Below are 72,089 nucleotides of genomic sequence, written 5' to 3' on the forward strand. Positions count from 1 at the left end.
AGAAATGACATAGAAGTATGAAAAGAGATTACTTGCAGTATGCTTTCAAATGGAGAAAAATCTGATTCTTTAGAACATGTTTGTCGTCAATTTTGGACAACTTGTAGGCCTCTCATCCAATGACATTCATCGATAAAAATGAGTAAGATGCCATAATTTTCTTAAATATGTCTAATTTTAAATCTCTAAGAGTTTTCCCATTGTAGGTCCAATTTGAGCATTAAACATCTTGTTGACAAGACGTTTAAATCTCACATCAAAACTCGGTAGGCCAAATGATATGGCCAAGTAGCAATAGATGCCCCTATCCGTTATGAAAGTTGTTTTCTCTTTATCTGGAGGATGGACTTAAATCTAGTTATAACCATTTATGCATCCAAAAAATGTAAAGAGTTTGTATCCAGCCGTTGTGTCGATCATCATGTTAAGAGTTCGTGTCTAGCCATCATGTTGATCATCATGTCAAGAGTTCATGTCCAACTACCACGTTAATCATAATGTCAAGTCTGTGTGATCTATACAAATCTCCATTTTCCCCATATTTTTCCATATATATTCATTGATTAACTAATATATGTTCAGTTCCTATTTGACATGTACATCATTTGACTTGTCATTAAACTTGTGTGTGATCACGTTAGGGTTGGTACCCTTCATTTCATCATGTTCCCAAGCGAAGGCGTCCATTATTTTTTTTAAAAAATCAATCAAGCTGAACTCTATCTTTGGTGTCACACCCTATCTAATAACGACATGCATGTCCCCCACCATCAAGATAAATTTGACCAAGTTTTCTATAATTGTCATGACGACCAGTGGATGTTATGGCTTTTGTCATCGTGTTGTTGGTTTCTTCTCATGTGAAAGTTGTATTTGAGACAGGTTGGAGCCGTTGGACATTTTCAAAAATGTCACCAAATTATACTCAGTCGTCGTATTGATCTTCAAGTCAATAAGTTGATAAAGTTGGACATCGTCTTTGGATGTACATCATGTCAGTATGCGAACATGTCATCAAAATATGTATATCATTGTATTAAATTGATTTTTTTCCTCTTATCGTTTGTCACTAAATTAGCCTCACTCCCATACTCACGAAAGACAACAGCCTTTCAAATTGTGTGTCGTCAACTTCTTACTAAAATGATAATAATTTTCAGAATCTTCATGTCCGCCTTCTTCAAATCTGATTTATACATTAGACTTTGCTTGTATGTTGTTATTGTCGCCATCCATTTTTGCACTCTCATCTTTTTTATAGTTTAGGATTCTCAAGGTCGTTGATAAGAGTTTCCTCCTTATGGTATTATTTTTCTTCATCGTAGATGTTGTCCACGTCTAGTCGTTGTACCACACTTTGTATTATCAACTTTTCATTTTTGATGATTTCATAGAAACAAGCTTCGTCTTGAGTGTCTCCTTTTTTGAATAAAGAACTTCCATGTCATATTGAAGCATTTCAATAGATGAAACCATTTCCCCATTTATATCCACGTCATCATATTGATTTGTCATCGTACCTTAACGTGTATAATTGTAACCCATAATGAAAATCATTTAGACTCTCAGCTAGTTTCCCACAGACGACGCCAATTATTTTTACCAAAATTTGTGGGTTAAAAGCTAAGTCTAATACACTTTAGTAATTAAGTAATTAAAGCAAAAAAATAAGAAAAAGAATGATAAACTTAATCGACACAAGCAAATGGTGACGCGAAAAACCCTCGTGAAAGGGTAAAAACCGCGGGTGGGACGATACCCAACCGAAATGATTCCACTAAGTTAATATCAAGATGATTACATGTGATTACAACCAAATGAATAATAATAAAACATGTTAGAAAACTCCTTCTTCGGGTGCCCATCTTGAACATGTTGAATGTGTTGTTTGGACGTGTCGAGTGTGTAGTTTCTGCATGTCATCTGTTCTTGTACTCGTCGGATGTGTAGACCTTCTCGTCGGCTGAAAGAAGATATAATATATATGATATTACAAGTGATCATCATCAATAAGATAATAGGGAAAATTAGTGTAAAACTTCTCATTTATGTGTTCCAAATTCGATGTGGATAGAGAGAACTTTTCTTGAGGTTGATGTGTATAGCGTTGTGTGTAGATTTAGATTGTTTATGCGGTGATTATCAAGAGATATTATAAAATATATATGTCGAGCTAATAAATAAGGTAATAAGTTAGGTAGTAGAGAGCATATTATAGTTTTTACGTAAATCAAAGTGTATAAGTTATGGATATATGTAAATAATGTATGGAGATTACACATAACATTTGAGTAATTAAAAAAGTGGGTGTAGAAGATGAAGTAGAGTTCTAATCTAAGTATAAGTGTGTGTTTTTTGTATTTGTAGATAATGATTACATATGTTTTTTACTTATTTAAAATCCTTCACATAGCTCTCACGGTTGCTACAATTTTGCCATCTCCTTGATGCATGTCGCTGGAAAATAGGATATATAGTTTAATCTCCCTTCTATTTTTAAGGGTTGTTAATCGACTAAGTTTAGCTACTATTCCGTTCCCGTCATATTGACTGCAGTTGATGTCGACTGTTCCCGTCGGTTTCCCTTCGTGTTAGCAGAAATTCTCTATGCTTCATTCGTCCAGTATAATAACCTTCATGTCCTCACTGGTAAAAATCCGGAACTAACATTAAAGTTTTTGAATGTGCATCGGGATAAAAAAATTTAATGCTAAAAAATTATTTGCGTATTTTAATCATAATACAGATTCTAGAGTTAGGAATGTGATTTGTAACATGCTGCAATTTAAAGAAGCCAGCAGCAATACAAAATATTTGGGTCTCCCAAATATTTTAGGTAGAAACAAAAATGCATCTTTAAGTTACCTGAAAGAGAGGATGAAATAAAAAGTTCTAGGTTGGGAGAAAAAAGTTTATCCAGATGAAGGAAGGAGTTGCTTCTGAAAATATTAGCCCAAACCTTACCGAATTATACAATGTGTATGTTTTTATTCCCATAACAAATATGTGTTGAAATGAAGAAGATCATGAATTAATTTTGATGGAAAGGATCTACGAAGGTTAAGGGCATCCATTGGCTAAGTTGGGATTATAGTTTGAGAATAAATCCACCTGGGGGTATTGGGTTTAGAAAGCTGCAGAATTTTAATATAGCTCTCCTAGAAAAGCAAGGGTGGAGGTTATCATCAAACTAGACAATTTAGTGAGCAAGATATATAAAGTAAGATATTACCCAGATGGTTCATTCTTCACATCAAAAATGGGGGGAAATCAAAGTTATATATGGAGGTCGATAATGGAGGCTCGGGTTCGGTCAAAACAGGGTGGGTCCGTCGACTGGGAACAACCACAACTATTAGAATTCTGAAGGACCCTTGGTTTTCTGATGAAACTCCTTATGTGCTTACGATTCATGAAGCGGTGGAACATAAAACATTAAACGTCTTACTGAATTCAGAACGTAACTCATGGGACATTAATTAGATTAAAGATATATTCGGTGATAGGGATGCGAAGCTAATACTATCCATACCATTGAATAATACATATTCAGATTCATGGTTTTGGAGATATGAGTGGTTGGGCCAATACACGATAAAATCAGCTTATGCTGCAATTCAAGATTCCGGAGTCATGAGCAGAACTGTAGACACGTTTGGATGAAAAAACTGTGGAATCTACAGGTACCACTTAAGGTGAAACATTCCATATAGAGGGCATTCAAAAAAATTACCAACTAAGGATCAATTACTTGTTAGAAGGGTCCCAGTCTTGATCATGTGTCCAGTTTGTAATATGAAAGCAGAAACAACGCTTCACTCTCTAGTCCATTGCATGTTCACTAAGCTGTGCTGGAGTGAATCAAATATTAATATAACTAGCAATGCTCGGACATGTTTGAAACTGTGGATTGTTAATATGATGCACATCTATGATACAACACTACTAGAAAAAGTGCATTAACGTCGCCCTTTAGACATCGGTTCTTAATGGCACCGATGTTAAAAGGGCTCTTTTACATCATTTGTACAAGAACCGGTGTCTTTTACTAAAGTATGCATCAGTTTATCCTTTAACCGATGTCTAAGACTCATGTTTAAAAATTTTAAGCGCGATCTTCCCATTCTCTCCCCCTCCTTAGCCAAAATTTTGTCCCCGCCTTAGCTCAATTTTTGGTTCGCTCGTGATACATTCCCCCTTTTAAATATTTTTCCCTCCCCTATTGATAAAATAATCATAAACTTAAAAACAAAAATCAAAAACAAATTTTAAAAACATAAAAACAAAACGGGGCTCAGAAAAAATCATTCACTCCATCCCCCTTTCTTTCACAGGTGCTCAAATGTAAACCCTAGAACTCAATATTTTCTCCCCCTTCAAACTCCTCTCAATATGTTTACATCTTCCCCTTTCTTTCCTATTATCTTTCTTTTAATTTTTCTTTTTTTTCCTTTTGTTCAATTTTTTGAACAGGTCTGAACTTTAATTAAGAAGATAAGTGTGTTCGTATTTGAAGCGTAAAGATTCAAATCATGAGAAGCGGAGTTTGTGTATAAAGGATCAAGGAGCTTATTTAGTACCTAAACTGTTTATGTATAATCTTCTTATAGATTCAAACATTTTTTTCTCTCTCCCTCTCTCTCTCTTGTTTGTGTTTAACTTCCTGTTTTCTAATTGAGTTTATGATTTTGTGATTTTATGTTTTTAATTGAGTTTTGATATAAGTGATCAGTATGCGGCAACAGTCAAACTAACAGTCCTCCTCGCTCTAGATCCCCTCTCATCTTCGCTTCTCGAGTATACTTACACACCTCTTTATGTATATGTACACACACACTCTTTGTATGTATTGTTGATCAACTTGTGTTTTTGACTTTGCCTTAATATGTGTATATGGATCTCATAAGTACATGTGTTCTGCAGATTGAACCTCAAGACTATATGGAAAAACTTTTTGATACAATCGTCCGGTTCAACAACATATTGGTTGATTTTGATAGAGATATATGGGGATACATTTCGTTAGGTTACTTCAAGCAGGTAAGCATTCTGCTAAAAAAATTCTTCAAAATGCTAGAATTTATAGTACAATTACTAACAAAAATAATCCATGTGTTGAGCAGATAACAAAGGATGGTGAGGTTGGGTCTTTAACAATGCCTCACAAGGTGAAGCCAATTAATTTCAAAAATAGTGAAGGTAATCTTGGTATTGCCAATGCATATCTATCTCACTTCAGCAGTAAGCTTCCTATCTCATGGTGGCAAGTATGTGTTTACCTTCTGTGTTCACTTTATATGAATCTTTGAGCTTAAAACCCACACAGGTAGCTATATAAAAGAAATTATACTCTTAAATGTGAATGAAGGTATTATCATTACATTTTCTTAGTAAAATTAAAGTCATCTTTTGCATTATCAAGCTTGTAAGGACATATATAGAAATGTTTGACTGTGCTGCTTTCTTCACCATTTGTAGCTTGTGACATGATTCTAAAATCTATGGTATTAATCTTCTTTGTACTTTATCATTACAGCGGGATTTAACTGATTCTACAGTCCTTCGAAACATGGGTGTGGCATTAGGAAATGCACTTCTTGCATACTGAAGTTCATTACAAGGTATATCCAAGCTTCAAGTAAATAAGTTTTATTTGTATCTTGGTGGTCCTTAATGAATATACCATGTTAGGTCACACAACACTATAGAAGGGGGTTGAATATAGTGTTTATACAATCAAATCGATTTTGAACACAAGTATGTAATAGTAATCAAGTTTATTCAATATAATAAGCTCTGTTACAAAGTATGTTAAACTACTCTCTCAGTGATGAACAATATCACTAAGAGCTTCTAGGTTACAATATATAATCTTTCTCGTGAATGATAACACATATAGTGTAAACCCTAAGCTGTATTTATATAGTACACATTTACAAGATATCTTCTAATTGATATGGAATATAATTCTGTCTCCTAAAATATATCAATCGGATATTATCTTCTACAAGTCTTCTAACTGTCCAACTCTTCATGCATATCTTCTATTATTTTAGTCATGATCCTTTCTTGTAAATCAGCTGCTTTCCTTATCTGAAGTATATGCACTTAAGTCCTGATATAAATCCTGACGGCCTTAAGTTCTGATATAAGCTCTGACTTCAGTAAGTTTTGATTTCCAGTAAGTCCTGATATTAAGTTCTGAAACTAAATACAACAGATTAGACATGACACCACAAATATATCTAATAATCTCCCCCAACTTGTAAATTATGAAAAATATACAAGTTAATAGATTTAATGATGTCAAAAGCATTTAAGTACAAATGTAATAAGAGTTTATTTAGACAACTAACTATAACTTACAATCCTTGTAGCTTTTACCGATCTTACTAAGTCAATCTGAATCCAAAGTGATTCTTGACAAAGTTTGATATCAGCTTCGCTTCTGCATTCCTCAGGACTTGAGCTAATGTAGCTTTGACTTGCTTCATTTCTTCATCTTGACTTCCAATCTGGTCGATTACAGTCCTAAGTGCTGAGATATGATTTCTTTTTAATCCATCACCAAGTCTGATTACTCTTGGATGAGATGAGTCTTCATTATAGAACAAACATTTCTCTTTAAGAATAACCTCAAGTTTAGCAGAATCCTTCTTCATTGAAATTTCACTTCCATCATCTTCAACTATATTTGGAATGAATTCTGTAACCCTTAATCCAGAAATTCTTGCTTTATCCCCTATGGTCTTCATTATGAAATTTGACCATCTCATGGTAATCTCAGACTTTATCTCCAAAAGATAATGAAAGAATTGAAGTTCTTTCAGAGATTTGTTCAGCACATCTGATTCTGACATTCTGTATGTTCTTCCATCTTCAAGAAACAGAATCAGCTTTTCTTTGACATTACTTTTATCATGAGCATCCAGTACCACTTGAACAGATATAACCTTGTCAAGGTGTTTCTGTGTAACTTCTTCAAGAGGTTTGTCAGTCAATAAGAATGGATCTCTTATAAGTACTTCAACTCCTGTCTTGATCTTGGCTTCTTCAGAACCTAATCCAGCTCTGTCTCTTGTTTCTCTGGCTTTCAATCCAACAGTCATGAAATCAGATAACAGCTGGCTTTTCTTAGGATCTGATGGATTAACATTTTTCCATAGGAGTTTTCTTTTATCAGTAACTGTCATTTTATTCAAATCAACTTGAGCACTGTCAGAGGTTGATGTCTTGATGATTTGATCATAATTTGTTGTTTCTTCTGTAGCTTGTTGTTCTTCACTCTGAACAACTTGAGCTATGTTAGAGGCTGTCTTAGATTCTTCTGATATCTTTCTTCTTTTCATAGTTTCAACAGTTTTATCTTCTGCTGCTGTATCATCAAAAACTTGAACCATTTTGCACACTGGTTTCATCAGGATTTGAGGAATCTTCATCTCCTGTGTCTTAGTTGGTTCATCAATCTTTCCTTTCCCTTTATCCTTGGGATCAATTTCAACTTGTGATCTTGTCTTGGGCTTTGAAGCCTCAGAGCTTTCCTTGATCACAATGCCTTTTGCCTTAGGCCTTGGAGGTTTCTTTGTATTAGAAGCTTTAGACTTAAGATTTGTCTTCTCAGCTGCAAATCTAGCTTCTTCCTCCTTTAAAGTCTCTAAATCCATTCCAGGATTATGCTTGAGAAAAAATCTTCTAGCATTTTTTTCATCAAGTGTCTAAATCTTGGGATCTTTATAATAGACTGTAGTCTCCCTTCCCTTAAGCTTCAGAGTTTGCAAAAAATTCTGAGAGTCTTGACTATCACCTTGAATGAGAAGATCAGAACTTGATATCAGACTTTGATCATCGGAACTTGCTTCAAGAACTTGAGCATTTACAGATTCAGAACGTGTCTTCTTCTGTGTAGAAGATTTGCTAGAATCAGAAATTAGTTTCCTTGAAGAAACTTTGCTGCTTTGCCCTTGACCTTGACCCTTTCCCTTGCTAGGGTTTCCCTGGTCATCTTCTTTATCATCCTTCTTCTTCAGTACTTGACTGGTTGAGCATTTGGACTTCATTACCTTCTCCCCTTTTTTGGCATTATCTGGTAGGAGTAGAGATAGAAGAAGTTCTACTGAAGATTGGATTTCATTCAGTTGAGCTTGTTGAGAGGCTTGATTCTGCAGGACCTCAGTCAGTTGGACCTGTTGCTTTTCTTGAACCTTCTCAATAGCCTCTACTTTCTCATGAATAGGTCTGATAAACCTGTTTTTGTCTGGCTTTAGCATCAGGTCCAGATTCAGCATTTTCCTGTAGCTTATCAACCTTGGCATGAGTAATGGAGTGTTGACCTTGAAGGCTTTTAGTATTGAGAGCTGTGACTTTAAGTTGAGCTTTAAAGTCAGAATTTGTCATCAACTCATTAGCTTTAGCAATATGATCTGACAGAACTTTGGAGCTTGGAATGAAAACAGATTCATTTCACTTCTTGGTCCATTAAACTCCTCTATAAGTTTCTTCCCATGAAATAGGAGCATCTTGTTCAACAAAATTTTTAATCAGTGCCTCCTTTCCAAGAACTTGAGCTGGAGTATTAACTGGAGCTGACTCTCCAGAACTTGTAAGAAACTCATCATCTTTTGACAACACAAGTGGGTGTGTGGTTGTTGGAGATTCTGGTACAACTTTATCTTTTTTCACATCCAGAATTGGAGTAGTTAGTATGTCAGCTTTTAGTGGAGAAACAGGTGGAGTTGTCACTTATCCTTGTGGTGCTTCCAGAAACAGGACAGATGGAATGTGCAGCTTGTGAATATCAATTTCAGGACTTAATCCTAAATCTTCAACTGGAACATTTTCTTTGATAGGAGAGACAGGAGGTGTGATCACTGTGTCTGGAACAGTGACTTTAGCTTGAGGTGGAGGTGGCAAGGCTTCAATCACTATTGGTCCCGTTGAGATCAGAGATTCCTGATCCCCTTCCTCAGTTTCTGTAGCATCCTCAGATTGAGGTTGTGCCATATGCCTTCCTGCTCTCAATTTCTTTGATCTCCTGGATGGTGGAGGTGTTGCTTGAGCAGCATCAGAACTTGAAGTTCTTTTCCTCTTTAAGATACCAGAATCCTCAGCTTCAGTTTCCTTTTGAGAAATATCTTTTTCAGCTGCTACCTTCTTCTGAAAAATTTCTTTTTCAGCTTCTACTGTCACAGGTTCTGATGCATGAACCTGGACTTGCTCCTCTTCATCTGACTCATCCCTAAGAATCATCTTTCTTCTCCTTGGTGGAGGTTTAGGAACAGATTTTTCTTTTGAAGGTTTGGGTCTAGATGTTGTAGCAGATGGTTGTGGTTGTGTATTGGTTGTAGGTGTTGATGAAGGTTGAGCTGGTGCTACATCAGGATATATGGTATTGTATGTGAGAGGATCAGAATTTACTAAGAACTGTTTTACTGATTGAGGTATTTAGAGGGGTCTTAGTATAGTCTTTTTATTATCAGTAGATAATAAGTGTGTGAAGGCCCTTTTAGCAAGCTTAAAGGGTTCAATTGTCTCACTAAAGTTTTGAGGTGCATCAGAACAACAGAAATTGTATATAAGCTGACAGAATCTAGTAAAATAAATTTTGTTGTTATCTTCTTTCATCCTATCACCTATAAAACCTAGCACAGCACTAGCATAATCATAATGGGTTTGATGAATAAGAGCATACCCAATTTGCTGACTCATGATTGGTATAACATTAAATTTGGAGCACTTGTTTACAAAGGCTTTGGTGATACAATCGAAAAAGAAACTCCACCCCCTCCTGATGTGGAGCCTCTTCAATTTTCCCAGCTTGGACAAGGATTTCTCATAGCCCAGATTTTCCATCATGTTTTGAAGTGCTGACTCTCCAACTTGTGAACTGTAAGAACAGTTTTCTGGCAGATGCAATACTTGTCGTACTGTAGACAAGGTAACCATATGCTCATCTTCCCCTGTTGTGAAAATGATAATTGGGGACCCAGCTTCACCACCATCATCATATACCCCAGTCCTCCAGAACTCCAGAATTTGTTTGCCTGAAAGAAGTTGTGGTTGGGTTAGAGCATACCCAATTTCACTTCGAGCAAGAAAGTCTTGAATGAAGTGAAGTTCAGCAGGAGCCTCGTCCTTGTTGAGAATAGCCAAGTAGTTGTTAGGAACAAACTTGGCTCCATCATAGATAAGATCATTAGGTGCCATATCTGTAAGAAATTAAGTGAAAGTTGTGTGTACGAAAGTTGTTTGATAAAATGCCTGTAAGAAAAAGCTTCAGAGAATATTAGAGAGTGGGAGAGAATAAGAGATATTAGAAAATAAGAATAGTAGGTAAAAGATTATAAAATATTTTAACTCTCTTATTTATACACCCCACGTGACAACGGCTAATTTTGTGAAGCAGCACAGACTTTTACACCTGGCAGCATGGAAACAGTCAAAAAAGTAATGAGTGGGCACGGTAAACGTGCAGTAATTATTGCTCACATGTTGTTACCAAAACAAACACGCAACGCATTAACCAAATGATTATCATTGTTTTTATCTCACTTAATTACTTTCTAACAAAATATAACCATTACAGTAAATACTAAAAATAAGCCAAGTAATTAAATAATGCCACGTAAGCATCAGAGTTTCCATCAAGATTTACATCAGAACTTGACTATTATCAGAATTTAACGGTCATCAGAATATGGCTTCTGTACTCAAAAAGTGAATGTTTGTTTCTGTGATTCTTCACACAAATACTGACTGGTTTCTTCAGAGTTTAAACATCAGAACTTTCATCAGAACTTGTCCTCAGAATTTATGCAAATAATAATTAACTATTTGTCAGAAATAACTTAATCACCACAGTAATTTTCATCATTCATATGGAGTGAGAGTGTGTGCATTTGGAAATGATCAGATAAAGACTAAAGTCTGATAAACTTCAGTATATCTTAGAAATAAGGCATAACTAAGAAAAGCGCTTAAAATCAGTCTTTAATTTTGAAGTCTACTATAGAATAAATTTATGCAAGAGTTCACCTCAACTGTTTGTGCTCATTTTATGCATCTTTTGAAATTCCTTTGACAGTGACTTCTCAGTGTAAATGAGTCACAACTACTATCAGAATTTATGCTATTATCAGAGTATTTCTCCAGTAATCAGAGAATGTGAAAAGTCACCAAGAAAAAATTTATTTGCTTTTCTAATGCATATAACTTAATACCAGCAATGCACTTGGGTCTTCCCTTTCACATATTTACTCTAGATCTCAAAGGAGTACCTGACTTCATTTTTTTTTTCTTTTATTTTCTTCAGATAAGTGAGGCTTATCAAACATGTAGTTCATCCTTAAGATGTACTGACATCAGAATTTGACAGATAAGAAACAATAATCTAGTTTGTGACTTAGTAATAAGATACACAAAGTTAATTTGACTGAGATCAAAATCAGAATTTGCTTTTGTTATGGATTTCCACATAAACAACTAATTCAAACATGGGATATGTAGTTTGTTAAAGACTACTAAGTCGGTATCTAACAAATAATCCTCATTGGAGTGAATAGTCACAGAGCATTCAAAACACTATCAGAGTATATAGAATCACATCAGATAACAATCAGTATTTAATATCTTACAATTTAAGCACAGATTACATGGAGATAAGACAATCTATAAACACTGATCATAAAGTCTAATGCATGAGAACAAAAACTAAGCAGATTTTGAGAAAGAACCTGAAACCATTCCAAGTTCATTTACCAGTCTTGTAAAAGTAGCTCCATATAGTGGTTTTGTGAAGATATCTGCTAGTTGTTGATCTGTTGGAACAAAATGCAATTCCAATGTACCTTCCATCACATGTTCTCTTATGAAATGGTACCTAATATTGACGTGCTTTGTCATTGAGTGTTGAACTGGATTACCTGTCATAGCAATAGCACTTTGATTATCATAGTAAATGGGTATTTTAGAAAATTCTAACCCATAGTCCAGTAGCTGATTCTTCATCCAAAGAATCTGTGCACAACAGCTTCCTGCAGCAATATATTCTGCTTCTGCAGTTGATGTGGAAATTGATTTATGTTTCTTGTTAAACCAAGAAACCAATATGCCTCCAAGAAATTGGCAGCTTCCACTAGTGCTTCTCCTGTCTATTTTACATCCTGCAAAATCTGCATCTGAGTAACCTATTATCTTAAAATCTAATTCCCTAGGATACCACAATCCTAGATCAGATGTACCCTTTAAGTACTTGAAAATTCTTTTCACAGCTATTAGATGAGGTTCTATTGGATCAGCCTGAAATCTTGCACAAAGACAGGTAGCATACATGATATCAGTTCTAATTGCATTTAAATAGAGTAAAGAGCCAATCATACCTCTGTAGTTAGTAATATCTACTGATGCTCCAGTATCTTTATCTAACTTGGTTGCAGTGGCTATGGGAGTGGATGTAGTTGAACAGTCTTGCATTCCAAATTTCTTGAGTAAATTTCTGGTGTACTTGGATTGAATTATGAAAGTACCTTCTTTATTTTGCTTGACTCGAAGTCCCAGAAAATAGCTAAGTTCTCCCATCATACTCATTTGATATCTTGACTGCATTAGCTTTGCAAACCTTTCACAGAGTTTGGCATTTGTAGAACCAAAGATGATATCATCAACATATATATGTACCAAAAGTAAGTCATTTCCATGGTTGAGGTAAAATATAGTTTTATCAATTGTGCCTCTGGTAAATCCACTTTCCAGAAGGAATTGAGCTAAAGTCTCATACCATGCTCTTGGAGCTTGCTTAAGGCCATGGAGTGCTTTATCAAGTCTGTAGACATGATTAGGAAATTTTGGATCTACAAATTCTGGAGGTTGTTCAACATATACCTCTTCTTCCAATTCTCCACTGAGAAAAGCACTTTTCACATCCATTTGAAAGACTTTAAACTTCTTGTGAGCAGCATAAGCTAAAAAGATTCTTATGGCTTTCAATCTAGCAACTGGAGCAAATGTTTCATCATAGTCAATACCCTCCTGTTGAGAGCAACCTTTAGCAACCAACCTTGATTTGTTTCTTGTAATTATGCCATCGCTGTCAATTTTGTTTCTGAACACTCATTTTGTGCCAACAATGGATCTGTTCTTTGGTCTTGGCACTAGGGTCCAGACTTTATTTCTTTCAAATTCATTTAACTCTTCCTGCATTGCTTGCACCCAATCAGCATCTTGAAGAGCTTCTTCCACTTTTTTTAGTTCATTCTGAGATATAAAGGAATGATAGAGACATTCATTTGATGTTGTTGTTCTAGTTCGAACACCTGATTCAGGATCTCCAATTATTAAGTCAGGAGTATGTGCTTTAGTCCACTTCCTTGCAGATGGAAGTTGATCTTTAGAACTGGATCCTCCCATATGATCCATGTTGTCTCCATCAATATTTTCTGATGCTCCCCCTGAAGTTATGCTCTCTGAAATTTTAGAATTTGAGTTGGATCCTTCAGAAATTGAAGAATCGGAGTTTCTAGAATTTGGCTCATCAAAACTTGATAAATCAGAACTCGAAGAACCAGTGACAGGTTCTGATGCTTCTTGAGGGTCTTGAGATGTGGTAGGATCATTAGCTTGCTCCCCCTAAACTGGTGCATTTTCTCTTGGAGTAGTCACTACAGTTTCAATGTCATCAGAATTTAACCCGTCAGAACTTACAGGATTAGGACTTAGGTCATCAGAATTTACAGAATCAGAATTTAAATCTTCATTTTCAAATCTCAGCTGATCATGATCATTGAAATCTTCAAGTCCAGTAATCTTTTTATCATCAAAAGAGACATTGATAGATTCCATGACAACTCTTGTTCTTAAATTATAGACTCTGAAGGCTTTTGTGGAAAGTGGATATCCAACAAAAATTCCTTCATCATCTTTTAGATCAAATTTTGACAGCTGTTCAGGATGAGTCTTAAGAACAAAACACTTGCATCCAAATACATGAAAGTATTTCAGATTTGGCTTCTTTTTCCTCACCATCTCATATGGTGTTTTTTCATGCTTGTTTATGAGTGTAGCATTCTGTGTAAAATAAGCAATCTGCACAGCTTCAGTCCAAAAGTAGGTTGGTAGCTTTGCTTAATCAAGCATAGTTCGTGCAACTTCAATTAGAGTCATGTTCTTTCTTTCTACAACTCCATTCTGTTGTAGAGTTTCAGGTGCAGAAAATTCCTGCTTTATTCCATGCTCTTTGCAGAACTCTTCCATGATTGAATTCTTGAACTCAGTGCCATTATCACTTCTTATGATTTTAACAGAATCTTTGACTAACTTATCCAGCTGTCTGACATGATCAGTTAGAGTAGATGTACTTTCATTCTTCTTGTGCAAGAAATACACCCAAGTGTATCTTGTGAACTCATCCACAATAACTATAGCATATTTCTTCTTTGTAATGGACATGACATTGACTGGACCAAATAGATCAACATGCAGTAAGTGATAAGGCTCAAGAATTGAGGATTCAGTTTTGCTCATGAATGCAGATTTTCTTTGTTTTGCCTTTTGACATGAATCACATAGGCCATCAGGAGCAAATACTGATTTTGGCAGTCCTCTCACAAGATCTTTCTTTACTAGCTTATTTATGTTGTTGAAATTTAAATGAGAGAGTCTCTTGTGCCAATTCCAGCTTTCTTCAATTGATGCTCTGCTTAACAGACAGATTGCAGAACCATCAGAACTTGTTGAAAGTCTGGCTTCATATATGTTACCATGTCTGTAACCTTTCAGAACCACTTTGCCTATAGAATTACTTATAACTTCACAGTGTTCTTCAAAGAAATCCACATGATAACCTCTGTCACGGATTTGACTCACACTTAGCATATTGTGTTTAAGTCCTGAGATAAGAGCTACTATTTCAATTATGACATTCCCAAGATTGATATTGCCATATCCCAGAGTCTTTCACATGTTGCCATCTCCATAAGAAACTCCTGGGCCAGCTTTCTCCACAAAGTCTGATATCAGGGCTTTATTTCCAGTCATATGTCCTGAACATCCACTGTCCAGAACTAGGATGTTTTTCACGTTGCCCTGCAATCACAAAGACCACTATTGATTAGTTTTAAGGACCCAGACTTGCTTGGATCCTTTGGCCTTTTTAAGTTTGTTAGCATTTGCAGTGGATTTAGTTTCAGAGTTTATGCTAACATGCTTCTTATCAGACTTTATATCAGACTTTGCATCAGAATTTACACTATTAGGAATTACACTAACTTTCTTCAAAGAAGGTTTTATTTGATAATAATCATAGTACAAGCTATGATATTCCTTACAAGTATAAATAGAATGCCATAAACTACCACAATGAAAACAAGGATTTTGTGGTTTAAACCTAACAGACTGACTCTTAACTCCTGATCTAGGAGGTAAAGAGTTTATATCTTTATTTTTTTTTGCAAAAAGAAGCAAGATGGTTAGAGTTTCCACAGTTATAACATTTCTTTCTAGGAGCATTAGGAACAGACATATAATTATTGCTTTTATTCACACCTTCCTTTCTGTTCCTATTTTTTCTAGCTTCCTTTACCTTATTCACATTTCTAATCTCTTTCAGCTTATGCTTAAGCTGCTTCTTTGTCATTAAACATATGTTTACTGAAGCTGGTTTGTCCTGTTTTAATTTGTCAGAAGTTGACTTTTCTTTGACTTCTGTTTTGGAATCATTCATCTTTTCAGATTTTGACACATCAGTTTTTGCTACAAATTTAACAGGATTAACTTTAGGCTTTTCAGCTTTCTTAGTAAAGTTTGGTTTAGATGACACAGTTTCCTTTTCTTCTTTATCATCTAGGTAACCTAGACCTTCTTTCCAATTTCCATTTTCTAAGATTTTCTGAGTTGTTCTTCCAGAGTTATTCCAAGTTTTGATTATCTCCTTTTCCTTTTCCAGTTCAGATTTAAGAGATTTATTCAATTTTAGCACTTCATCTCTAACATACAAAGCCTCATCTCTTTCTTTCTGAGTTTGATGGAACATAACTAACTCTTTTTCTAAGTAGTCATTTCTGTTTCTAAGAGCAAGACTTTCAGATGTTAATATTTCATTTGTTAAAGTCTGATCTCTAAAACTAATGAACATGGTTTTCAGATATAATCTTAGCTCAGAAATATCATCAGTATGAAAAGCAAGAGTTGATTGAGGTACCTTTAATTCAGCAGCATCAGAACTGCTATCAGCATTTGCCATCAAGGCATAGTTTACCTCATCTTCAAAATCTGAAGTGTCTGCCCAGTTTTTCTTCTTTGTGATAAGTGCATGGCCTTTATCACCTTCTCCTTTCTTGCAGTCAGGAGAGGTGTGGCCTCTTTCACCATAATTGTAGCATTTGATATTTGAGTTGTCTCCTCTGTCAGACTTTCCTCCTTTGCCTTCAGACTTTCTGAACCCTTTCTTTTCGAAACTTCCACCTTTCCTTGAAAACTTCTTGCCCTTTCTAAATTTCTTGTAGGCTATCTTTGTGATACCCTTCACCATAAGAGCACGCAGTTGCATCATCTCTGCATCAACATCCACTTCAGATAAATTTTCAAATTCTGAATCATCATCATCAGAATATGATGACTCTGAATCAGACTGTATGATGAGAGCATTTCCTTTGCCCCCTCTTTGAGACAACCACTTTAGGAGATTCCTCCTCATCTTTAAGTGCAACTGTCTTTGACTTTCTTCCATGCTTTTTTCTCCTTTGATCTATCTCAAGTTCATGAGTCTTGAGCATACCATAGATTTCATCAAGAGTAGTTTTAGCAAGGTCATATTTATCTCTTATGGTAGTAGACTTCAAATCCCAATTTTCAGGAAGAGCTAAAAGGAATTTTAGATTTGAATCTTCAAGATCATATTCCTTGTCCACCGGTGACAGATCATTCAAGAGTTTGGCAAACCTGTCATATAAATCAGTTAATGACTCATCAGCTTTTGAGTCAAAGTGCTCATACTCTTTAGTGAGTATAGTCTTCCTGTTCTTCTTGATTACATCCGTTCCCTGGCATCTTGTCTCCAAAGCATCCCATATCTCCTTTGCAGTCTTGCATCCAATTACCCTGTTTGACATGACATTGTCAATTGCACTATGCAGCAGATGCTTTACCCTTGCATCCTTGGTAATAGATGAGATATCTTCAGTTGTGTACTCACTTTTCTCCTTTGGTATCATCTTTGCTGGTTGATCAGCAACTGCAACAGAAAGCTTGGTAGGCTTATATGGTCCACATTAATTCTATCAAGGTATTTTGGATCTGTGGCTTCCAAAAACATAGCCATCTTTACCTTCCATATAGGATACTCAGATGCTCTCAGTATGGGAACCCTAATATTCTTATATCGACTGTGAGTTTGATTGTTTTGAGTATCTTGAGTTTTGGTGGGCTTTGGTGGAGTTTGTGTTTCTTCAGACATGATTGTAAACTGGATCTCACTATTTGTAAATCAACAGAGAGGCTCTGATACCACTTGTTAGGTCACACAACACTATAGAAGGGGGTTGAATATAGTATTTATACAATCAAATCGATTTTGGACACAAGTATGTAACAATTTTCAAGTTTATTCAATATAATAAGCTCTGTTACAAAGTAGGTTAAACTACTCTCTCAGTGATGAACAATATCACTAAGAGCTGTTAGGTTACAATGTATAATCTTTCTCGTGAATGATAACATATATAGTGTAAACCCTTAGCTGTATTTATATAGTACACAGTTACAAGATATATTCTAATTGATATGGAATATAATTCTGTCTCCTAATATATATCAATCAGATATTATCTTCTACAAGTCTTCTAACTGTCCAACACTTCATGCATATCTTCTATTGTTTTAGTCACGATCATTTCCTGTAAATCAGCCGCTTTCCTTATCTGAAGAATCTGCACTTAAGTCTTGATATAAATCTTGACGGCCTTAAGTTCTGATATAAGCTCTGACTTCAGTAAGTTCTGATTTCCAGTAAGTCCTGATATTAAGTTCTGAAACTAAACACAACATATTAGACATGACATCACAAATGTATCTAACATACCAAATTCTGTTTCTGTTTGCAATGTAAATATATGGTAATAAGTAAACTAAATCACAGTTGATGGTTTCTTTTTTGTGAAGCTCGAGTCACTCAATATATGTTTGCAAGTGACGATTGTCACCATTGACCATTGTCTTCATTTTAAGCAGCAAATTGATTAACCAACCAGAAATTGTTTGTTGCTTGAGGAGAATTATTTGCTAATTGCAACTGTAGCCTGATATTGATTTCTGGACAATAAATATCTACATATCTAACTTGTAATACCCGACAATTCAGGACCCATCACTCTTTATTAAAGACTCCTCATTTTATCTTTGAGTGCCCGTGTTTTATTGGTAACTCTTCAATTTATCTTTGACTACCCGTGCTAAATAATTGACACTTTGATTAGGCTATTAGGGTATGAGTCTAAATTGGCAGTAGAGTGCAGACACTTTGTCTAGTGTGGAAAAAAAGGTCCAAATCAGTACATGTGGCTTTTTGTTAGATACTACAAATATACACATTCTAAGTACATGTGTTCAGCGCGAGCCTTATGCACTAGATATGGCCTAAGCTTGCTTCTAGTTAAGTTTGTTCTTTCTCAGATTATATCTATATCTTATGCATAGCCATAGATAGTTACACATATGCGTAATAATTAATGCACTATAACTCTGTAAGACTACAGGTACCCGTTGACTAGCTTTGACGTGATAGTACTTCGAACTCTCAAATTCCTAACCCTAAGGTACCTCGTTTCGTCCTGAATTTCATAAAATATTGGCTTATGGAAACTATTTTTTAGATTAAATTTACAAGCCAAGTGAAATGCTATAGTGATTATTTAACTATGATCCCATTTTCTCATTTCTATTTTGTTTATAATGTTTTCTCCATGCAAACTAAAACACCTTTTTAAATTATTGAAAATTTGAAGATTATGTGTTCCTATGCCATCGGTCCCTGATCGATAATAATCTATTGATATAAAATAATTGAGCACCGAAAGCAATGAATACATTTATGATGTGAAACTTGATACTAGTGTTATTTAATGCTCGAGGTAATAGAAATAAGAATATTTTGACAGCTTTTTATGAAAAGGAGACTTTAATCGAGGGTGGGAGAAATGCAATGTACAGCTGCCTATTAACTTTGAAAAAATATCGAAATAGCATATATTCTGTACCCAACACGTGCTCCAGTCCAGATACTTCTACAGTGCAAGAAATACTTCAACATAAAAGACAAAAAGAGCCATTATCATTCAAAATAGTGAACCATTAAAATATATTTTCTTTCATCTTTTCCTATTTAAGTTCAAACTGGTTGTAGAGTTTTCATGTTTTATTAATTGAGTAAAGATATTGACTGTACAAATATAACACACCTAAAAAGTAAAGGAACTATAAATATGAAACAATGAAACAATAAAATCAAAAGCAAATAGAAAATTCAGCAACTTATCATGTTTCCAAGTTATAGCCAATCCAGAAAGACAAAGAATAGAACCTCTAACTGAAATTGGAATTATGGATTTCAGTGACGTTTATATTGCTACTGAACTTATAGACACTGATCTTCACCAGATCATTCGATTTAAAATAGGTTTTATCAGAGGAGCATTGTCAGGTAATCCTATATACCAATTTTTGTGTCTGCAAACAATCTCTTATAAAATTGTAGTTAGGTCTAATGTTCATTTGTGGTGATTGTATTTTCGAGGACTAAAATATATACAACCTGCAAACAGAATTTTGTATAAATTCTAAAAATATATACAGATCAAGAAATCTTTAACAATGTCAAACAATGGTTAAGTGAAATTGATTGTTATGCCAGTGAGAGTGTAAACAAGCTTTTGGTTGGTAATAAATGTGATCTTACATCATAGAAGGTTGTCTCCACCGAAGCAGCTCAGGTAAAAAATACTCTTCATATTTTGTATATATGTACATGTCTTCATTCTTTTCTGAAAAGTCTCTCTCATATCATTTGAAGAGTATTTAGGTCGCCCTATTAAGCTTCAGATTTGGGACACTGTATGCCCCCGCCCTTTTCTTACTGCCTGTTTTTTTCATTTTTTTAATGTGTGTTTTTGTCATTGATTCGTGTTTTTCATTTTACGGAATAACACACCACAAGTTATTGACTTTGAACTAGAAGAGTTGACAGTACGTATGGTATCCAATAATATTTATCTTCTGTTAAATTATGGGGTACACTTCAACTTTTGATTAAATTTATTTATAATTTTGACTCCTAAAAATATTTAAGTAATTTTATTCAAATTTTAACCCAAACCAACCCGAACCAACTTGACCCAATATATAAAGGGTAGGGTTGGGTTGAAAATAATTTTTTTAGTTAACGGGTTCATTATTTTAAAAACCGAATTAATTGGGTTGGTTCGATTTATTACCTCTAACCCGCCCAACCCGACCCACGTTCACCCCTAGTTGGTGTGATGGAGCAAATGACGTGGGAATGCTTCAAGATTCTGACATTGGGGTCGAAAGTGGTATTGAAGGAATGCATGTGCTTAACTAGTACCTACATATGTTTTTTGAAACATTTAATTATGACTATGTTTATAGTTGAAGATTAGATATGATGTGTGTAGTTGGTTGATTGGATGGATTAGATAATGTAGTTAGTCTATACATTTGATGACTTATGAAGTTTGTTCGTGGTTTGGTAATAATAAACAGAATTTTGCGATTTCATTTGTTGGTATTGTCTTTAATATTTTTGGTAGATTTTTGGTTTGGAATATGTTTTATTTTTCGCATTTGGTTTTTTTGGGGTGCATATAATAAAATCAGTGGAGGCTAATGTATAATCAATAGACATCAGCTGGATGTACAGCTTCTGAAAACTGATGTTAATGGTCCCAGATATCTGCTAACAACTGATGTGAAGGATTATAACAACTGATGTATATGTGGGTGTAGAGAAAGGTCCTACATTTTTACATCGACTAGAGACTGGTGTTAAAGAGGTAGGCAGACTACGGTTTCTAAAACTAAACCGCTGTTAAAATTGTCAGACACATCAGTTCTAGTTAAGGAATCGATGTCTAATAAAACCTCTAACATCGATTTTCATTTACAAGTGATGTAAAAAGTTAATTTTGACATCAGTTTCATGTTTAAAATCGATGTTAATGTTGATTTATACCTTGTAAATTAAATGTTGAAGTTCATAATTAGATCATATTAAAGTTATATTTAAAAGGTTGTAATGCAGTTTCTATTTTAAAACAGAGAATATACATCGGGTTTTAACCTGGAACCGATGTTAAAGTTATTCACAGACATCAGTCCATAACCGATGTCATATGGGGGTACCTTTCTCTACACCCGCATAGACATCGGTCAGGAAAATTTTTAACATCAATTTATGGCCTATGTCTATTGAAGGTTTTCTTGTAGTGCAAAAAGAATAGAGGAGATAGTTATGATTTGTTGGGCGATATGGAGGAACAAAAATGAGTTCGTTTGGAGGCAACATGGTTCAGAGTACTCAGAAGTTTGTAAATCGGCAAAACTCTTTCTTAACCAATGGAAGAAGGCTCAGGATACCTCCCTTATTATCTTGGTTTCATGACTCAAGACGACGGTAACAGAGTTTTGGGAAAAACCATAGGATGACATGATTAAAATCAATGTCGATGCAGCAATTTTCGAGGACTCTAGTAAGTATTGCTTGTCCATGGTAGCGAGAGATTGTGCAAGCGATTTAGTAGCAGCTACAGCTAAATGCAGATATGGCCACATAGCCAGCTTAAGCAATAGGGATTAAGAAAGCTTTAAGTTTGATCAAGAAATAAGGCTAATCAGCCAGTGATAATCGAGTCTGATTGGCTGGCAGTAATTCAAGCGATCAGGTGTTCTACTGTCAACTTATTTTATCTTGGCAGGATAATTGACTAGTGCAAATCTTTAAATAACGAGTTAAAAAATCATCATATGACGTTAAATTATGTTAAACGATCTGCGAACAAGTTGGCTCACTTTTTAACAAGACATAATAGTTCTATTGCTGATTTATCTCCCCAGAACTATACAAGTAACGTGTAATGATTTGAAAATTTAATACATTATTTTCTTCTTGGCAAAAAAAATTATATGAGAGGAGAAAGGAAACAAATATTAATTTTAAACGAAACTGAGGTCATGATAAACATATTTGCACGTTTGTATTAATTGCTATATTTTCGGCCAGTTTGATTGTGAGTACGATGCCATTAAAAAATTAATAGTAAGATGTCTACAAGAATTTCTTATTATTAAAAACGTATTGGTTTTATCAAATCCATGCAAATATAAATACGTCAGAAGTGAAGAGATGTTGATATAATTATTAAAAGCTTATAAGTGAAGAAATAAATAAAATTAAAAAGAAGTTTAAAAGATAATTAAAAAGAAGATTAAATGATAATAAGTGGTATATCTATATTGTGACTTTATTAATAAGCGAAATTATGTATAATTTGGTGCTAAAAGTATCAAGGTGATACTTTCGATATAAGTTAGACTTCTATTCTCCGTCAACTTTGTTTTTAACACGAAAGTTTGACTTCTATTCTCTATCCTTTATTTTTAACATAACTCGACTTCTACTTTTTGTAAATTTTATTTTCTTTTTAGTTAGTATTCATCCAATCGTCATTTTAATTTATAAATTAAAAATATTTTTTAAACGATTTGTAAATTATATTAAAAATTTATTAAGTTACATTAAATTAAGTAAAATAACTTATATTTATTTTTAATTTTAGAAAAACTACAAACTACTAACATGAATTGACTTATATTCTGTGTAAACTTTATTTATTTATAAATTATATTAAAAATTTATTAAGTTACGTTAAATTAAGTAAAATAACATATATTTACTTTTATTTTGAAAAACTACTAACTACAAAGTAAACTATTAACACGAATTGACTTTTATTCTCTGTAAATTTTATTTTCTGTAGTATTATTTTAAAAATAATTAAGTAATAGCAAATGACTTTAGTAACATTTATTAACTTATAAATTGAAAATAATTGATTTAACGATCGTATTTGTTACTGTCCATCACAATATTTATATACTTTAAATTAAAAAACATATTTTAACAGTAACAAATTTATGGCTTGTATTTAGATTATATTTGTTAATATTAAATTAAGTTTAATAACATCTATTTACCTAACTTCGATTTTTTTTAACTACATATTTTAAAAGTATTTAATATATTATATTTAGATCTGTATTTTACACGAATTATGAGTTTCAGTTTTATGCAAATAATAATGTGATATTATTATTTTTATAATTTTTGCCCCTGCTTGGCCCGGGTTACAACTAAGTAGCCCAAAGCTGAAGCTTAAGACACCAGTTGTTGCAGGTCATTCAAAAGGAAGATACAGAACAAAATACGGTAAACTTTGCCCTGTGTTCTTAAAATTGTTTTCATTTACTTTTTTGTGGGTATAGGTTGCTAAAATCTTAATATGAGTTACATGAAATGATTTATAAGACTAGTACTAGTACTAGTATAGCTTTCTGATTGAACTATAATTACTTTGTTGTATTGACTGTAGATTGTATAATCTTCTTTTTAATGCATAGTTGTAGTGTTATATATTTGCTGTTTTCAAGAATCTGCATCGAATAAGTCTAGGAATGAATGAGAAGAATCGAACCCATGGTACCACAGGAGAGAGAAACCTTTATTACTAAGCTATCCCAGCTCGCCTACTATACACTTTGTTATATATCTCTGTTGTTGTTTTTCTGTATGCGAATTATTATCAGATATCGCTTCCTTGTTAGACCCCTGATGGAGGAAGTTTAGATTTCTGATTGTACTCTGATAAATTTGTACTTCTTTTTACCATTATATCTGCACCCAAGGTTTATACCCTAAACATTAGGATTTAAACGGTTTCTTCAATACATTCAAATTTGTGGAATATATTGTTTGCTGCTCTGACTATCCGATCTGATGGTAATAGCTCACTATGTTTCTCTACAGAATGGATTCGTCGATGGTAGTTCATAGCGGTGGATGTCATTGTAAAAGAGTGAAATGGAGAGTACATGCACCAGCAAGTATATTAGTATGGGATTGCAATTGTTCTATCTGTAACATGAGAAAAAATACCCACCTTATTGTCCCTGCTGATAGATTTGAACTTCTAGGAGATTCAAAAGACTTCCTCACAACTTACACTTTCAACACTCACACAGCGCAACACACTTTCTGTAAGGTTTGTGGCATTACTTCATTCTACATTCCACGCTCCAATCCAGATGGAGTCGCGGTTACCTATAGGTGTATTGATCCTGGAACGGTGACCCATGTTGAGATCAAGTTTTATGATGGAGAGAACTGGGAGGACTCGTATGAGGCGTCAGGGGTTGCTTCGTGTTCAAAAGTATTGCCTGAAGGCTCAAAATGATAATTATGAGGAGTTGAAAGGATATCTGACCAAAGTGATTCGCATTCATCATTTGTGTGAGCTAGATGTCCGAGATTCCCTGTGGAGTTGTTTATGTGACAAAGTTCTAATGTATAAACAGTATGTAAGTTCTGAAATTGTAGAATAAGATGTACATCAGGGTGTGGAATGTTGTACGTTTAAAAAAGAAACTCTTGGGAGGTTTCAGTATATATATATACCCTCATTTCAGCTGTAACTTTATTCCAGCACTTTTTGGCTTAAACTTCTTCTTTCTAAATAAAGCTTACAGAGGCTGACTCTTCTTCTCATCACACTCGTATTCTGAGCTGAGCGTAATCTCACCACATCAATCGTATTGAATGATTTCTGTCTACCAAGTTCACAATAGCAGCCAACAAATGCCAAGTTGTGCAGTAGTTGAACTCTTATATCCTTGCGCGAGGTCAAGAATTACGTGTGTAAATAATTAGCATAAAAAAGCAAGTTAACAATAGCAAAATAAGGAGGAGAAAGCACCAAGTAATGGCGGAATAAACTATTAGTAATTAATTATAGTGAAAAATAATATGTAGTGTCGTAAATCACACGATAAAGATTATGAAAATATTGAGCATCGCTTTAGCTAGTGCTTACTTGAAGTTGCCTTGCCTTGCACTGTTTTGAGTGACTTTGGCAACTGCTGGAATATGCTTCTAAATCACCAATTTCTTGTATAAATTTAAATCCCTCCCTAAATATAAGGAAAAGCTTTTTTGTTAATATATTTTGAAAATAATTGGATGCAAGCATGTGCTCCTGAGATGATAGGGTCCAGTTTTGATGATAACAATTAACAGAACAGGGAAAAGAACACATCATTGACACAAATATTTACAAGATCCTCTGGAATAGGTAACCTAACGTGCACCCATGTGTTTTTTTTTGGCCAAGATGCTGCACCAAGACAAGTTTTTATAGTACGTACTCTGTTTTACTCTAAACACTGTCATTCATTACAATTTACGCATAAATTTATTAAAACTTTTATATCAATCAAGTCCTGAAACACTTCTGATTATTTATGTTTAATATCTACAGATAGTATGTTTTTGTGTGTGCAACTCCTTTAAAACATTGCAAGTTTGTAACAAAACACGTTTCACCATCCAGGCCGGGCTATAAGAATTACAGGCAATAGCTACTTTAGTTCTTGCTTTACCATCTATCAAGGTCTAAAGTCTATATTGTAAACATATTACTTCTGGATAAATATGCAAAGATAATATTTAGACAGACAAACAAACAACTTGAGTGTGACAGATAAAGACACTGTGTAATCTTTGCATTTGATTTTTTTTTCTCAAACTTACAAAAAAGAAAAGAATCTCCAGGCTAGATATCTAAAATACAAAAAGTGAGCGACAACAAAGCTTACAAGATCACAACAATAAAAGAAGAAAAGGAAAAGACACAAACAGAATAACCAGCCAAGACCAGCCCCATATTCATTATCACTACAATTTCAACTTTCTATCCGTCACCTTCCATCTGCAGATGTGAATGATTCAGCAAACCCATACGGCAATGTTGGTATACTTGTAGTAGTATTATCCAAACTTGCAACGAAGGAAGATGAGGCCGAATCTGCATGACTTCTACCTTCAAATGCTTGCCATTTCTTAAGTGCTTGTGGCAAAGACATATCAAGATCGATTCCATATATGTCGTCGGAACTTTGCTCGGATGGTTGCCAGAGCTCTACAAGAGAGGATAACACATTGACTGCATGACCCATGTCAGGCCTCTGATATGGTTCTCTGGCACAGCAATGGCCTGCTAGTTCGGCCGTAGTGTGAATGCTGGAAAGGGTTTCGTCATTTAGATCAAGTGTGGGATCAATGGCCTTACGGAATGAATCCTTATTTAGGTGCATTCTCCGGAACCAGGTCACCAAATGCATGCTTTCTTCGGGCTGGCTTTCATCGAGTGCCTTTCTTCCTGTGATTAGCTCCATCAAGATCACCCCGAAACTAAAGACGTCGACTTTTGTGGTCACACGTCCTGTTACTGCAATAAAACATGATTCAAAAGTTTTAGGACTGTTTCTTGGACCTATGTATTGATTAAGAAAATTTATTCTCATATAGTTTGATGCCCAATATAATACGGAAAACAACATAAAAACTCCAATTGGGAAATGTCCATAGTATGCCTTAAGTTCTTAAGTGAGATAAAAATCAAACACTCTAATTCTATGCTGCTCTACGCATAAATAAATGTATTAGCTAAAGATAGCAAAAGTATAGAAAAGAAATGTAATTATGTAATATACAAGACAGTTCTTTTGGGAAGTGATGAGAGAAATCAGAACATACCTGCATATTCTGGTGCAAGATACCCAAACGTTCCGGCAATTCTTGTCTCGACAGACCCTTTACCTTCAGGAGCCAAGCGTACTAGACCAAAATCTGAAACCTTGGCTCTCATATCATCACCAAGAAGAATGTTTGAGGGCTTTAGGTCCCTGTGTATGAAACTTTGGTGGGCCAAACCATGAAGGTATTCTACACCTCTTGCAACATCCAATGCAATGGTTAACCTTCTTGTCCAGTCCAGTGGCTTTAAACCTTCTTCTGCCCAGTTGAAAAGATGACTGCTGAGAGTACCTTGAGGCATGAATTCATACACAAGAAGTTTTTCATTTCCATCTAAACAGTAGCCGAGCAGAGCAACAAGATGTCGATGTCGAACCTTTGTCAACACAGCAATTTCAGACTTGAACTCAGTCAGGCCCTTCCCTATGATCACCCCGCCATCCGATCTCTTCACAGCAATCTTAGTTCCATCATGCAATTCCCCTTTGTAGACTGTACCAAAGCCTCCTTGCCCCAATATATTTTCTTCACTAAAGTTGTTTGTCACATTTTTCAGAACTTGTATGGAAATAACCATGTTGCCTGCCTCGACCATCTGGACGTCATTAGTCGTTTCACTTGCAGGAAGTGTATGTACTTCGCTAACAGCACCCACACTAACACTTGATCCTGCAACTGTGATCTTCATACTTTCATTATCTGATCCAGAAAGTCGAGGATGAATTACCATAGCGTTCGGGCTTTGTACTCTGCTAAAGCGCTTCTGCTTACTTTTGTAGAAACAAAAAGCGGCCAAGCCAATCAAGACTATCACAAAAATACCCCCAAGTATGGAAAGCACAATGATTCCAACAGAACTTCTAGACTTCTTACCACTATTTTTGGAATCATCATTTTCTGAACTAGAAGTGCCATTAGAACTACTTCCAGGAGAAGAAGGATCACTCTTATCCTTTCCAATATCCGTGTTTCCGTCCGTTTTCAAATTCAAATTAGCCTTAAAAGCTGGCAACTTACCATGAAGCTGATTGTGTGACACATCTAGCATAGTTAGTGCAGGTAGAGTTGTGAGTTCTTCAGGGATTGTACCTGTTAAATTGTTATTCGAGAGAACTAGTCTTTGCAGAGATTTCAGTGCAGCAAATGCAGGAGGAATCATACCTGTGAGCCCCATCTTCTCAAAATTAACAATAGTGATATTTCCATTGTAACAAGTAATTCCCACCCAACTTAAACAAGGATCATTCCCCTTCCAGTTGTCAGCAAATTTCATTGGATAACCAAAAGATTTTACAATTGAAAGCAACAAATTTACTCTAGGATCACATTCACCAGCTTTAGGCAAACAAAAGCTATTACTATCCTTCAACATATCCAAGGTAACCGAATTCTTAAAAACCGGCATTGGTCCCTGAAACAAATTATTTGTCAAATTAACAACTTTCAATGACTCAAGATTTACCAAAGATAACGGAACTGGACCACTAAACGAATTATCACGAATACTCAAGCTTTCCAATGCCTTCAACTCCGAAAGATCTGGAAAGGGACCAGAAAACGAATTGGAATGCAACCAAATCTCCTTCAAAGATGTCATGTTCTGCAAGACATCAACACTTCCACCAAGTTTACCACTACCCTTCTGCCCATTAACCCAAAAAGACTCAATTTCTGAACCCGAAAAGCTCAAAGGTAACTCACCCTCCAAGCTATTAAAAGCAAGGTGCAAATTAACCAGCCCCGGAAACTCATCAGGCCCGAAAAAATCAGGAATTTTGCCAGTTATATTAGCAGAATTAGCAGAAAAATTCTGAAGAGCAGAAGCATTCCGCAAAGTCTCAGGTATTTCCCAAGCAGAAAAGGGATTATTATCCATTTCAACAGACTGTAAAGAGTTCAACTTATTGAAAAAATCAACAGGAACTGAACTAAACTGATTATTACTAAGCATCAAAACTTGTAATAAAGACAGCCCACTTAAAGTTGGTAAAGGACCAGATATATTATTCCATTGTAACTCCAACCTTTCAAGTTCAGAAAGCTCTGATAAGTTTGGAGGGAGTGTACCTTGTAGATTTTGATGGCCAATTTGAATCTTGGTAACTCTCTTTCCTGCTGAGCAAACTACATGGGCCCATTTGCATGGATCAGGGTCAGTCCAGCCCAGTAGTGGTGATGGGTTCAGAGTCTTCTTGAGAGATAACATGACTGCAATGTCATTAGGTTGTGTTTCAGAGTTTGAAGTGAGGAAGAGTGAAGATGTTGAAGTGAGAAAGATGAGAAGCAGCTTGAACCTCAGATGAAGTATCATGGTAGTGTGTGTTTTGTGCAAGTTTGTTTAGAGTTCAGTGCGTGTTTGTGTGTAATTTGTGTGTGTTTTGGGGGGGGGGAGAGAGAGAGAGAGATGAGAGTTTGTGAACAGGGAAGATTGGAAGGAGCAAGAGGAGGGAGTTTGTGTTGGAGCTATAGAGCACATGGGTGCGGGATCCACGTATACACGAGACATGTATGTATCTATGTGCAAGTATGTACTGTGTTCATTATTTAGGTGTTAGGACTTGGTGTCAGTTAGTTTAGTTAGGATATTGGTTTAACTAATCAATTGTTAAATAGTGTAAAACTGTTATTTGTCATTTTCTTATTTTAAAAGAGCCAGGGGCAGGCAGATGTATTAAAATTCAAAATTCAAATTTTCTAATTGGTTAAAATAATTTGAAATTTGATATAGATAGATGAAGTTGGTGTAACTTTAACTATCTACATAAACCAAATCAAATATAAATGGATTTAATAAATCTCGCAGAGACTGTTTTCAAAAAATTATCAGCTTATTTATTTATGCGTGAACATACATACGTTATGTAAAAAATGAAAAGTAACAATAAATTGAATAATTGATGAGAAGGAAATAGCAATTTCAAATAAACAAAATCATCTATAAGTTGATCAAAACAGAGAACAAAGAGGTACTCACGGTTGTCTACTAATTGTAACAGCAAAAATTTCCAAACGAAGAAGTCAATAACGGTGCAGCACTGGCTCTTTCTCAGGTTAAAAAAGCTTTCACCTTTATAAATGTTGGGGAAAGTTCAATGTAAAATGCAAAATAACTATGTCTATTGTTATAATTTGATATCAAAAAGTATTTTTTATGTTAAAATAATAAAATTTCAACTACAATCCTAGATGCATTTTGATGCTACATGTATTTTGAAACCAAATATTTTCTAATTTACCTAAATTTTGTCATCTTCCCCTAAATTTCATTTAAAACACAACAACATTAATCTTTTTTGTAATAATTTGATGATGTGGCGCATAAATACATCTTTGATTTTAAATTTAGAACCAACCATGTATATATATATATATTTGCATCCAAATATAAAACTCTTTTGGAATTAAATATTTTGACATTTAATTTTAAATTATAAAAATGACACCTGCCACTTAGAGCATTGCATTAGACTTCCAGATAGGAAACTAGGCCTCTTTCTCCTTCAAGCTCTCCCCTCCCCTCTTGCAATCTTTCGCCGCGCCCTAATTTTAACAATCTACATGTGTAGCTTAATCAAATTTAAGTATTCGTTTAATTTTCCCTCAAATTTTAACTTTTAATATAAGCCAAAAAAATAAGAAATTATTTATATAAAAATCTTGATATTAAAATTTAAGAAAAATATTATTTTCAGAGCCAGATTTTAACTTTCAGAACAAGGTGGAGTGAAATGAGAAAATTACTCTTAAAAGCACATAAATTAGCAATTTTTTTGAGTGCGGCTTTGTGAAAGATAAAAATTTGTTTCGAAAATAACATTTATCAAATTTAAATGTAATCAAGAAATAAGAGTCATTGGAGGAGGGGAATATTCGGGGAACTTGTTCGAAATATTAAATTAGATTCTGCCGGTATATAATTTTATACATCTTTTATAAATAAAAGAAAATTAACAAAAAAAAAATTAACAAAGTCACCAATTTTTTTTAGTTAAAAGAATATAAACTTTGAGATAATGTATATTTTGGGTTTTTGGAATATGGCCTTTGGCCTCTACATTCGGTACTCAGTGATAATGTATATTAGCTGGGGACCTCTTTGTGATGGGAGGAGGGATGAGATAATCACTACAGTGTCACTTGCTACTTCTGTCTTGGACCATTTTAGTTCATTTTTTTGCTCATATTAACAATGTAAACAGCAACTGAAATAGATGAATGCGCAATTTCATCTAAAATGCACCTAGTTATAAATATAACTAAATTATATAAATTAGGGGTATACAAATGAATCGTTCAACTGCATTACTCATGTGCATCGTTTGCAACCGAATAATATTTTACGGATATTCGTGAACACTGATTGGTTGCTAATAAAAATTTTAGTAATGACTTATTATGATATGGATACGGTTTTAAAATTTTAAAATCACAAAACTGTAACCACAAAATATTTTTAAAATAAAATATATTTTGTAATATATAAATTATTAAATAAACACAATTATTTTGTTAAAAATTTTCCTATTTATTATTGAAAGATTAATAGCTTAACATTCGTTTTATTATCGCTTCAAGCCTTTTCATTAAGATTTATGCCCAATTAGTCAATTACCTGCCTGCCTATCTCAATGGTAAGATTCATGTCTCCCCATTCTCGGACCCTATTTCTCGTACTCTTCAATAGTTTAGCCGAACAACGGAGTTCTAACGAAACCAGCAAGCAATTTATATTAGTTATCACCCCGTCTCTTCTAAATGTTTCATTTGGGTCGAGCAACGGAATTTTTAGAAAAAATGATAAATTAGTAGAAAAATAGTTAAAAAATGAGTAAAATAGGGAGATCGATTAATATTATATGTATAAAGTGGGTATAGTGGATATAATTAGTGAATGTAGTTACTTTTTATATTATAAAAAAATTATTATTTTTGAAATTTTTTGAAATATAAACAATTGGATGAAATATTCTAAAAATGAAAGTGTAAACAAATGGGAGGGATAGAGGGGTATAATACTTTGTATTTTACCGAGTAACTTAAACATAAATTTATCAATATTTTGATTATTGTTTCACTAATTTTAAATATTCTATATAAAGTGGTTGAACTGTAATAACAGTAAATCAGTAACTGTAATTATCAAGATTAATGGCAATCATAAAATTGATCCAATCCGATTCAAACCTATACACTTTTGAAATAAGTTACTGAAAATATATTAAAAAGAATGAAAAAAGAAAAAGAAAGTGAGCGGATAGAGTTTGTTTAGGAACAGATAGGGACTGTAGTTGATTCGTTGTAAGGAACATGGGAAAATGGCCAACTTGGAATGGTTGGAATATGTTTTGTAGTTGCCCTAGGCTTAAGTCTTGCATGTGAATCCCCTCTGACACCTATCTATACGCTGTTGTCCCCCACAGGTGTAGTAGTAGTATTGTATTTTGTATTTGCTACTAGCTAGCTCACGAGGGGGCGTTGCTTAACTAGGTTATGCTCCTCCTTGCTAAGAGTATTCGGTCGATTCGTCTAAAATCAGATTAAATTGAATTATTTTTTTTCTTAGACCGGACCGAATCGAAATTGTAATAAAGATCAGACCGAACCGAATATCCGGTTTTCGATCGAATGAATTGATTTTTTTCAAAAATAAGATTATTTTAAAATTTTAAATCAAAAATTATAAAATTTAAAATATAAATAATGTAAGGTGGTATATCGAATACTAAGAGTGTAAAAATACAATTAAAAATTATGATTATAATTTTGAAGATATATGAAATGTATATGATATAAAATTATAGTATTATAATTTGGTCTATTCGGTCTATTCGGTCCGGACCGGAATACTTTTTAAAAACATCAGATCGAACAGAATTTTATTTCGATCTATTCGGTCCGGACCAAAATAGACCGAATTTCTGAAAATTCTGGACCGAACCAAATCGAATTAACACTGTTCGATTCAATTTTTCGATCTCAGTTCGATTTAACTCAGCCCTAGCTCCTCCTGCCTCCTCTCATATTATATCATATTATTATTCAAACACCGTATTACAACTGGCAAAATTTTTATACTATCTTGATTAAAAATTCCATCAAAATAGTGCAAGGTGCGGTGCCCATGAACTACTGAGCTAGTCCAAAAGGTGCGCTAAGAGCATCAATAATCCAGGGCCCCTGAATCAGGGGCAGGCAGTATTAAGTCTTCTTAATGGGCCGACCTAAAATTTAGTCAATCCAGATTAAAAAGGTTATGACCATGTTGAAGATTATCAAGCCTGTCACACCAGCCCAACGTTGTTCAGGGCCTTTGCATGGGACTATAAACTCACCCAAATTCCCAGGGGGTGTCGACAGAATTTCTGTAATACCAAAATTGACAGAGCCTGTTCTCAGTTACAACTTACAACTACCTAGTACCCTATAATTTTCTGCAGATATGTGTAACTATCTATCCCCTATAATTTTCTGAAGACACGTTTAACAGTGAAAATCACCATTAAATTACTTATGTGTAATGTCACCCGCTCCTAATTGCCCAAGTGTTCTCCAACCTCATACAGTACGCTATATAGCCCTATCATTTGAAGGAAGGTTAGAGCCCTTCAGAGCTCACTAGCAGTATATCAGTTAGATTCATGGCCTTTTGTGTATAATAATGTAATGTCTATTATATTAAAAATAATATGCCAGACAAATGGTAGAATAGAAATGAAACATACAGATATATGCAGTTGCTGTTTCAGGATGAGAAAAGAGAAAACACAGGACACAAAACAAGAAGAATACGATAATCAATGCATCAAGAGATACTGATCTACCAATGCTGCTGGGATACCACGGAGCCATGCTTGTCCTATGCATTCAACAGATATTAACTCAGCTGAGCAGTTGCGGGTTAAAAAGAAGCATAAGTAAGAAGCTCTTCATCCTCCTGAAAATTTCGCATTGCCTCTTCTTCTAAACTTACAATAGCCTTAATACCATCCCCACTTGGAGTATCCATCAACACAATGCAGTCAGCAAACGGCGTATCCACGATTGTCACTTTCACCGGCCTATCCCAACCAAAATCCATAACATCATATATGGGGAAATTGCACATGCTAGTAAAAGAAAATACCCTGCAATTTCTTTTCCTATAGTCAATTAAAATTGGCATCACTTCGTTTCCATCCAAACTTTTGATAGTTTTGATTTTCATCTTGCCATTCCGCATTCTTTCCACTAATGAATGTAACATCATTTCACTCTGAGTGCTTGTTGGAATGTGATTGATAGTAAACAAATTTCCAACACTCGACAATGGCAGAGGAGGATCAACTATAGACCTGATGTTCACGGCCTGGGACAAAACCGAGGTCACAAACACCCCAGAATCTGATTTAGCTGCTACAATACTTTTGTAAAGCAGTGCAGTCACAAGCTCATTTCTGGTGTACTTTTCTTGACACGAATAATCCATTTTGGCTTTCAGATTTTTGATGTTTGAGTTATGAAACACAATCTCTTTAGTGATCCAGTACTTCTTTGGAAGAGAACTAACAGATGTAACTGAATCACCTTCATAAAATGGATGCAGCTGATTAAAGTGAGGACACAGATGGCCGATTTTACAATGATCTCCTGAATGGCGGGTTAAGTTGGCCCAGTAAGTTATGAATGTGGATAAAGTACAAGCATCACCAACACGGTGTGAAAGGCTAACAGCTACAGCTATCCCACCGCGATGAAAGTGGTTAAGTTGAACAAGCAACAGACTAGGATCCTTACCAGATGCTTCATCCCAAATCGAGTCATTTTGAAAGAGGTGGCCTAAACCATCTCCACTCTTTTCAGCTTCTTTCTCCAGAGCATCTGAAAATGTGTTTCCAATTTTGGCCTCAACGAAATCGATCCCTTCATCGTTACAATCAATGTACGATCCAGACCTTAGCCTTCCTGCAAACGGGTAGTATTTGGAGAGTGTTTGAGATAAGGAGGTTTTCAGTATATTTGATATTGTTGTTGCTGTTGTATTGGCCAACTGCTGAGGGGGATAAAAGAGTATGATTGGCATATATAAATTTCGAATCATTCGATCCTGTGAAGAAAGATTATATCGTTTCAACATTAGAGGTGTGGGAGAGGCTGGTTTGATCGTACACTTTGATCTGGAAACTACATGAAGATTCCTTCGGAAAATTGATGCCAGTACCAGGCTTCTACCCATCATTGTTTGATGGAATGAAATTCTCTGCCACCAACAAAATAATAATTCTTTTGCTAAAGAGGGTGTATTTAGTCAAAGATTTTATGAAAGGAATTATTTGGATTATTGAAATCAACGAAGAGGTCAATCTTTAAAATGATATTCAATAAAAATGGTAAAAAATCGAAATAAATCCAAATCAAATAATTCTTCTCTTAAATTTTTTTAATGCGTGTATAATGGATTCAGGTACACTATACATACACATTGTGATAAATCCTCTACTTTTCGGAACCTATATTTTTGAATAATATTTTGAAACTATTATTCTTTACTTTTTGAAAAGCATGTATTTTTAATCTATACAATCCATTACTTTTCAAGGATTAAGGGATGTTTTGTTGGCCAAATTCTGTAGCCACATATGGATTTCAAGATTTTTTTTTTAATTTTCTTTATTGGTACTTAATTGAAATTTTAAAAAATCTTTTAAATCTCGAGAAAATTTAGATCGTAAAAGATTCATTAAAATTCGAATATATTCAATTTAAATTGGATTTTAAAAAAAACATTAAAATATGATTGTATTCAAAACATCTTAATTTTATTTTATTTGGAAAATCGGTGAATTTTGATGAATTTTCTAATATATTTGTTATCATTTTTTTAGAATTGTAACTTACAATTGAGCATATTTTTACTCTTTTCAAATCTATATTATCTTAAAGGCTACTAATACTCGTTTAGAATTTACCCACTAAATTTACCCATGAATTTACCCATGACCCACTATCCATGACCCATTTAATTTTTTTACACATAAAACATTATATTATACACATATTCATGGATCTTTTAATATTTAAATGCATTATAACCCATTTTAGAAACTAACCTAAATACACGTAACTCACTCCCTGATTGTAGCAAGTGAATGGTACGTTTGAATTTTTTTGAATTTGTTTACACGTGAAGTCAATCTACTCTATCATCGCTCACAATCAAATTTCAAAATTTGAATTCTTATGTATCTTTTTTATTCTATAATACTCATCCACACCTTCAATTCATTATCTTATTTTTAATTGATTTCCGTTTTTTCTCATATATCTGAATTTTTCATGTTTTGTGCTTTGATGTTTGTATATATTCGTTTACTCATATTTTTTTGATTTGTGCAGATAAGAGACGATGATGAACCCTAAATCATTCAAAAACTGATAATTCAGGTATGTGTGTGTGTATATTTATTTATATATATGTTAGTTTGGAAAAACCTTCAAATTCGTTATTTACCTAATTGTATTACAATACATATTTTTCTTTGATTAGTGCAGAAAGTGAATCAATTAATAGTACTGGTGAATGAACTGGACACCTGTTGGGTTTGGTTAAGTGTCATAAAAAAATAGAAAGGCATCATCTTCTTCTTCACCTTTTATTGGTAATATTTGTTTGTGTGTGTTTATGTAGTTACAATTATTAAAATTAAAAAGGATTTCTTGGTATGAGAAAATAAAAGTGAATCTGACCAAATTTTATCATCCACGAATAATTTTAGTACATGTTCTTGAATTCTGATTCTACGTGTATGGATAATGTATAGAAAATTTGGGTAAAGTTAAGACCTTAATTTTGAAGTTGTATGTATGGTTTAATAATTATTTTATTTGTGTATATCTTTCAGTTGTGTTTGTCTTACTATTTTGTAGTCAAAATATGGTGCAAGTATATGAATCAGTTAGTATTTGGTATTTGTTATAGATTGAGACCAAATTAGTGTATTTGTTCTTTGTTAAGAGAGGAATGAATTGTTCTAGAATTAAGTTGTTTGGAGATGATGGAAACTATCCAACAACACAGTTACATCTGGTGCGGAAACTGGCAGTCATATATCCTTTCGTACTATCTTATGTCCTATTATTTTTTCTATTTTATATAATGTTTTGCTTTGTTTACTTCTCCAGACGGATCAAGATGACAGTCTAGCAGGGTCCAGTTATAAAGGAAGTAGTGAGTATAGTTGTGCTTCATCAGTAACAGATGATGATATGGGCGGAGTAAGGCTCCTGGAGTTGTTGCCAAACTTATGGGATTGGATTCCTTGCCAACGTCTAACTTTTCCGAGGCCTACTCTACCCCATTATTTGACTCGCGTTCTCTAAAAGATTCATACTACTATAGAAAGAGTGGGGAATTTCATGATGACCATCAAATTATGCACTCTGGAAATATGTTTAATAGGGTGCAGGAGCCTGTAAGGAATAACATAGATCCAAAGCTTCAAAAAACTCTAAACAGTCCATTTAAGAAGTTTCAAAGTGAAGTTTTGCCTCCAAAATCAGCTAAATCAATTCCACTCACTCACCATAAGCTTTTGTCTCCTATTAAATGTGGTGGATTTCATCCATCTAAGAATGCGATGCATATAATGGAAGCTGCTGCTAGGATTATTGAGTCAGGAAGCCAAGATGTTACAAAATCAAAAATGCCTCCAGTTGGGTCTTCACATCCCTTGAAAGTCAGGGATTTGAAAGAGAGAGCGGAAGCTGCTAAAAGACCATCAAAGCTTGCTGAAACTTCTCAAAAACCAGCAGAATCGACTGCTGCTAAAAATATCAAGAAACAATCCACTAATAAGAGTTGGAATAGATCGATAGATACGAAGACATTTATAGCGTCCCCAGATTTAGAAGAAGGTTCAGTTGGCTCACGAAATAAGGGAAAATCTGTATCATTTGCAGTCCAAGCTAAGGCCAATGTTCAGAAAAGAGGACTAACCCCAAATTGCAGCTGAAATTCAGTTGGTCAGAAAGAACAGGGTGCATCAGTGTCAAACCAGATTTTTAAAAGTCATCCAAGTGTGCAAAGAAGTTCACATAAGAAATCTCATACAAATAATCCTTCCTCCGTACTTAGGCAGAATAATCAAAAACAAAATTGCCAAGATGAAAGAGAAAAGGTAGGTTCGAAATCACTGCCTTCTAATTCACAAGGTAAAAAGGTGATGTCCGGAGATTCTTCACTTGAGCGGCAAAGAAGCTCAAGTAAAAATTCCGGGAACAACAAAGTTGGTTCTAGAAAGATTGGGCGTGAGGTAACTGATGATGGTAAAGAACTCCCATATTTCAGTACAAGTGTCACCAGGAAGAAAAGGTGTATAAATGGAGATTTTAACTTGCAGAAAGACCAGGCTGTTGTTGACAATGCAAAAAAGGGAAAGACGATTCAATTTAATGGAGTGATGGACAGTAAATTTAGCCGGCTGAAGAAAGCAAAAGAAATGGAATGGATGTTGTTTCTTTTACATTTACAGCTCCAATGGGACGATCTTATCCCGTTCCTGAGACCTCTAGGGATGTTTTGGAGAAGAGTAATGCCTTTTTAGTAGATCTCCAAGGTAAAAAGGTATTTTTTAACTAAGGTGGTACTAATGGTGTAAGGTCATCATCAGTGGGATGTAATGTGATAGAAGGTGATGCTTTGAGTGCTCTATTAGAGCAAAAGCTTAGAGAATTAACTCTAGGGGTGGAGTCTTCTCGCCATAAAGCAGGGGAAGCTGGTAGTACTGCTTCAAGTTTTCAGGATCAGAAACCGCAAAAGACAGTAGTGAAGTCCACAAAATTACATGTCGAAGGAAGCAAAGGAGGGTCCCAAATAGACAGCTTGGATGAACAACAAAGTCCTGTATTTTCTTTAACTTCTTATGAAGAAGGACGCATTAGCAAACATAAGCTTCAGGTACCTGTTTTTCGCTTATTAGTACCAATCTTTAATTTGATGGTAAATTATACTTTATTTTGATGCCTATAATTAGTGTACCTTTGTACCAACAGCCTCTTGGTCCAACAATATCTCTCTCGACTAACTTTACGGGAGGTCAGGGGTTCGAATCTTCTCAAAGACAAGATGTAAATCATTATAAGAAAAAGGTCATAGAGAATTAACTCTAGGAGTGGGTATGGGTGTGCCTAATTATAAAAAAGGTGTACCGTTTCTGGCAATTGTAAATCATTTTTTGTTTTAGTAAGAAAAATTTCATTCAAAAGGATTGAAAATTGATATGTTCAGAAAGTTTTCCCAATGCCATAGTGTGAATATGATGAAATAAGTGTCCTCATGATTAGAATTTCTATAAGTATATAAGTGTCCTCATGATCCATGACTCATTTTATTTTTTTTACACATAAAACTTTATATTATACACATATCAATGGATCTTTCATATTAAAATCCATCTTAACATATATAGAAACTAACCCTACATATCCATCTATACACTTCCCTGATTATAGCAACTAATTACTACGTTCAAATTTTTTTGAATTAAAACCATAACCATATTATTGTATCAGTTTTATCTTTCCAAAATATTCAAATTCATGAATCTGTATTACCTCTCACAATTTCTTCTCTATTATCTTTGTGAATATGCAATATATATATATATATATATCTGTGTGTGTGTGTGTATTTTTATCCATGTATTTGATTTATTTGCTTATATGATACTCACAATTTCACAATTTTGAATGGTTATATTGCGGATGAGTACCAATGACTGCTTGTGAGAAACGTTTAATCATTGTATTTCATTAATGATTCAAAAGTATGCTCATATTATCATTGTTTTTTTTTCTTATACTATTTTGTTATTATTTTTCATGAATCTTTTGATATATTTCGATTGCGGCTGGGATGCACAATCGAGTGCCCTTTTATTTTTTTCATGATTCAATTAATTTTTTGATTATGTAAAAACTTAAGTTTTGCACTCCAACTGTTTGATGTTAGATCTAAATAACTCCGTTTTGATTTTTTTTTTATTTTCTTGCAGAATGGTATTAATATGAAAGATGATGAAGTGGAATAAGGTATCTAGGTTGTATTTGATAAGGTAAAGATATGTTATTGTATGTATTTCGGTTATGGTATAAAGTTAATGAGTGTAGATTTATTGATATTATGTATGTTTGTATTTCAGCTCTATTTGTAACTAAAATTACATGAAATGGTTATTTTCTGTTATAATGCAAGATCATAATTTCCTATTGCTTGCTATTTCATCACGAATCAATAGAATCAGAAATGCTTACATATCGCCATATTTCATCACAAATTATACAAATTCTGAATGTGTAAGCCTTATTTTCTGTAAGTTGAACAGCCTTGAAAATGATTTGATTTTGTTGATCAATAACTACTTCAGTTTTTTACATGAAAGTTATATAGAAATTATAAGTATTTAGATATTTAAACTTATAGATTTCTCTTTTCTTGCAGGAGTTAGATGGAGGCAGATGAGCAAAAAGAAGGGAAGTTAAAGGAGTATAAACTTTTAAAGGTATAGAACAGAGACCAGAACTTAGCATATTGCTGGTGGGATGATTATTTAGTATATTTTCCAACAACTCCATTTGTGCAACATTTAGTAATTACCTGGATTATCATGTTTCAACTTGCAATTTTTTTTTAATCGGGTGTTATGTTGGCTTGGAAAAGTGAAAATCTTCTTTTTTTCCGCTTGGATAACATATTTTCGTTTCTTATGTAGTTTAGTAGGTTTCCCCTGCATAAGCACAAACATGATTGTTAGGAAGACAGCAGTGCTAACATCTCTATATGCGCGTTGTATATGTCTAAACTATTTCATGATGTAAGTCTGATAAGAAATAATTTTAGTTGATTTATGTTTATTTCTCCATAACACAACATGCGACAAGTTTGAGGTGAAAATAAATATTCAGTAAAATAGAACCAGAAAATGAAGTATGGAAGTCCAAATTGTCCGGTAAAAAATATTTAATATAACAAATTCGAGAAGTCCTGAAACTGGCCTATGCAAATGATATGGCTATATGGTGTAAATCATTAAGAAATGTATTAGTCCAATAAATATTAGAGAGAGAACTAAAATCAGTTGCTTCTTTTTTCATATAGATTTTGGTAGTCGTTGAGTAAAAGAAAAAAATTAAGTTGTGGGAGTGATAGACAGATCATAGCAATTAATGGGATAATGAGAGAATTGTATTTTATACATTTATTAGCAGATAAACATATATGTAAATTTGTAACTAATGTTTGTTTCATATGATTTTTGAAAATAATTTTTTATAACAGATTTTAAATACCGGAGAACAAGAGGGTTTGCAAGTTTTAAATTATTTTTCCCACAATTTACATGCTTATTCTTCATTTAATTTTTTTCAGTAGCTTTGAACTATATACTAAGTCTTCCATATTATCTTGCTACCTTCATCTTACTTTCTTCTAGACAACTGACCACATTATTACAATTTTTTATTTCATACAGACCAGAACCTTCCTCACTGCAAACTCTGTTGTGTGAAATGGAACTTGCAATTACTATCACTTGATGTAGAGCTTTTGTGTGCACATATTCATATAACCTTTGGTTTATTTAATAATTATGCTCCTGGAAAGTTTGACTTCCATTCTACTGATCTTTGAATTTGTTTGACAGGTGCAACAAGCTCCACTCACGAACAAAACATCTATGTTACTCTTTTAAGGCCAAACTTGCAAATTCTTCAAGGTCTTCACTAACTGGTCAAATATTTTATTATTTATTTGAAATAATTTGATTAGTATATATTGGTGATGTGAAGCATGTTTGAATTAGTATAATTTAATTATTTATATTGACATAGTGTATGATTCATAGTCCAGATGTAAAAAATCAATCTCTAAATTTATCAAAATGAGTGTCATAATACTACACATTTTTATTTTGTTTTAAAAAATTCAGATATGAATTGTGAAATTAGTATGATCATTCAGCGTGGAAGGCATCTATTTGGTCTCCAAGCCACTTGAGAAGAGTTTTAAGTTTGGTAACAAGTTTAAACTTGAGAGAAAAATATAGTTGGCTAGGTCTTTAGGACTACAATATAGACAAATTAGAATTTGGTTGGAGAACATGAGGGCTAGCTGGAAGACTAAGCAATTAGAGACAGACTTGAATATTCTCAAGATAAAATATGATGCTCTTAGGGCTGATAATGATTCCCTTTGGTCTAAGAATAAGAAACTAGACGGAGAGGTATAACATTACAAGTAATAATTTTCTATAATTATGTAGGAAAAAAACTTTATATATTGATGATATTAAATTCTACTCTTAATAAATTAATCTTAACGAAATTGTCCCATTTTATACCATGCGAATATGATTATCAACCTCAATAGAGAAATTTAGGAAGGTCCTTGGAGTAACGGAAGTGAAAATATAAGTGATGTCAACACTAGCTACTACAAGTACTCAAATTATTCAAATTAAAGTACTATAATTCTAATTCCTGCAAGGATATTTCCTTCACAAATTCCATCATTCATAATATACATTTCTCATTTAATATATCCAACAACTTAAAATTGAGTATTACAAGACTTTAATATTAATGTAAAGTTAACATTATCATATATGTCATGTGTACCTCAAGTATTACTCCAAAATTTATCATCTACACCAGACCTTTTGCATGCTTATCAAAGACTCAATCAAACAATTTCGGACCAAATCTTTGTCAGCATGTTTAATGGCATCGATGAATACCCTATTTCTGGCCATGACATGATTAGCAAACTTTCTGTTCATCGCCAACATTTATATCAATATTGATGATTTAAGTTGAACTTGTTAATCACCTAAATGACAACACATGATTACAGTGCATAAGTGCATTATTATTAATTTTTATTTATCTTGGAATTTGTAACCATCAGATACTAATACATAGATCAACACTAGCTTTATTTTTGCATGCATTCCTTCTGGTAAAATTTAAAAGTGTGGTCTTAATCTCTTAAATGTACTTTTCTATTAGTTAACACATATTTTTTGCATACTAATACCACAAGCACCGTAAACAAAATTTATTGTTATTTTTATCAACATTGTGTTTGTGTTTAGTAACGAACATAAGCACCGTAATATTATGGTGTTAGTTGATTTTTTAACTTTATTTTGATTTATCATGTGATGTTTGCAGGAGATCGACTCAGCAATGGAAGTTCTTAAATGTTAGAGTTTTGTATAATTAGGCTCCTAAAGAGTACGACTCGACAATGGAAGTTCTTCACCAAATTCTCAATTTCTAAAGTATCAGCGCGTATACACAAATCTCCTTGCATTTATGAAAAGAATGGTCAATTTTTCATAATGATGGTCTTTTGAGTGCAAATACAGTCAAATGATGGATAGTGAAAGTCTCAAGTTCATCTCTGAATTTCTTGGAATGAACTTTGTTCATTTGAATGAGAAGATAGTCAATAGTGAAAAGTCTGTAAAGTCTGCAGTCAATGGCTCTATGGGAGTTGTTGTCTAACAACTTTTATGTTACGATAAACTCATGTGTTGAGATTGACAATGTTGGTGAGTGCCTTCTACTGGAATCACATGTGTACTTTCTGAGATTGTCGGCATGGAACCTACTAATCATGAATTTACCCAAACAAGAATGTGTAGGCATGTTTCTCTTTAAAGTGGTTTTGTTTAGCATATATGCAGACCCATCATTCTCTTTTAAATTGTCCTTGGAAATTTCTTAGGAAGTGTGTGTATGGCTATTTAGTTTTAACACTTTTAACTTATTAGAGAAAAATAATGATAATGATAAAAAGTATGTCATATGAGTATGAACAAAGTTACTAAGTCTGTTAGCAAATTTACACTTGGACAATAATTATTTGTACAAATTATTTAAATCTATCATACTTGAGTACAAATTATTTTATTGATAATTATATATAATGATTTTTTTACTACTATCTTTTGAACTTAAATGAACTTCCACTTCAAAAGATTTTTTATAAACTTACTTGATACATATAAAAAAATTGAGAATATGTGAAGTGAATTAGAAAATAATAATATTATTTTAAATTTATCTTTAAAAAAATATACATCAATCTCAAAAATTATTTTTAAAAATAATAAATATTTCATTTCAGATAGGGCTTATCATCGGTACATTAAATTTCTTAACACATGTTTGACTATAAATTTTTTAAACAATACTAATAAAAATGAATCAAAATATTTTAATCAAGTAGTTTGGTGTTCTCTTTTATATGTTGTAAGGTGACCTTTTACAGTATTTTCAGTTTTTTGCTTCAATCAAATATTTTAATTATATTACATATAATTTAATTAAAAATAAAGTAATATTAATACATACCTATGAATATATATATATAATAGAAATTGAAATATTTATATTTTTAACTATAATATATTTTTAAAATTAAATTATTAAATATATAATTATATTATTTTAATATGCGCCAACATAAAAGAAAGTTTTCTGTTAAAGTCAAGTGGATATTTAATTTGAGTTACAATAATTGAATATGTATACGTAAATATTTATACATGTATTTCTAATATTAAAAAAATATAAAATTAATGATCAAAATAAAATGCTCAATGCAAAAATAAAGATAAAAATATCATGATAGAAAAAATATTGTTGAACAAGTTAATATTTTTCATTTTAGTATTTAAGATTTACTGGTTGCAAATATCTTTAAAAAATTAAAGTAAAATAATTGTTTTTTTGAATTAAGCGCATATATCTTATAAAAATAAAAAAAATTGTAATTATATCACTTATTTCTTAGAACTTAAAAGTTATGCTATATGGAAATAAATTTTTTTTAATAAAAATAGAAAAATAGCTTTTGAAAAGACTTTCTTTGAAGTATTAATTACGCTTCATTATCATTGTAAATGGTAAATTATGATAAACTGTATAAAATAATATTTTTTCTTATAAGAAAATAAATATTCATTTATTTTTTCGTCCACTAATATTCATTTTATACATGTAAAATTAAAAATCTTATAAGAAGAGGTAACTAATATTTAATTTTTTAGCTTAAATCTTTCGTAATCAAGAGTGTTTATTGTATATTTTTAAATGTTACAATATATATATATATTAATATTTATATAAGAAGAAATCACCAATAAAAAATTATTATATTACATTTGGTAATAATAAATTTCGCTTTGAACAATTATAAAAAGAAACAATAGGTGATTAATCCATCTATTTTGGAGATACAATCACGTTATTTGTTGAAAATGCAGCACAAAGTTGAAACTGTTTGAGCTATGAACCATAATTGCAATACCCTAAAAACTTTTATCATTAAATTAATATTCTTGCCCTCGCTAATAAAGGATAGAAAACCAAAACTCTCAGTAAGGAGAGACTACAACCAAATTGAAATTACAAAATAAAAGCAAGGCTTAGATATACAAAACAAAATCACAAAAACAAGAAAACCCGGACCCCTCGAAAACGAAGAAGCACATGCTTGATCGGAAAAGTTAGCAAATCCAGATACTCTCATGATTAATAACAAGACTAAGAAAACTGAAAGAAAATAAAGAGATTGGGGTTTTTCACCGGAGAATATCGGCGAAAACCTAGGCGGCGGCTATATTTGAGAAAGAGAAGCAGAGAGAAACTTAAATTGACACGTCTCTAATAAACATTTTTAATTACAAAATAGAAACCATCACTAAAAATGTTATTTTAATTTGATTTAAAATTTTAAATTATTGAGAAATAAATTTAAGCAACAAATTAATGTGATCTAAATAAAATAGCCTAAATTGCCACATCGCCAATGACACATCATTTTGGAACCCATTTTTGAAACCCATTTTTGAAACCAATTTTGGGTACCTCGCACTACACTTAAAATATTTAGTGATAGAAAATGAGGCGGCGTTGAAAAGAAAGTTGAGAAACCGTAAATTAATATTTTATTTTAGTCTTACTCCAATTTCAAAATTATTTTATATCTTCTTTTATATCTCTTTAGTTGCAGAATACGAGGCGTCGTCGAAGACGATGCCGAGAAATTGTCAATAAATATCTTATTTTGATTTAATTCCAATTTCAAAATTATTGTATATACTAGATTATACTTTTTAGTTATAGAATACGCGGTCATCGTCGAAAACAAAACCAAGAAATATTCAATGAATATTTTATTTTAATTTTATTCCAATATCAAATTGATTATATATCCTCTTTATATCTTTTTAGTTGTAGAATACGAGACGTCATTTTCGATGATGCCGAGAAATATCAATAAATATTTTATCTTAATATTATTTTAATTTTAAAATTATTATTTATCCTCTATTATACGAGACGTCATTTTCGATGATGCCGAGAATGAGAATTAATTAATTAATATCTTATTTTGATTTTATTCCAATTTAAAATTATTGTAAATCCTATTTTATACTTTTTTAGTTGTTGAACACGAGGCATTGTCTTCGCCTGAGAAACTATCATTAAATATATAATCTTGAGTTTATTATAATTTCAAAATTATTATATGTCCTCTGTTATACTTTTTAGTGATAGAATATGAAGTATCATCGAAATGGAAGTCGACTAACAATCAATTATTATATTATTTTGATTTTATTCCAATTTCAAAATTATTGTACGTCCTATTTTATACCTTTTTAGTTGATGAATACGAGGCGTCGCATTCGACGATGCCGAGAAACTATCAATAAATTTATTATTTTGATGTTATTCTAATTTTAAAATTTTTGTATATCCTCTACTATAATTTTTAGTTGTAAAATACGAGGCGTCCTTGAAAACGAAGCCGAGAAACACTCAACTAATAACATATTTGATTTTATTCCAATTTCTAAATTATGTAATTCCCCTTTGATTCCATTTTAGTTACAAAATATAAGGCGTCGACCGACAACGCAGAGAAACTGTTAATAAATATCTGGTGTATCCTCTATTATATCTTTTTAGTGATAAAATACGAGGCGTCGTCGAAGACGACGACGAGTAATTATCAATAAATATCTGATTTTAATTTTAGTCAAATTTCAAAACTATTGAGAAAAAAATTAAACAAAAAATTGACATGATCTGATTTTTATAAAATGTAATGACCGAAATTGTGAACTACAAAATTTTGCATTATTTTTTAATTCATATTTTTTGTTAAATATACATATTTTAGTACTTGAAATATATATATTAACATATATATATATATATATTTGATGAATTGTGGATATTCATAGATCATACTTCACAAAATAGTATATTTTATAGTGTTTTGATTGTAGAACATAAGTGGTCTCCGAGGTCTCCGATTAAATAGTGGTCTTCATAGAAATTTCCTATATCTATACATAAGGAAAATAAAAAACAGCTTATTTTGTTTATACATAACTTAATTATTTTATTTCAACAATACTTAAAAAAATTTATTTGACATAGTACGAGATCATATTTCTCAGACATTAAATTATGGGATTTCTTACACATTTGTTTAACATATAGGGATTTCTTAGATGTACATATAGGTGTACCATAATATTATTATCATCTTAATAAGGATCGAGAATAGTGATGAATCGTGTAACATTTAAGCATTCAATTTCCATCTACACACAACAACAAAAAAGAAGATTTTAGTACTGTAAGGATGTTTGAGACAGTTGAAGGTGTTACATTAGTATCTTAAATACAAAATCTATCGTTTACATCTTCATCTTGCCCATTTTTTGTTTCTCTCTTCTCCAAATCCTCCGTTACAAGATCGTAAAATGTTGTCAGATCGTACTCTGTTGTTGTAGTTTAATTGGTAAACACTTTGCATGTAAATTAACAAAACAACAAATATGTACCTCCATGAGATGCAGCACTTAAATTTTTTCTTCCACACTGTATTTATCAAATACCTATGTCAGAATATAGACATTATATGCGTATTATAAGTACAAATTGGATTGCAACATGTTTATTTTGTGTTTAACTATTCTATGGATTGCTCAAATGAATGATTGTAACAATTGGTACAAAATATTCTATCAACTCAAATTCAATCCCCAAGTTTTAAATATACTTCATTTCATCTATAAATGTTAAATCATTATATGTTTACTTAATAGCCATTTAATTTTATGATATGAAGAACATGCATGGATGAATAAAATCAGATTTGAACAATTACTTAATCAATCATCACTAATGTTCAACACCCTAAAGATATACACAAAAGTATTATATGCAATACCATATACGGAAAAAAATCAATGATGTAAGGGTGCATATAGAGGAGTAAGTAACAAAATGGACCCGGTGAATAACAATAATACCTCTATTTTTTATTCAAGTGATAGTTACTCTGTAGTTGTAGTAAAAATAATAACTGAAACTTTTTATTGCATGATAAAAGAATAGGAGATGTGTCAATTGTATTTTAATTTGGCCACAATTTGGTATCTATACATTGTTTTCATAAAATTAAACCACATTAAGTAATTTATGCTATTATCTAATTTGAAACCTTCATTTTCTCTTATATATTAGCAACAAAAAATAAAACTAACATCATATCGCAACTATTCGTGACAATATTATTTGAGATACTTTTACCAAAACTCAACACCATGATTTTCAGCGAAAAATAAAATATTCAAATAATAAAAAGAAATGGTAAAATAATTTATTTAGTGCTAATCATAAAATTAATAAAATTAATATTTTTTTTACTAGCACGCGTAGCGCGCGGGCAAAGATCCCTAGTTTTCATAAAATGTAAGAGATTTGAACATTTCTAAAAATCATCACGACATTGCAATTTTTTATCAACTACGTTAAAAATCTTGAACAATTAAAATTAATAAAAATCTTTTAAACTATCAATATTTTAAAATTAGGATCTCTGGTGTGGATGGCCTATGGACAAATTAAGTTACAAAATTTGATTAACTAATATTCATCAATTATAGGAAAATGCTATTTGAATTCAAAACGCTGTCAACTGTCAACTGTCACGCCTCACTTGTCATAGTTCATAAATAGACCAACTACAGTCTGTGTTATAAAGTTTGCAAATCCGTATTGTTCGTGGAGCTCAGTTATTAATCGAATAATCGTTAATTAATTGAATTGATAAACTGAAAGCAATTTATTTAATTAAATTAATATATAATTTTATTTAAATTTCGTTAAACTTTCATATTATATACAAAAATATTGCCACGTATCTTAGTTTATATTTGATATTTAAGTGGTTTATACATATTTTTTTATAGTTGGTATATACATAATAAATGTTATATAACACATATGATGCACTGATTATATTTATCATTATATCTTTTATATGTTGTTAACAAGATTCAAAACTTACACCCCCTTATATAAAAATTTTAGGATTATATTATAAATTTAATATGTTGGTGAGATTCGAAGCTCGCATCCCCTCATACAATTTTTTTTAAAAATTACATATAACAGTTCTCATCTTAGATATTTAATAACTCTGATTGAATGACCAGAGAACTATTAACCAAATTTTTCATATTTTCATCCTTAATATAATAGTATAGATAAATTAATACTCACTACTTATTTGTTAGAAAATTAGTACATATTATACATAAATTAGATATAAATTCGTGATATCATAAAATTAGTTACATACAAAATCAACTACAGGAGATTGTGAAATCAAGGAATCGATCGAGCAAATTTTCGGGAGATATAAGAGTAATTTAATCAAAGAAATCTGTTTAATTATTAGATATTTGGGTAACTGTACGGGGATTTACGGGCATACGATAGTCAATACAAGTCAATAAATTAATATTACATATTAACTATCATTTGAATTTCATTTTTTCTTTAATTTTTTTTATTAATTTTCATTCTTTGACCGAATTGACCTGACTTTTATCGTTTTTTAGAAAAACGTACTTTGACCCGATTTTCGATTAATTAAGACGAGACGCGTCCCGTCCAAACTCCGATTAATCAGTTGCCGATTTTTAGAACACCGAATACAATACAATTAGGTAATTGTTAAATAAATTCTAAAAAAATATTATTTTTGTAAGTGGTATAACTATCTATGAAGATAAATTCATAAATTCACTCTTGCAAAATCACAGGCAGGTGTTTGATTTAAATGTCTAAAATTTGAAGTCGGAGTTTAACTAATAAAATGAGGAGCCTAATTATCAATTTCCTACCATTAATAATAATATACCATGTATTTACATAAATTTCATAAATAATATAATTATAAAATAATGCCATGTCATTTAAGAGTAGGTAAACACTAATCTTCAGCATTGTCCCTGTGCCCATTTTGTTTTAATTTTGTATTTTCTTTGTGCCTAACTATACTTTTTCTCTGCTCAATTCTGGACCCAAATATGACACGGGGATCGAATCGGGATTCGGAAGTATACCAAGATACCCATCCTTAATTGAATATCAAGTTAATTTAAATGATAAATAAGTATTACATACTTTATCACCGAAAAATGTTGAATTATGAGTATTTTAGAACCAAAAAGTATAATAAAAACCTTAATAGTTAATATGGGTATAGATAAAAACCTATAATGAGAGTCGACTACCATTTTTCAAATCTAGGATTCTAATACCCTCTTTCAATCTCCATTCCGCAAATTTACAATCGCTTTTTCATCCTCTTTTTTATTTTCCGTTTTTTTCAAAAATTCAAATAAATATCCTTTTTGAATGGGATCTAATCTATTTTGGGTGAAATCTTATTACTACCTTGATATCAAGGTTGTACCCTTCTTTTTGCGTGTTAGTTAGAGATGGAAAAATAATCTGATCTGACGGATTCCCAATCCGAAACCCGAATTGGATTTACCGAACTCAATTTTTTTGATTTGGATTTGGATATGGATTTAATTTTTAAACCCAAAATTTTTTGGATTTGAATATTAGGTATATCGATCTGAAACCCGATCCGAAATCCGAAATTCTATCTGAAATCAATCTGAACCCGAAATCCGAAAAAATCCTGAATTATTATATATATATTAATTGTATATTTATATACAATATTAGAATTTTATATAGTACACACTATAATATATATATATATAAATTAACTAATTATAAAGTTCAATGAAATATAATTATTCAATCATTTAAACGGGTGATAAGTTTTATAAGGTTAACAAAACATATGTTAGAAATATGTTGTGAACTTGATGATCAATTAAACAAAACACCTTAGTAGATTTAACTTAGTGAATTTTGTAGCACTCGATGGATAATCAAATATAGTCCCGACGGATGACAATTTGACATCCACCGGGTGAGTAGCTTATGTAACAAATAAGTATTATAGCACATTTCTGCAAACAACTTTGTGTAGATTCTGTAGGAGTATATGAGTCATGTTGACTACTAGTGGATATGCAGAATATGTTGATTAATTGTAAATAAGAGATGTCTTGTAATTCTATATAAGTGAAATAGAGTCAAGTGACAAATAACTACTCGACGGATGATCAACAAAGCTACCCGACGGATGATCAACAAAGCTTCCCGATGGATGACAAACATGTACTCGACGGATGATCAAATTCAAATATCAGTTGACAGTGACAATAAAGTCACATGCGTTAGGTATTTGCAAAAGGAATGTGGCAGCCTGTTAAGCAGGAATTTCAGAACAAATAAGCATTACCATTTTCATGCAATTGTGAAGATATTCAAAGATGCTGGAATAGAGTAGTGAAGCAGATGGAGTTAGACTAGATATGTTTTATTTTATTATCTTGTCTTATTGTCATATAAACTTGGTGATATATAAACCAAGTGCAGCTAGTAGAACAAATAACTAAGCAAACACTTTTTAAAGAGAGATAGAAAAAACTATACTTGTCAAGAATTTCTCTGTAGTTTGTTTGTTCTACTTGTAAAGCAGCTCCGAGCCATTTTAAACTACACAGTATATCTGGTGGATACATTCAAATCCACCAGAAAGTTTTAAAGCCTATGTTTTATTACTTATTGTTTTTTATTTCAATTATCTTTCAATTCCGCACCTTAGCAAATCAAACACACTTTTATATATTCAGTTAGAATAATTTTTAAAATCTTTAAAAAAAAGGAGCCAGAATTACATTTAACCCCCCTTCTGTAATTCTTGTTGTATTGTTAGGGAATAACAATTGGTATCAGAGCAAGCTCTTGAAGTACAAAGAGTGTAAAGATCACAACAAACAGCAAGATGAACAAGAAGGATATTGGAGTCAAAATTCCATTTCTGGAGAAAGATAATTATCACCATTGGAAGGTGAAAATGCACCTACATCTTCTTTCCCAAGATGAGGCCTATGTGGATTGCATAGAGAGAGGTCCTCATGTACCAATGTGAGCTGCAACTGGCAATGAACCATCTGTTACCAAACCTAGGCATGAATGGTCAGATCCTGATATTGAGCAAGTCAGGAAAGATAAGAAGGCCATGAATATTTTGTTCAATGGAGTTGATGGTGATATGTTTGATAACATCATTAACTGTAAAACAGCCAAAGAGGTTTGGGACACAATATGAGCATTTCCACTGTGAAGAAACTGAGTCTCTCACTGATATTTTTAGTAGATTTCAAAAGCTACTAAATACTCTGAAGTTGCATGGAACAGTCTATCAAACAAAAGACTCTAACCTCAAGTTCCTTAGATCTCTTCTAAAAGAGTGGAAGCCAATGACAGTTTCATTGATAAATTCTCAGGATTAGAAGGAGTTCACCTTGTTGAGACTGTATGACATCCTAAAAACTTATGAGCTTGAAATTGAGCAAGATGAGATAATGGAGAAAGGAAGGAAGAAAGGAGGGTTCATAGCACTGGTTGCTGAGTTAGAGAAAGAGATGAAGGTAGAAGTTGTTGAGTCTACATCAAAGGTCTGTGAAAGCAAGGGTAAAGGGCTGGTAGCTGAAAATGAAGATCAGAGTCAAGATGACATGGATGATATTGATGAGCATTTAACATTCCTATCTAGAAGATTTTCCAAGCTCAAGTTCAAAAAGAATTTTGGAGCAGCCAAGCCAAGTAAAAACATGGTGGATAAATCCAAATTCAAATGTTTCAAATGTGGCTTGGTAGGGCATTTTGCCAATGAGTGTAGAAAGTCAGATTCTAGCAAGAAGAAGTTTGAGCCTGTTGATTATAAACAAAAATATTTTGAGTTGCTCAAGCAAAAGGAAAGGGCTTTCATTACACGAGAAAATGATTGGGCAACTGATGGATTGGATGAAGATGAAGAAACAAGCTATGTCAACCTAGCCCTGATGGCCAAGTCTGATGAAACAGAAACAAGTTCTTCAAGTAATCAGGTAATCATAACTAACCTAGAACATTTATCTAAAGCTGAGTGTAATGATACAATCAATGACATGTCCACGGAATTATATCACTTGCGTGTTACACTTAAGTCCCTCACTAAGGAAAATGCTAAAATTAAAGAAAACAATTTGTTTTTAAGTGAGAGGAGTAATGTGCTAGAGTCTCAGTTTATTGAATTTGAAAAATTGAGAATTGAGTGTAAGATTGCTAAGGAAGAATTAACTGAGTTCTTGAAGAAAGAAGAGATTTTAAAGAAGCATCTTGAACGAGAACAGGAAGTGATTAAGGCATGGAAATCATCCAGAGATGTCCATGCTCAAATCAATAAAGTTCAAGGTATTGAGTCATATTGTGATGCGGCCTGGAAGAAGATTAAGGAGAAGCTGGAATCCAATTTGGTTGAAGGATTGTTGACAAATGTTGACTCGACGGATGATGAAAATCATCCGTCAGATAATCAAAAGGATTATTCGTCGAGTGACAAAGAGCCACATCCGTCGGCTTTGAGTAAACCTGTGAGCAAAGCTAAGCTGGCCAAGTTAAATGAGAAATATGGCTCAGCCTCTAAGAACTTTATTCCATGAGAATCAAGTCAAGTCAGGAAGGAAAAGAAAGTTAATGTTGGTCATCTGTCCATCAAGCAATTGAATGACAGATTAAAAAAGATTGAGGTTAAAACATTATTTAAAAAGAAAAACAATAGAAATGGGAAAGTAGGAATTAACAAACATAACAACTACACACCTGACAAATATGCACCCAGAAAAATCTGTGTTAAGTGTGGTAGTGTTAATCATTTGTCTGCTAATTGCAAACTTGCCATGCCTACTTCCATGTCTGCACCCTCTTCTTTTCCCAACATGACTGCCATGCCTACCATGCCTATGAATGCTATGTCTACTCAGAATATGAATGCACAATTTGCTAATATGCCATTTGCACCTAATCCTTATTATGTTGCATTTAGTATGCCTCAAATGCCATTTAGCATGCCTTATTGGAATAATATGTTTGTAAATAGCATGCCTTTTCCTGTTAATCAAAATGTGCATGATAATTCTGTTTTAATGACTAGTTTCAAAGGTCCAACTCAGATGACTAAGGATAAATCAGAAATTCCCAAGTCAAATGAGATCAAACCTAAGAAACCAAAAAAGAAAGTTAACAAGGCAGGACCCAAGGAAACTTGGGTACCAAAATTAACTTGATTTGATTTTGGTTGTGCAGGGAAATAGAAAGAATCTTTGGTATCTGCATAGTGGTTGCTCAAGGCACATGACTGGAGATTCTACCCTGCTCACTGAGTTCAAGGAAAGAGCTAGCCCAAGTATTACTTTTGGAGATGAAAGCAAGGGTTATACTGTGGGATATGGCTTGATTTCAAAAGACAATGTCATTATTGAAGAGGTTGCCCTGGTGGATGGTCTCAAGCATAATTTTTTGAGTATCAGCCAGATTTGTGATAAGGGCAATTCAGTAACCTTCAATTCAGAAGCCTGTGTTGTGATAAACAAAAAGAGCAACAAAGTGGTTCTGACTGGAGTGAGAAAAGGGAATGTGTATCTAGCTGACTTCAACTCATCAAATACATAATATGTCACTTGTCTTCTCAGTAAAGCAAGTCAAGATGAAAGTTGGCTATGGCACAAGAAGTTGTCTCATCTAAACTTTAAGACCATAAATGAACTTGTCAAGAAAGAACTGGTTAGAGGTATTCCTCAAGTGAAGTTTACTAAGGATGGATTGTGTGATGCCTGCTAGAAAGGAAAGCAGATCAAAACATCATTTAGAAAGAAGCTTGATTCAACAATTGAAGAACCTTTGCAATTGCTACACATGGATTTATTTGGACCAGTCAATGTGTTGTCCATCTCAAGGAAAAGATTTTGCCTAGTAATTGTGGATGATTTCTCAAAGTTCTCTTGGACATATTTCCTAAAGTCTAAAGATAAAGCTAGTGAAATCATCATCAATCACATAAGGCAAGTCAACAATCATCCTGATTTTAAAGTAAGAAGAATCAGGAGTGACAATGGAACTGAGTTCAAGAATTCTGTGATAAGATCATTTTGTGAAGAGAATGGAAGCAAAAACTCCTCAACAAAATGGAGTAGTAGAAAGGAAAAACGGATCTCTTGTTGAAGCTGCAAGGACAATGCTTGAAGAATCAAAGTTACCAACATATTTTTGGGATGAAGCTGTGAATACTGCCTGCTACACTCAGAATATCTCTTTGGTTAATCAAGAAAAGTACATGACACCCTACCAATTATTCAAGAATAGGAAGCCAACTCTAAATTTTCTTCATGTCTTTCGCTGCAAATGTTATATCTTAAGGAATCAAACTGATCAACATAGGAAGTTTGATGCTAAAGCAGATGAAGGAATTTTTGTTGGATATGCTGTGGTAAAGGCATATAGAGTCTACAATCTAAGAACCAACATTGTTATGGAATCAGTGTGTTTGATGACAAAAATATTGAAGGACTGCAAGATGGAGATTTCCATGAGAGACTCAAGTTTGATAATGTGGAGATGGTTAGTGATGACAATGATGATAAAGTGATCAAGAAATAGTGAATAAGGATAATGCAGAAAAATCTACAACCAATGAAGCACATAATTCAACATCTGTCGAGTTACAAAATGTTTCATACGTCGGGAGATAATCTGCCTTATCCGTCGGGAGACAATTAGCTTCATCCGTCGGGACACAAAGTGCATCATCCGTCGGAATATTAAGAGAAGCTGAAAGTCAGAATAGATCACCTACAGGAAGTTCCCCTTTCTCAAATCAAAGATTCACAAACTCAGGGAGAGTTTCTCTTAATCAAAACTCAGTCACACATCAAGACAACAATGAGGCCTTTTCATCTAGAGCTAATCTACCTCAACAAAGAAAATGGACTAAAGATCACCCTTTTGAGCTTATCATTGGTGATGCTTTTTCTAGAGTTCAAACAAGGAGAGCAACTCAAGAAGAATGTCTATATAGCAGCTTCTTATCTAAGGAAGAACCAAAGAAGGTAGAAGAAGCTTTGTTGGATCCTGATTGGATTTTAGCTATGCAGGAGGAGCTAAACCAATTTGAAAGTAACAAGGTATGGAAGTTGGTACCCAAACCTAAAGGAAAGAATCCAATTGACATCAAGTGGGTATTCAGAAATAAGATGGATGAAAATGGCATAGTAGTCAGGAACAAAACTAGATTGGTTGCCAAGGGCTACTGTCAACAAGAAGGAATAGATTTTGATGAAACCTTTGCTCCTTTTGCAAGACTTGAAGCCATCAGAATTTTCTTAGCCTATGCAGCTCATGCCAATTTCAAGGTCTATCAAATGGATGTCAAAAGTGCCTTTCTGAATAGTGATTTGGAGGAGGAAGTCAATGTTAGTCAGCCTCCTGGTTTTAAAGATCCAAATTTTCTAGAATATGTCTACCATCTTATGAAGGCACTTTATGGACTGAAGCAATCACCTAGAGCCTAGTATGACACTTTATTAAAGTTTCTTTTGGAAAATCACTTCACAAGAGATATTGTTGATAAAACTTTATTCTTTAAAAATGTTAATGGCTCTAGTATACTTGTTCAAATCTATGTAGATGATATTATATTTGGCTGTACAGATGAAATTTTATGCAAAAAGTTTTCCAAATTGATGCAAAGCGGGTATGAAATGAGTATGATGGGAGAACTAACTTACTTTCTTGGTTTACAAGTTAAGCAAGTTAGTGATGGAATATTCATTAGTCAAACTAAATATATTCATGATCTTTTAAAGAAGTTTGATCTAATGGATTGCACATCTACAAAAACTCACATGGCCACTGCAACTAAGCTTGAATTAAACACTACTGAAAACTGTGGATATTTCAAGCTATAGGGGCATGGTTAGCTCACTTCTGTACTTAACAGCTAATATGCCAGATATAATGTTTGCTACCTGTCTTTGTGCTAGATTTCAGGCTGATCCTAAAGAATCTCACTTAGTAGCTATTAAGAGAATTTTCAGTTATCTCAAGGGAACACCAAAACTTGGCATTTGATACACTAGAGACTCTGGTTTTGATCTAACTGGTTATTCAGAAGCAGATTATGCAGGTTGTAAAATAGACAGAAAAAGTACAACAGGAACCTGTCAATTTTTAGGAAACAAGCGTGTGTCCTAGTTCAGTAAAAAGCAAAATTCAGTTTCTACCTCTACAGCTGAAACTGAATATATTGTTGCTGGTAGTTGCTGTGCACAGATTTTGTGGATGAAAAACCAATTGTTGGACTATGGTCTACAAGTGGATAGAATTCCCATTTTCTGTGATAACACAAGTGCAATTGCCATCACTAAAAATCCAGTACAGCATTCAAGAACAAAGCACATAGACATCAAGTACCACTTCATTAGGGAACATGTGATGAATGGTACTGTGGAACTTCATTTTGTTCCAAGTGAAAAGCAGCTTGCAGATATCTTTACCAAGCCACTTGATGAATCCACCTTTTCAAGGTTGGTAAGTGAGTTAGGTATGCTTAGTTATTCTTGAATTATTTCAGATATTTTTGCAAGTTATAATGCAGCCAGAAACTTAATTGATTTTTCTGTTTTGGATGAAATTTTGACTAAGTCAAAATTTACATCCCGACGGATGCTCATTATCCATCGAGTTTGATCATCCGTCAAAATGTTATTTGTTAATAAAAATCAATTACTTTTCTGGATTATTTTATAACCCGACAGATAATTGATTTATCATTATCCGTCAAATTATCTCAATCTTAGCCGTTAAAACTCTGAACGTTATCCATCGGGTATACTTACAGCTTGTAAGTATAACACGGCGGATAAGTGACATAATTTTTGCAGTTTATTTATTTTTAAATGGCTATTTTGATTGGTTTACTTCACTTTATTATTTTTGACGGTTTATTTCTGAGATAGTATAAAAGCATAATTCATTTTTATTCTACTCTTTAATCATTCTCAAATCAATTGCTCTAACTTCCTTTCTTCTCCAAAGCAAATATTCTCTCTATAAATTTCTCATTCTCTAACAATGGCACCAGTAGTCAAAATCATGTTTCAATCTGGATATATCAATGAAAAGAACAACTTTGTAGCTCTTGTGAATAAGGAGATTCCTCAGTCTGGAGACTTTCACAAGAAGATGGATTGTGTGAAGAGCTATAAACTCAGTTATACTATGTTGGAATCACCCACAATTACTGTGAAGTTGTGGAGGAGATATGAACAACTGCCGTGTACAACTCATCTGACAAAACCATAACTTTTACACTTAAAGGTAAGCAGTTTTGCATCAATAGTGACATTGTCAAAGCATGCTTTAGAATTCCAGATAACACTGCTACTATTCCACACACAGATACTGATATAGTTAACATGCTAAATTTTATGGGCTATGCACTTTCTACTTCTAAGTTAAGTAAAATTAGGAGGCTAAGTCTTAGAAAGGAATGGAGCTATCTGTGTGATGTGGTAACTAAAGTATTTTCTGGTAAAATTAGCAATTTTGATTCTGTCAACATCTCCATGCTTAACATGCTTTATATGCTAGTTACTGAAAAGTACTTTAATTTCAGTGACTTGATCATGTTTGAGTTAGGTTATAAGTTAGGAGAACTTAATAAGAGAGGTAAAACTGTCTATTATGCTAGATTATTTATGATGCTTGCTAACCATCTTATTGAGAAAATTGTTGTTAAGAACCCAACCAACAAGCTAAATTGTTGGGTTCAAGAAAGGAGAGTCATTGCTGATCTTAATAGGGCAAGTCACCACCAAGAGGTGCCCCTCCATTACTTTCCAATCATGGAGGGACCTCAGGTAAGTGAGGTAAGCACCACTGTCTCCACTCTTTCAACCTCACACATTTCTTTGCCTTTAAGTGTAGCTATGACATCTGTGTCAATGACCCAACAAATGCCTACCCAAGTTACCAAACCAACAATTTCAAAATCCAAAACTAAGAAAGCCCCCTCCGGTTTCTTTCAAAAGAAATCAGTTGCAAAATCTACTAAACACAAAGAGGGGAGTGAGCAAGGTGAGGGATAGGGTGAAAATCAAAGAAACCCTAAGGATAAGGTTGGTGAGATGAGTGTACCTAAGTCCAGCCACATCACAGTTTCCCAACAAAATGTGGTTGTTAATAAGGAAATAAGCTCACTTCTAGTTTCATCCACCCAAAAGGATGTTACTATTGAAACAAGCTCCCAACCAGGAGCACAGAATATTTTAGAGACACAAGTTCACCGCAGACCTATGCTAGAAAGAAAAGATCTAAAACCCTTGGGGATGCACATGGAACACACACAGTGCAAACTGAAGCAACAGACTCAGTCACTGCACCATCTCAAATTCAGGTTGATGTGGCTCCAGTAAATGTGGAGTCACAACCAAAATCTTTAGTGATAGAAGCACCTGAAACACCAAATTCACCCACACACTCATTGGATGTAGACATGATTAATATATCACTTCCAAATTCTCCATCTTTAACTCTGTTGGAGAAGCCTAAAATCCAAGCAAGTGAGCATCATCTTTTAGATGATTTGTTGGCTCACTTGCCAATTCTTTCTGAGTCTATTAAGACATCTTTGCCCAAATTTTCATCAATCTGCATAGAGTCTACAATAGTCTTCACTCCAAACTCATTCATTTCTTCTATCCCGGTGGATATCATTCATCCGTCGAGTAGTGATTGTATCCTGATAGATGTTCCCAACAGCAGTCATCCGTCGGCTAGCCAAACTACTACCCCGATGGATATTCCTCATCCGTCGAGAGTCTTAGCACAACTTCAAATTTCTTCAATTATCACAAGTGCAGAGGACTTAGTAATAGTACAATCACTCTTAGGACTGAGGGAATGGAGTGAATTGAGTGAGGGGCTGGGTTGCTCCCAAGAAAAAGGAGAGAAAATGAGTGAACCTATACAGTCCATTTCTTCAGTATTGGAAAAAGTGAATGAGGGGAGTCTCACCTTAGATGGTGAAGGTGAGGGTATGAAGGTGGGAAGCCAAGGGGAGCCCTTGATGCAACAAAAGAGAGATTATGAGAGAAATGCAGGTACAGGAGTGATAAGGGTGGACACCATTATTAGTGAGTCAATAAATGTCACTGATGCAGAAAGGAAAAGACTATTTTAGCAAGAATATCAAGTTGTCATAGATTCTATTTCCCTAGATGTTGAGACATTTACTCATCCTGTTACAGCTTATCAAACTCTAGCTGTACAGGGCAATGAGGAGGCTGAAAAGATGCTCAACTTATTGCACACTAATTAATCTCTACAAAGAGCAAATGATGCAATCATTGCTAAGCCTTCAACTACTGGCAGTGATTTTGAACTGGCTGAAGACTCATTTGGGGATGCTGGTGGGGATGATGAGGAAGACAGCATGAGCATAGGGGGAGATGCAGATATTCCTGCCTGGATGCTAACTAAAGAATGTTCCTACTCACATCTACAATCCATACTATTCAAGCTCATTCATGACACCCAAACAGCCATTCAAGCATCTACAAATGCCAACACAAAGAGACTACTTACAACACATCTTGAAGCTCTTTAACTGCACAAGATTCAAGCTCTCCAACACAGTCAAAGTGTGGATGAAATTAAGAAAGAAGTTTTTGAAGTAAAATAGGATTTCATAGCAAGGTTGGATGCTAGACTTTCTGGAACCACCATGACTGAGATAGCTCAGAAAATGAGGAAGGAAGCTGATCTCAATAGAAAGGTTGAGGCCATGGACTCTAGATTATCTGATATGGAGAAGTCAATGGCCAAGATACTTGCTAATCAAGAAACTCAGACTCTGCTCCAACAGTTGGTGGTTGCTCAACTCCCTTCCACTCAACAACTTGATGCTAACAAAAAGGGGAGAAAGGCTCATCAAGTGAGGGGGAGAAACAGCTCAACATCCAAGTTAGCAAAGTAATTGTGCCTACAATTGCTTTCTCTAAGTCACCAGCCATGGACAATATTGACATCATCAATCTGGCAGCAACAAAATTGGAATCAAATGACAAACTGCTAAAGATTGATGTAGCAGCAGCTGAGAAGGAACTAAAAGAAAAATGGAGAAGAATAGATGCAGAACTTCAACAGAAATTTTGGCCCAATTCAGAAACCAGACAAAATCTTTAATCATCACTCTCAAGTCAAGCAGATTTCTGTGAATGAAATGAGTTTGAATTATCTATAAAAGGGTAAACATCTTGCATAAAGTCTCTAAAGGCAAATCTGGTCCTGAAGCCTAAAAGAAACTACTCAAAGTTTTCAGACAAAAATCCTATGGATACTGTGTTTGAGACACCTAGGCCAGATGAGAAGAAGTTGTTGGCTAGGTCAATTGCATTTTTCAAAGATCCTATTGATTCAGCACTTAAAAGAAGAATTTCCAAGATCTACGGAAATGGTAAAGAAATTTATGTGGTGGCTGGACACCCTCTGTTTGTAGAAGCTAAGATGGAAGAGAATGAATTAATCAGGCAAGAAAAGAAGCAGGCTGCCTTAGATGCTAAGAAGCTCAAACAAAAGAAGGAGCAACTGCCATCTTGGACAAACTTCAAGTTGTGAAGACTACAACGGAGATTTCTGCACAACCATCTGTAATTGCTGAACCTCAAGATCAGAAAGTGCAAGATGTACCACAACAGAAAAGAAGATTCAGATACAAGCTTCCCTCCAAAAGAAAATTGGACTTCAGTGATGAGGAAATGGAAGACTACATTCCCAAAAAGTCTACAACTTCAACTCAGACAACCAAACCCTCAGTGGTATTTGAAGAATTTAAGGTGGTGGATCCAACTAGGAATATTCATGGTGAGCCCATAATTCCAAAGGATGAGCCAGTAGACTGGGATAATTTGCCATTTCCTGAGCTGAATTTTCCTATCTTCAACAATCCAAAGAAGATAAAGACTAGAGCAATCAAGAAAGTGAAGCTTGTGACTCTCAGATCCAAGACCCTAACCAAATCTCAACCAACAGTCAACAAGGAAGATCTCTTATACATCTGTGACATCAAGGAGTTCTCTGAAATAAACCTCTACTTGGAAGATTTGGAAGAAGTAAGAGGGATTGATGCTTACAGACATCTTCCTGAAAGGCTAGTGTTCAAGTACAAGGGAGGGAAAGAGATCACATGGCCACTTCTCAGGATTCTTCAAGAAAGCCAATTTGTACTGATAAAGGTCCATTCATCCTTCAAGAAGAACTTTGGATTTAATGTGACTGCAAGGAGAATAGTCCTAAAGAAAATTGAGGAGCTAAGGAGTAATAGAGCCAAAGATGCACTTCCAAAACCTCTGTCTATTCCCTTCACAGGAAATAGAGTGCATTTGAGGCCTTATTGGCTGATGGAATTCATGGATGATAAGGGAGTTAGAAGATTCTTCAGACTGGATGACCAACTGAGTATCTCTAGCAATGAAATTCTTTTGGAAATGCAAGAAATGTTGGATTTATCTGAAGCTGATGAAATTGAATTCCACAGACAACTCCATAATCAAATAGAAGAAAATAATAGGAAGCTTGTGAAGAAATACAGACAATCAAGGAAATAGATTTATCAGCTCAGATTAGAGGAGCATCTTGATAATTATTGTGAGCAACTCTTTGTACACTTTGTTTTGTTCAATATTCAGTAAATATTGTAGCACTTATCAGTTTTATCTACTACCTTTCAATCTGTATCTTTAGGATGTTTTGTTATGATCAAGTTTCTCTTAATTTATGGCTACAATTTCAGTAGACATAAATTGGGGGAGATTGTTAGGAATATGTTGTGAACTTGATGATAAATTAAACAAAACACCTTAGTAGATTTAACTTAGTGAATTTTGTAGCACTCGATGGATAATCAAATATAGTCCTGACGGATGATTTAATATAGTCCCGACGGATGATAATTTGACATCCACCGGGTGAGTAGCTTATGTAACAAATAAGTATTGTAGCACATTTATGCAAACAACTTTGTGTAGATTCTGTAGGAGTATATGAGTCATGTTGACTACTAGTGGATATGCATAATAGGTTTATTAATTGTAAATATGAGATATCTTGTAATTCTGTATAATAATGGAGTCAAGTGACAAATAGCTACCCGATGGATGATCAACAAAGCTACCCGACGGATGATCAACAAAGCTAGCCGACGGATGATCAACAAAGCTTCCCGACGGATGACAAACATGTACCGACGGATGATCAAATTCAAATATCTGTTGACAGTGACAACAAAGTCACATGTGTTGGGTGTTTGCAAAAGGAATGTAGCAGCCTGTTAAGCAGGAATTTGAGAACAAAGAAGCATTACCATTTCCATGCAATTGTGAAGATATTCAAAGTTGCTGGAATAGAGTAGTAAAGCAGCATGGACTTAGACTAGATATATTTTATTTTAATATCTTGTCTTATTGTCATGTAAACTTGGTGATATATAGACCAATTGTAGCTAGTAGAACATTCGACTAAGCATACACATTTTAAAGATAGATAGAAAAAGTTGTACTTGTCAAGAATTTCTCTGTAGTTTGTTTTTTCTACTTGTAAAGCAGCTGTGAGCCATTTTAAGCTACACAGAGTTCTCAAACTGATATATATATATGGTGGATACATTCAAATCCACCAGAAAGTTTTAAAGCCTGTGTTTTATTACTTAGTGTTTTTTATTTCAATTATCTTTCAATTCCGCACCTTAGCAAATCAAACATACTTATATATATATATATATTCAGTTATAACAGTTTTTAAAATCTTAAAAAAAAAGCCAGAATTACATTCAATCCCCCTTCTGTAATTCTTGTTGTATTGTTAGGGAATAACAACATCTTGTAGTAATAAATCTAAAAAACTTGGTAACAATTGAGTTGATTTTTAAATATTAGCTATATATATAATAACATAATTAATGATGTGGTGGAGTGGTTGAAGATGACACGTTAAAACTCTTTCTCCATAAATCGCGTGTTCGATCCCAAGCACTTGCAATATCAATAATTATACACATTTTCATATTTCGGGTACGGGTACGGGTTTCGGGTTCGGGTATGAATATCCAATTTAAAAAAAAATCGGGTTTCGGGTATACCCGAATCCGATCCGAAATCCGATGGATCGGGTTCGGGTATTCATTTTCAGGTATTTTTCGGGTTCGGGTCGGGTTTGGGTGTAGATAAAATTTTCGGGTTTGGATATGGATTTTGCAATACCCGACCCGATCCGACCCAATTTCCATCCCTAATATTAGTATACTTTGTTTGAAGTACTTATGTGTTTTTATGTTAGCTTCGTTAAAAATGGTGTTGGAAAAAATTTGAATAAAATTTTTTTGCATTTACTTTGTTTGATTTGTAACTTATGAATTTTGATTTTTTGTAACTCATATATTAATATGATGATTTTATTTGATAATTAATTTTGGATATTACAAAGTTAATAGAATTATAAGTTACATGTTTCTTTCCCTTATAAAAAGAGGACTTGCGTCATTGGTTGAATATACAAAAAATCATACAAGTATCATTTTCTTGTATTCATCTTAGAGCTCTATGTTCTTATTTCTGTGAGATAGAAAGTAATATTTGATCAGTTCGTAGAAGGCGGGTTTTCAAGTGCTTGAGACAACCTTTGTTCGTTGTATCCTAGGAGACGGAAGCGACAACACCTTCAAGCACACATGGAAGGGGCTTATATGTTTTAAGGATAGTGTGGTGCTCACATGCCTCAAACGATTCTTTTGGTATTTTTTTTCTTAAATTCTTGATTTTAGATAACTTCTAAACAATGCTCCCTACAAGCTTAAAACAGATCCCCTAATTTAGATCAATTTGTTTAATTGATAAACTGGTTGGTTTGAATTTATTCGGGAGTATATTTATTTTTTCCACTATATTATTGTTGTTTAATCATGGAACTTGTGCAGTTTGATATTTTTTATAGTTCTTTAGTATCATGCGTTAATTCTATGTAATTGTTTAGTTGGATATATGTATGTATCATAAGCATGCATGTGATAACAAAGTTACGTGTTCATTTTTTAACACTTGGCATTCACTCGATTGGGACTTCGAGCGTTTCATCGATACTCCGGACTTGCAAATCTGTCCCTTCTCTTGGCTCTCTATTTCGGATTGCTAGCACTATCATTCTTTTTAGTCTCATTAAACGATTGTCCAATTGCCTTGAAGAATTCAGCCTGAGCAAGCACATCAGCAAAAGATGCTGGATCCTTCCCTTGTAAGTGTTTCCAAAAATCTGTTCCCACACACAATCCAGCTATGAGAAAACCTTTCAGCATTTCATCTGTTGCACCTCTCACCAAGGTAGATATCGCATTAAATCTTTTGAAGTAAGAGGTTAAACTTTCACTCTCCTTCTGCTTAACATTCGCCAATGTAGTGATTGGTGGAGTATACTTCACAACAACTTGGAATTGAGTTAGAAATAAAGTTTTCATCTGCTCCCACGATATGATAACTCCACGACCAAAGTTCTAGAACCACTATTGAGCACCCTCTCTGAAAGTAGTTGCCAAGAAACGGCATCGTGCTAGGTCAGGTACTTGATACACATCCATCTCAATATTAAACCGTCCCAGAAACTCCACGGGATCAGAATTCTCATATAAATGCAAGTCATTGGTTGTGTTCCGGTATCCAGCGGGTAATCATGTTTCCCTCACAATATCAGAGAAGAGAGATGGAGCTTGTGCAGTTTCCGAAACTCTTCCTCCTTCCAGGTGATTGAGCAACCTCTTTAAATCATCCACATTGAATGTTCCAACTCCCAGGATGATTTGAACATTGGGTTGTAGGGGAGACTACTACTGATGTTGTCCCGTCTGATTACCCCCGGGTGTATCGGAGGATCTTGTCACCCCTCGCCATGAGGTTGTGATTATGGGATATCACCATAATGATTTTTAGCTCCCCCTTGCACATGAGGTCCTTCTTAGTTGTGTCCTTGAGCCTCATCATTGTTTTGTGGCCTTTCTTGAGTTTGAGCGTCGTCCCCACCATGAGGACGCGTCCTAGACCCATTGTCGATAACACTATGAGAAGCAACATGAACAATGAAAGGGACCCCTCCATCCCTTAAGGGCGCGCCATCATGCCTTTCATGAGGGGGCGTTATTTCTTGTTGATATCCGAATCTTCCTCAACCATTTCTTTGATAATCTCGTCCACAATTTCCAATTTAACCACGCAGAGGGGCACACTCATATTCGCGGTGCCGTGCTCTATCATCCCTTTGGAATGTCGGGGGCACACGCGTGGTATCACGAAGCCTCGCTTCTCCGTCGTTTCATTCCTTTTTCCATTTTAACAACAATATCCTCAAGTCATTGTCTCCCAACCTTATGCTAAGCCTTCTTTTCAGAGTTGAGAAATCTCTCATTTCTTTATCTTGATTCTAGATATTTTCCGCACGACGATGCTCGTCCATTGTACGTCTAAATCTATGAGGATGTGGGGTTACCTGATTTTCAATGCGAGGCTTTTCTCTTTCATCAATATCCATATCAACAAGCTCCACAATAGGCTCAACATCATCAGAATACTCCAACTACCGAAGAGTGATTTCAGGGTTTTCTCCATTAGCTTGACCACGAACATCTTGGGTGTTCCCTTCAACCATAGGGGTTTTTCCTGCAGCATCACTGTAGCGGGGATAACGATGACCTCTCATTGTCTTGCGACGCTCTACGGTGTTCAATCTTGAATTGAAGCTATTCAAGGCATCTCTCATACGATACAGCTGCTCCAAGATATCAGCATTGCTGATGAGTACAGGTGGTGTTCCTCCAACATCCGGAGCTCGCGGAGGATCTGCCACGTTTCTGGGAACGTAGGGTTCATGTTGAGTGTAGTCGCGCCAAACATCTCCTTCAAATTCATTATCACTTCCATTATAAGAACTTCCATCATGATTATAAGACATATTTTCCTTCTTGAGATTATGATCTTGTTCAACACCCCTCCTTATAGAGCCAATTTATTGACGGAGAAATTTGGTAAAACAAAGTTGGAGGTTTTACGTCGGGAATAAGATCCACGATAGTGTTTTTTCGCCGGAAAATTACACGGTGTGTGGTGTTTATGTGTTAATTGGTGATTGAGATTGATTAAGGTTAATGGTGGCCCTTTTTTAACTTTTAACTTCCATCCCCTTTCAATGTGTCTACGTACCCCTTATATAGGGATCAAGCATGACATAGTTTTTAGGAAATAAGAAATCTAACGGGTTTAGACTACTTATTCCTAGGCCCGGTAGAAATCCTTCCAGAATCCATCTTCCGCTAGCTTTAGGAATGTCTAACTATGATGCCCAACCGTAAAGGCCCAAGGCTCGTTCGTAATCACAGGACTTCACGAATAGTGCATCTCCCTGCGCAAGGATAACACTTCGCTACAATTATCTCCCTTGATTTACGAAAGGAGGTATAACCACGGTTCATCCCAAATGCCAGACGCATCCCTGTCCTCCGAATGAGGATAACCCACCATATAACAGGATAGGTGATCCCAAACTTTTGGGTGCAAAGTGCAGGATTACTCCAAGGTTCTAAAATGAGGACACCCGTTGAATACAAGAACAGTGCTCCCAAAACACACACCAATGTTAACCCCGCATCCCCAATAAGGACACCCGTTGAATACATGAGGATGGCTTCAATTATCAGGCATACCCCTGGAGGCCTTCAAACTTTTCACGGACACCCCCCTCCTTAACCGACTCAAGGAGAGAATTCTTCAAAGAGTACCTACAACAAATATGTTAGTGAAACTAATCATCCATTGCTTCTTCCATGCTTTCCTTATCCTAAAATTGTTCTTGTTTGCCTTGTCCTAGATGAGGACAAGCCAAACTATCCAAATGAATCCAAAATCATACATCTTCTAAGGCCAGGACACATTCTCGCCCTGTGGAATGCACAAATTCTCCCTTGCATTGTGACCAAAACATGTAGATCATTCATGTCATGCATTTCATCTTATGAGAGTGCGTCTTATGCCAGGACGCGTCCTCATCCTAAGGGGTGCACCCACTTCCTTTTGCATTGCAATCTTACTTCCAAACGGCCCATGTATCCACTATCAAAATATTTTGGTTATAACAAGTGGTGTGTATTAGTGTAATACTTTCAATAAAGTGAGCAAGTCGTGATGCCTCGCATTTGTATTAGGATCAGTTGTATTTATTATTTATAAAATATTTAAAAGTTGTCGAGTTAAATGTTGTTTAAGAACTGATAATCTTCTACTAAGTTAAATGTTATTTAAATATTATTTAACTACTTTTTTTATCTTACTCAGGAGGCATACTCATAAATTCTCCTCTAGAGGGATTCGAACATGTGACTAAGAGGATATTTATCCCCTCTTTAACCAACTGAGCCAACCCTTGCGGACTTATTTAACTACTTTTGTACTCTGAATAATTAGAAAAAAATTATCATAAGATCATTGTAAGTAAAAATTTTACAATTTGTTTTTAATAAAATTTTAGAATATTACATTCAAAGTTATTCTAGCCTAAAACTCGTGCGATACACGGATTATTTTTAATATTACGTAATTTTTTTGAATTTAATTTGAAGAAAAAATTTTAAGTTATGAAATTTATTTATAACATTTTAATAATATAATTTGACAGTACTTATTAATATACACATAGGTGTATAAGTTATTTATATTACAGTTTTAAAAAATAATGTAGTGATTGAAATTTATATTTTTATTAATATTTATGGGCGTGTTTAGGGAAGATTGTTATATTTAATTAAAAGATAAATTTTAGCTGAGCTCAATAATATATGCATTGTCATTAGTCTGTTAAACGGCCAAATCTCACTAATTATATTCATATTTATGTTAGTTTAATATGTTTAAACCCGAATCAATAGTAAATAAATTTGTGTCAGTGGAAAAAAATTTATGTTAAGCCCCGTTAGAACATCTCCAATGGTAATTCGTAGAATTTTTAGCTAAAACATGATAAATTGACAATTATGTAAAATTTTAGCTAAGGAGAAGGGTGAAGACTCCAATGGCATTATGTATAAAAATGATATTAAAATTATATCCAAGAGATTCAGTGGTTCGACAAATTTAGTCAACCAAATGTGATTATCTATATTTTTTGCTAAGGGGTGGTTGGAGCGCTCCAAATTTTACATTATCTCTAAATATTGTCACCTAGACTCCAATAATTTAGTTATGGGTTTTGTACTATTGGAGATGCCCTTATATCAACCAAATCCAGCAATTTATACTTATTATTTTGTTTAATTTTATTTTAGCACGGGGTGATTATTATTTTATTTTAGATCGAATGAGTAATATGTATTATTTTGTTTTAGTTTAATAACATTATATCGACCCGCGAATTTTCTTTCAAATTTTTATTTTGTTATATTCCGGTCCAGTAATAAAATATTTTTAGCGGGATCGATAATATTTATTATTTTATTTTAGTTCGATTCTTCAAATTCAAGTAAATATATGTAGTCTTTTTAATTTTTTTATTTAAAATTGGATCAATCGTATAATTTTCTTTAGCCCGACTAGTAGTTTTATGATTATATCGACCCCACGAATTTTCTTTCAAATTTTTATTTTGTTATAGTCCGGTCCAATAATATAATATTTGCAGCGGGATCAATAACATTTATTATTTTATTTTAGTCCGATTCTTCAAATCCAACTAACTATATGTAGTTTTTTTAATTTTTTATTTAAAAATGGATCAATAGTATAATTTTGTTCATCTCGGCGGGGTGAATTTTATATAATATTTTGTTCTAACGAAAACCATTAAATATATTATAATTCTGGTTTGAATATTTACCTATTTGTGAGAGTGTCTTGTTCTAAATATTACTATAATTACGGTGTCACACCGACTACCAACCAAATTTTCATTATTTCGTCTTTCAATATAATAATATAGATTTTAAAATAATATCAACATCCGTTTTACTAAAAAATTGTTAACCGGGCTAACCTTAATTAATCCCAAAAAAATTAACCGTAAATCTTAAATATCCGAGCGCGTCAACATTGTGAAAGATTGTTTTTATTATTAAAAAACCACTAGCATAAATCCCGTGTAATATTTTAATTTATTTATCAAGTTATATTATATTTTTAAAATATTTATATAAATATATAATGATTATAAATTTATAATAAAAATAATTGAATAACATGTGGTCGTAATTTAGTAGAATAAATAGACTATTTCTAGTAGTTTAACAATTTAGTAGTTTAGCAGATATGTAACACTATTATTTATATCTTTTAATAATAGGATAAGTTGTATTCGTAGTTTAATAGGATAAGTATACTATATTTAGTAGTAGTTTAATAATTTAGTAGTTTATTAGATATATAACACTATTTATCTATTTTTGTAATAATCAAAATTAGGGAATTATTGTTGAACTAAACCGTTGAACCAAATTATCTATATTCCGGCTATTATAGTATAGATAGATTTGTTAGGATGCACATAATAGAATAACTTATAGTTCTTGAGATGTGTTTCAATTTATATAAATTAAAATTTTAATCTAAAAAACTAAAAAAAAAATTATAAAATTTTATTTTTCATTCTAAAAACATGTGAAATAGGTTACAATTTTGGGGCAGCGGGAGTATTAATATACTTTGTCTGATCTAAGATCTAACTCTCACCAGAGCAAAACGTGTGGCAGTTTGAAAAACTATAAAAGTATCCAAAAGACCTCTTTTGCGACTTACGAGGTTCAACTTCTGTCACGGCACTTATTACTCTACGACCTGCCCAAAACACACACCAATTAGTGATTTCCGCACACAGTTAAAAACAAAAACCCTCTTCTTCCCGACCGAACACCAAAAATTCAGTAAACATGTTCGAACAGAGGTTAAAAAAAGACATGCATGTTGAGGTAACAAGCGAAGATGAAGGGTTCAAAGGTGCCTGGTACGTGGCCAAGATACTACAAGATCAGAAGTTAATGGATAAATATGTGGAAGTTGAGTATAAAGAGTTGCTTGCTGAAGATGATGAGTCAAAGAAGCTGACTGAGAGAGTGCATGTCTCGTTTGTCAGGCCTTTGCCTCCTGTGGGGAAAGGTCATAATGAGGTCATTGAAGTCAACGACGTCGTTGATGCTTTTTATAATGATGGGTGGTGGGTTGGTGTGGTGATTGATATTTTTGATGATGGTAGGAAGTTTGTGGTTTGTTTTGATGATCCTCCGGATACGATGGAGTGTAGGAGATCAGATGTTAGAGTTCATTTTGATTGGGTTGATGGCAATTGGGAGAAGCCACAGAAGATTCAGGTTTGTTTGTTTGTTTGTTTTTTTGAGTTTGCATGTTGTTTCTTTCTTGAAATTGGTACCCGAACACCTCTTGGTACAGCGGTATCTCCCTCGTTTGAGCCTTGTCTTGTGTGTGTGTTTAACCAGCAAAAAATAGATAAGTTTTCCTGTTGATTGTTGTTTGTAGGAGTACAATCACCGGTAAATTATAGTTTCTTGGTAGTTAATGTTATCATACATTATCCCTTTTAATAATTTAAAGAAATTTGATTAGTAGATGGCCCAATTTAACAATTGTATGATGTTTGTTTGATCTATTCTGCCTTGCCCTCTTTGGTGAATTGTTGAAAAAGCTACTACTTTGATTACCTTTTTGTGTTACAGGGCAGAAACAACCACTCTGTTATCCAAAAATTAGAACCATCAGTTGCATTAAACTAGTGGTTGTGACCTTTTGATCAGTGTGTTACCTAGACTCCTTGA

General features: G+C 33.6%; 5 protein-coding genes across 9 annotated transcripts in view; 3 read left to right on the forward strand and 2 right to left on the reverse strand.

Annotated features, from left to right (window-relative positions):
• Positions 1–23,397: 23,397 nt before the first annotated feature.
• Positions 23,398–24,747, forward strand: LOC141710698 (uncharacterized). Its single transcript, XM_074513240.1, has 2 exons — positions 23,398–23,485; positions 24,083–24,747. The coding sequence occupies exon 2, from the start codon at positions 24,084–24,086 to the stop codon at positions 24,507–24,509; it is 426 nt and encodes a 141-aa protein (XP_074369341.1). The 5' UTR covers positions 23,398–23,485; position 24,083; the 3' UTR covers positions 24,510–24,747.
• Positions 24,748–25,805: 1,058 nt separating this feature from the next.
• On the reverse strand, positions 25,806–29,277 carry LOC141712224 (receptor protein kinase TMK1). Its single transcript, XM_074515071.1, has 2 exons — positions 26,867–29,277; positions 25,806–26,558 (listed from the first exon to the last, which is right to left on the reverse strand). The coding sequence occupies exons 1-2, from the start codon at positions 29,175–29,177 to the stop codon at positions 26,029–26,031; spliced, it is 2,841 nt and encodes a 946-aa protein (XP_074371172.1). The 5' UTR covers positions 29,178–29,277; the 3' UTR covers positions 25,806–26,028.
• Positions 29,278–33,585: 4,308 nt separating this feature from the next.
• On the reverse strand, positions 33,586–35,150 carry LOC141710699 (acyltransferase-like). The gene has a single exon (XM_074513241.1). The coding sequence runs from the start codon at positions 35,079–35,081 to the stop codon at positions 33,765–33,767; it is 1,317 nt and encodes a 438-aa protein (XP_074369342.1). The 5' UTR covers positions 35,082–35,150; the 3' UTR covers positions 33,586–33,764.
• Positions 35,151–37,276: 2,126 nt separating this feature from the next.
• On the forward strand, positions 37,277–39,930 carry LOC141714183 (uncharacterized). Its single transcript, XM_074517715.1, has 4 exons — positions 37,277–37,818; positions 37,981–38,308; positions 38,482–38,798; positions 39,895–39,930. The coding sequence occupies exons 1-4, from the start codon at positions 37,291–37,293 to the stop codon at positions 39,928–39,930; spliced, it is 1,209 nt and encodes a 402-aa protein (XP_074373816.1). The 5' UTR covers positions 37,277–37,290.
• A 31,079-nt stretch (positions 39,931–71,009) lies between these two features.
• The window catches only part of LOC141712225 (uncharacterized), a 6,759-nt gene continuing 5,679 nt past the window's right edge, over positions 71,010–72,089 (forward strand). For all 5 annotated transcript variants that reach the window (XM_074515072.1, XM_074515073.1, XM_074515074.1 and 2 more), the window contains exon 1: positions 71,010–71,627. In XM_074515072.1, the coding sequence (XP_074371173.1) occupies positions 71,190–71,627 (438 nt within the window). In that variant the 5' untranslated portion in view covers positions 71,010–71,189. The remainder of the gene's footprint in view (positions 71,628–72,089) is intronic.

The sequence above is a fragment of the Apium graveolens genome, chromosome 3 (genome assembly GCF_009905375.1).
Source record: "Apium graveolens cultivar Ventura chromosome 3, ASM990537v1, whole genome shotgun sequence".
Taxonomy (NCBI): Eukaryota; Viridiplantae; Streptophyta; class Magnoliopsida; order Apiales; family Apiaceae; genus Apium; species Apium graveolens.

Bases quoted from the DNA above. Each gene is read 5' to 3' on its own strand.
- LOC141710698 (XM_074513240.1), top strand. From the start codon at position 24,084: ATGGATTCGTCGATGGTAGTTCATAGCGGTGGATGTCATTGTAAAAGA.
- LOC141712224 (XM_074515071.1), bottom strand. From the start codon at position 29,177: ATGATACTTCATCTGAGGTTCAAGCTGCTTCTCATCTTTCTCACTTCA. The intron at 26,559-26,866 runs GTATGTTCTGAT...GTTTTATTGCAG, and splicing joins TCTTGCACCAGAATATGCAG to TAACAGGACGTGTGACCACA.
- LOC141710699 (XM_074513241.1), bottom strand. From the start codon at position 35,081: ATGATGGGTAGAAGCCTGGTACTGGCATCAATTTTCCGAAGGAATCTT.
- LOC141714183 (XM_074517715.1), top strand. From the start codon at position 37,291: ATGTTTAATAGGGTGCAGGAGCCTGTAAGGAATAACATAGATCCAAAG. The intron at 38,309-38,481 runs GTAAATTTAGCC...TTTTTAACTAAG, and splicing joins ATTTAATGGAGTGATGGACA to GTGGTACTAATGGTGTAAGG. The intron at 38,799-39,894 runs GTACCTGTTTTT...ATTTTCTTGCAG, and splicing joins TTAGCAAACATAAGCTTCAG to AATGGTATTAATATGAAAGA.